The sequence below is a fragment of the Lepidochelys olivacea genome, assembly GCF_965140295.1.
Source record: "Lepidochelys olivacea isolate rLepOli2 genome assembly, chromosome: 9".
NCBI lineage: Eukaryota > Metazoa > Chordata > Testudines > Cheloniidae > Lepidochelys > Lepidochelys olivacea.
Window position 1 is genome coordinate 6,563,993 of NC_140419.1, and position 70,327 is coordinate 6,634,319.

The 70,327-nt window shown below is 54.3% G+C and overlaps 1 protein-coding gene and 1 long non-coding RNA gene across 3 annotated transcripts; one reads left to right on the top strand and one right to left on the bottom strand.

Annotated features, from left to right (window-relative positions):
- Nucleotides 1–17,616: 17,616 nt before the first annotated feature.
- NMUR1 (neuromedin U receptor 1) lies at nt 17,617–34,722 on the bottom strand. Of its 2 annotated transcripts, none has more exons than XM_084640175.1 (3): nt 34,587–34,722; nt 30,682–31,585; nt 17,617–20,313 (listed from the first exon to the last, which is right to left on the bottom strand). In XM_084640175.1, the coding sequence occupies exons 2-3, from the start codon at nt 31,574–31,576 to the stop codon at nt 19,913–19,915; spliced, it is 1,296 nt and encodes a 431-aa protein (XP_084496301.1). In that variant the 5' UTR covers nt 31,577–31,585; nt 34,587–34,722; the 3' UTR covers nt 17,617–19,912. The 2 variants fall into 2 exon arrangements, with proteins under 2 accessions (XP_084496301.1, XP_084496302.1); XM_084640176.1 differs by lacking the exon at nt 34,587–34,722 and adding an exon at nt 33,279–33,335.
- Nucleotides 34,723–44,928: 10,206 nt separating this feature from the next.
- On the top strand, nt 44,929–53,107 carry LOC311525934. The gene is made up of 2 exons (XR_014712899.1): nt 44,929–45,927; nt 50,632–53,107. It is a non-coding gene; the product is annotated as an uncharacterized lncRNA (long non-coding RNA).
- The last annotated feature ends 17,220 nt before the right edge of the window (nt 53,108–70,327 follow it).

A 70,327-nucleotide genomic window follows, 5' to 3' on the forward strand; every position in this document is an offset into this window, starting at 1 on the left:
GGGTGGAGATCTGGGCATTACATGGCTCTGGGGTCTCTTAGGGTCTGTTTGCACTGCAATAAGAAACCCGCAGCACCGAGTCTCAGAGCTCAGGTCAGCGCAGAGCTCAGGCTCCAGGGCTAAAATTTGCCGTGTAGACGTTCAGGCTTGGGCCGTAGCCCGGGCTCAGAAACTCCACAAATGGGGACGGTCCCAGAGCTCAGACCCCAGCCTGAGTGTCTACACTGCCCCACAGACTGAACCCCAGGGGCCCAAGTCAGCTGACTTGGGCAAGCCACGGCTGTGCTGCGGCGCTTTTTTTGCAGTGTAGACGTGCCCTCAGTATTCAATCCTAACTTCAACCCATTTTAGACGGGGAAGAGGCAGGTTATGCTCCTCTTGGGGTACCCTCTGCCCCAACTTGGGAAGGGGCGAACCAGGTCAGATCAAACAGGAACCCAGATCATCCCCCCCAGACCTCCCCCACCCCTCAGCGATCAGCTCAGGGCCCCGCAGCACTGGTGTGGGTGTGGCTATGCAAATGAGATGATGCGACATTCGCATGGGTGTGTCTGTCCATTGCCCAGAGTGGACTAGATGTTGACAAGAAGCTGGAGCAGAATCCCACGAGCCCCGCGCTCACGCATGCAGTGTGGAAGTGCTGGCCTGTCCTCCTGAGAAGTCCGGCTCAGTCTTGCAGACCCAGGAGGTCCAGAAAGTTTGGGGGTGGGTCAGAAAACCATCCCCACATTCAGGAGTTTATCTTCCCCAGCTGTGCTCATTGCTATAGCACGGCTACCTACCTAGATGTCCCAATTTTATAGGGACCGTCCTGATATTTGGAGTTTTTTCCTATATGGGCGCCTATTATCCCCCCCACCTCCAATCACACTTGTGATCTGGTCACCCTATGGCTACCTGAAGCCAGCTGGCCTCCCCAGAGTGCCCTGTGCTTTCATGCCCTGCGTGGATCATGTAATGTCTGGGATAGATTTGTGCAGGATCTGTCTCTTCCTGGGCTGATCCAAAGTCCTGGTCAGGAACAGGAGGGGACTTGGCAAATTTTGTACGGCACCTAGCACAACTGGTCCACAACTGGGGCCTCCGATGTTACTCTATATTATGCAGCCACCTGTTACACTGACAAGCCTTCCCCGCAAATTGTCTCCCTCCAAAAAAAGAAAAGGAGGACTTGTGGCACCTTAGAGACTAACAAATTAATTTGAGCATAAGCTTTTGTGAGCTACAGCTCACTTCATTGGACACATACAGTAGAAAATACAGTGGGGAGATTTTATATACACAGATCTGTATGAGTTTTTTCATGAAGTTGATGGATTTCCGCTCCATACGGCTAAATTCAGTGCCTTGGATTCGTTAGTCTCTAAGGTGCCACAAGTCCTCCTTTTCTTTTTGCGGATACAGACTAACATGGCTGCTACTCTGAAACTTGTCTCCCTCCAGTGGGTGCCCCTGAGACAATGATCTCTAGAGAGGCCTGGTGGAGGGATTTAATGACAGCCACAGGGGACTGTTTTTCTGAACTGGCCCTGCCAGGGGAAAAGGCAGCTACCTAGGAGACCTTGCTGGCCAGACTCAGGTTCGTCTGCCTGAAATGATAATGAGCAGAAAGCAAAAAAAGCGATAAATTACTTTCCCCCAACCATCCTGAGCACCCTGATTGTTTCTGCCATCAAGTTGTTCTCAAACACGGGACTGCATAAGCAAGCAGCTGTGAGCGGACTTGTGTCTATTTTCCTTGTTTCCTTTATTTACCGAGAGCAGCTCTCGAGTGGTATCGGCTGAAAGCACTTCCCTGAAAGCTGAGCGCTGATTGTGTCTCGTAGCTCACAAAACAAGTTTTGCTTCGGGGTTCATGCAATTTTCATTTATTTCTTAAAGCAAAAAGTAATTTAAAAAGGGACTTTCCAAAGGGCTGGTGCAAACACATCGATCCTCCTTCACAGTATCCTTCTTGTAGCCCATATTAAACTGGGGTTGCAGTGATACTGTTCTGAAGGAAATTCCATAAACACTCAAATCGAGCGCCGTAGAGCAATCCTAGGAAGTCTGGCCAACCCGGTCGATTTCTCTAGTCAGAGTCCCTAAAAATGCTCTTTAGGGTTGTGCTCCAATTCCTCATAGAGTGATTTCTATGGTAACCGTCTCTTAAAAATTCTAGAAGACGGTCCCAAGCTTTCTTCCCCAACTGCAATGCTCAGGGAGCGAACAGACGCTGAGGCTGAGGTCAACATCCCCAGGGTGATTCACAGAAGACAGACTCAGAGATTCCTCAAGAGGCCGCTTTCACAAATAACTGGCGGTTTCCCCTGCACCCTTCCTGGCTTGTGGTGATGCCACATTGCATTTCAACATGAGGGTACAGACAATACCACTTTTATCCTGCAGGGTGGCCACCCGACCTCAGGGGATGTGACCCGAGTTTGGTGGGTCTCAACGGCATGATACCGCAGGCCCTCACTGGTGGCCCATTTGTTGGCTGCACCTCCAAAGATGCCAGTGGCCAACGAAGAACTCCCAGCTAACATTGCCCCTTCCAGATCAGGGCGACCATCTCGCCCACTGCCTGGATCATACCTGTTCTGTAGATACCCTGAGAATTGCAGCTGCCAGGCTGTACGCGCTCTACCGGAAAAGCCGCCAGGCTGAGATCATGAGACTGTTTTAATTGAATACAAAGCTGAGCCTTCACAGAGCCATCTGTATGATTTCACTGACGTGGCACCCCTTCCTAGAAGGTATTTAATGGAACCCTGTCGACTTTACAAAATACTTTACAAATTATTGCTTCTGATGCCTGGAAACGCTGGCTGTCATTAGAGCCGAGAGAAATTGTCAAAAGAGAATATCCTTTTGCCCACTATTCGGTCTCTGGTGAAACGCTGGAATGCGTTACCTAGGGTGGTGGTAGAATCTCCTTCCTTAGAGGTTTTTAAGGTCAGGCTTGACAAAGCCCTGGCTGGGATGATTTAACTGGGAATTGGTCCTGCTTCGAGCAGGGGGTTGGACTAGATGACCTCCTGAGGTCCCTTCCAACCCTGATATTTTATGATTCTATGATTCTATGATTCCTTTCCAGCGTCACTCCCAGCCTAGGAGCACAGGACTTGGCAGGCCGGAGCAGCCCACCTGGTATTCTAGTCCCAGCTGGTACCAGCACTGAATGCTTCAGAGGAAGGTGCAAACCTCATGTCACCTGTATCCCCACTAACTCTGCCTCTTCCTTGGGTCTTCAGGTTTGTCTCCTTGACTGCAGCCCCTTTGGAGACCTGGGTGCAGGGGATGTGGGGCTATAGATATTGAGGCCTGCCTATACTCTAAGAATGTAGGTGTATTCTTATCACTTAGCTGGTTATAGAGGTACAAAACAAGAATCAAAATCAGTCTGCCTGTTTATAGGCCTTCTCTCACCGTGCTAGTTCAAGGTCTTGTTCTTAGGCTAAGGCCTTTGGCAAAGCAGCAAGGGCAGCCATAAGCTGGGAAGCGAGCAGTCACGTCCTCACCAGTCACACGGAAATAAGGCAGTTTGGGGCTGTTAAAAAGGGGATCCGATCTATCACCTCCAGAGAAAGGGAAGAGCCTAGAAGATTTAAAAAAAATGTAGTTTGATAGCATCCTGTCTGGCAAGAACTCACTTCTCAATAGCTGGGGTGTGAAATCCTCACTTCTGTATTGTTTTGTCATTATAGTTCCCACTTTGCGATTGTTTGTCTGTCTAATCTCTGTCTGGTTCTGGGATTGTTTCTGTCCGCTGTACAATTAATTTTGTTGGGTTTAAACCAATTAAGGTGGTGGGATATAATTGGTTAGCTAATCATGTTACAATATGTTAGGATTGGTTAGTTAAATTTCAGGAAAATGATTGGTTCAGGTATAGCTAAGCTGAACTCAAGTTTTACTAGATAGTCTGCAGTCAATCAGGAAGTTAGGGGGTTGGAATTGAAATCATGTTTTGGTAAGGGGAGGGGGATGGGAACGGGAACAGGGACACAGGCAAGGCTCTGTGGTGTCAGAGCTGGGAAGGGGAACACTAAGGAAGGAAACTGGAATCATGCTTGCTGGAAGTTCACCCCAATAAACATCAAATTGTTTGCAACTTTGGACTTCAGGCATTGCTGCTCTCTGCTCAGGCGAGAAGGACCAGGGAATGGGAGGGTGAAGGGATAAACCCTCTAACAGGGCACATCACTGCCCGTGCCCACTGACTGGCATCTTGGGGAGGCTTCAGAGATTCCTGCACCCTTCACTGTCTCTTCTTGGGGGAGGGGGGTCCCTCTTGTGAGGCACCTGCAGGAAATGAGCCAGACGATAGTCGTTTTCTGCCCTACTACAGGCAGGCCATGCCTATGCAGCTCTACAGCACTACAGATTTCATAGCATACCTCATAGGAACACGCTGCAAACCCCAGCAAGGTGGGGTAGCTTAGCTACAGAGACATCTGGTCAACCTTTGAAATCATGCCCCTCTGACCGTTCCCCAGTCAGCTTCTGCCTGCTGTGTCACAGAGGTTGCTCCCATTTTCCAACCCCAGGCCCCATTTTTCAACCTCTCCTCTGGGTCCGTATCAAGTCCCTTGACATCCAGGGTTTTTCCAGAGCTCCTTAACATCCCAGACAGCACCCCTGAGCAGCCCTCTATGGAGACATGCACAGACTAGGTGCTGAGCTGACAGACATCTGCATTCCCCGGTCCTCCAGGAGACTGTCTAGAAATGGGAAGAATGACCTTTAGCAATGCTAAACAGCTGCCTTCAAATGCTTCACTCCCCAGACAGACCTTGCCTGCTAGATGAGCCTCATTCTCTATCCCTGTGCCTGGGATTAGAAAAGTCCTTGACGTAGCTCCATAACTCAGCGTTTCTCTCCTTTTGCCCCATATTAAATCTCATTTATTGACAGATACCAGCCTAGCTACCACACAGCACTTTTCCTCAGTAGATCTCAAAGCATTTTACAAAGGAGGCCAGTAGCTTTATTCCCATGTTACAGATGGGGAAACTGTGGCGTGGAAAGATGAGGTAGTAACTTGCCGAAGGTCACTCAGCAGGCCAATGGCAGAGCCAAGACTAGAACCCAGGTCTGCTGAGTTGCAGTCCACTCCAGCCCGCCAACCATGATGCTACACTGCACTCAGGGCCCCGCATCACAATAGTTGTTACTATTAGTCGTATTTCGGTAGCACACAGAGGCTCCGGATGAGATCAGGACCCCATTGTGCAAGGCACTGTACAAACACAGGCTCTGATCCAGGCCATAGAATAGACCTGGTCCCTGCCCTGATGAGCTTTCTGCCTAAGAAATGGGTAATTACGGAGTACCCTGGCCATAGGGAAGTTCCTGCGTAACCCCAAGCAGTCAGTAGTTGGATTCTGCCCTGAAGCAGGAAGGATTTCAGTCCTTTATAATTTTTCATTCTATCTTCATATAGTTGTAGACGTTCACATTATCCACATAAATAAATATCTAACCCTTTCTGGGCTCCTGCTCTTGGCTCAGGGATACATTGTGGCAGAGTTCCATGGGCTCATGATGTGTTGTGTAAGCAAGTGTGTTATTAGCTTTAAATATATTGCTTTCGGCATTCTGGTCTCTTCGTTCTTGTAAGTGCCCGACGTTCCCACTCTGTGATGGCCCCTCTTACTCTCCTAATCTCTAAACTAACCCATCCGGATCATCTCACTCCTCCTATGGTTGTCTCGCCAGGCTTCCAATCATTTTCGCCACCCATCTCCAGAGCCCCCTTACCCCCTGCTTTTTTGTAACAAGGTGCCCAGAATACAGCACAGTCCCCCATGAGGTTAGACTGGTCAGTTTCACTTCCTACTTATGGTCACTTTCCCTTCCTGGCACTGCTGCCCCTGCATTTGTGTTTCCAGTGAAACCTACAAGGGGAAATTAAAATTCTCCTCCAAAATCCTATTCCCCCCAGGAAAACAGTTCTCCTGTGATTAGGTTTTATGCTCCCACTTCTTGTGTTACAAACACTCGTGGCTGGGTTGAGCTTCTCACCAGGGGTCCTTCAATTCTGACATCTCTGGGAAGGCAAGCTGATTCCCACGGCTCCACGCTGTGCCAGTGACTCCCTGTGCTGCCCAAGCTGGCACAGACAACACCTGACTGCTTCCCTTATACGTGACAACGATACTTAGCATGGGCATAGAGTGCTCAAGAGAGTGGGTGAGCGTCACCGTCCCCATGTTATACACGGGGAAACTGAGGCACGGAGCAGCTGAGTGACTGGCCCAAGCTTGCCGCATGAGTCAGTAGCGGAGCTGGGAAGAGACGCAAGGTCTCCTGGCTCCTAGTTCCCTGCCCTATCCAGGGGACAGAGAAGTCAATACTTCTTTCAGCTCAGAGATATGGAGGACAAGCAAGGAATAGGAAGATAGATAGATTGATAGATAGATAGAGAGGGTGTATGGGGATAGATAGATAGATAGATAGATAGATAGATGCATATGACAGCAAAGGGCCTGCTAGGATGCAAAGGGAAAGCCAGACCCATATCAGGTAGATTCCTGGACTCCTGGGACCATTTCCACCCCTACAATGATTAAGGCCACTCCTTGCCTTTTGGCCACTAGTCCCCACACACCGGCGTTCCGCCAGCTGTGCAGCTCAGCTAAATACAAGGTGGAACAGATGGGTAAGCGTAAGGAGTTAATTCATGTTGCTAAGTATAATTGTTGCGCTTACCCATCTGTTCTCACCTGTATTTAGCTGGGACACTCTGATTATGTTTCCCAGTCCCGAAGGAGAGCTCTGTGTAAGCTTGAAAGCTAGTCGCTCTTACCAGCCGAAGTTGGCCCATTAAAAGATAATACCTCGCCCGCCTTGTCTTGCTCCTAACCAACACTGCCACAGCACCGCTGCAAACAAGCTCTGGTTACTGGTCATATTACAAGAATTAATCAGATTAATTTGTAGGTTTAGGTTGGATATTAGGAAAATCTTTTAAACCCTAACAAGCCCTGGAACGGGTTACCTAGGGAGGTTGTAAAATCCCCATCATTGGAGGTTTTTAAGAACAGTCTGACCAGGGCTGGTCTAGGTTTATTTGGTCCTGCCGCAGGGCAGGGGGTGGATTAGATGACCTCCCGAGGTCTCTTTCAGCCCTACGTTTCTATGATGCCATATCTGTATGGCTCCCCTGCGGTTTGCGTAAGTCCTGGAGGTGGGGCCAAACTCTGGGATTCAGATCTCAGTTCCAAGTGTGACCACGCACACCGCCCCACATTTTGGAGGGTTCAGGTTTGGGGTCCTGGTTTGGCCCATTTGAGGCTGAGGCACTCATACTGACATCTGGATCCTGGTTCTCCTTTTCTCATCACCATACTCTCCACAAGGTTCGGTTTTGGATTTCCAGAGTTACCCACTGTTTGGGGAGTTAGACTCAGAGGCACCATTTAGCCTTGACATAAAGAGAGATCCCATTTGGATCTGGCTCCTACTGGGGTTCGGAGCACTCCTGGTGTGTGCAGGGGTTGAGTTCTGGGGTTCTGGTAGCACCTGTTGCAGAGACCATAACTTTCCAGTCTGGAGTTGGGTTCGCATTGCCAGTATCCTGTCCCCAAAACTCAGGGGCCGAGATTTGGCATTCGGGGCCACCTGCCATACAAGCCTCTTCCTGAACTTCTGACGCTCTGGGGATTGGCCTTGGAGGGGTGGAGATGGGTGGTGTGAACACCACCCTGGCTCCGCGTGAGGAGACGCCTCCCCGGGCATGTCGCTTGGCCATTCTCAGGGTAGAAGGTTCAGACTCCTCACCGGCACCCAACAGGGCCCGTGCCTACGTTACACCTCTTGTCTCCCCAGAGGCTCTATCCTGCGCTCTGCAACGCAGCTGGACACGCCTTGGTCTCGTCTCCTGATCCTCTCCCAGTCTTCCCCTCACAACTCCCCTAGGCCTGGCACATCCTCTCTGTCCTGTGCACCATACAACCTCCCTTGTCTTCAGATCCCTGCCCAGGACTCCTGGGGGGAGGAGTAAGGGGAAGGCAATGCCTTCCCACTCTGCCCCGCACCACCACACCTGCCCCTGACACCGAGCTGTCATGTCTCTCCTCTGCATCTCGAAGGTTTTCCTGATCACCCAGGCATCTACTGAAAGGGAGACCCCCAGCCCTAGATCCCAAATCGCAGTGCCCACAGCTGGGCACTAAATTGGATCAGCACGTAACACAGGGCCTCTCTGTTGCAGCCCTCCCTAACTTCCCCCCAGCCTTTTGCTGTGCTGTGTCTCCTCATGACTGTGGGTTTCTCAGAGCAAGGCACCCGACTGTTTTGTTTGTCTGCAAAGAGCCATGTGCCCCTCTCTCTCTGGAGAGCTAATAAATAACAGCGCTCGATCTTTCCCCAGTTCAGTGTGAGCTCTTGGAGAGGTCCGTAAATAAGCTGGGCTCGGCTGGCCCGCAGCCCGGAAGCAGGTGTCAGTGCGGACGTTTTCGTGCGGGGCTGGCGGACGGCCTTTTATCATCTTCCCTCCCAGAATCTATTGGTCTCTTTTATTTTGGTTCAATCTTTGGCCCCGAACCTGGAGGCATCAGTAGAATTGCCTCTTTGCAGCTTCGACGTCTGCTTTGCATCGTTCAGATGATTTAAACAAGTGCCCCAGAGGCAGATCAATAAAGGAGACCTGACGAGGAAAATAAATAGGCTGCTGCCATGTTTGGCTTCTTTAGGAGGTAGGCAGAAACCCTGAAAGGCTTCTTGTTTTCCCTTGGGCTCGCTTTTTCCCTTGGAAATATCAGACATGTCAAGACTTGTCTTCCTTGTGTACTGACTGCGCCTTGTCTGAAGGGGCAGGACAGATGAATTTTTAACACGAGATCTTTTCTCCCACCTGTTGATCTGCCATTTGAGTTACACAGGCGTGAGCAACAGCAAAGTAGAAATGAAAACCACTTTCAGAGAGCGGTTTAGACAGCAAACCCTTCTTCTCGGTGTCAATCGGGGTTCGGTCTCTGGGTGTCTGTGCTGTCATAACCCCGTCAGCGCTCTTGCCCATAGAGTCATTTGGGAAAACAGGGATAGATCAGCACCGCATTTCTCTTTGCCGATCACTGTTCGTGTGCAACAGCTTATTAGCTGACCACAATTTTTTTAACTGAGAACTACAGGCCTCTGGGAACTGTGGAGTGGCCTCACATCGGACTCAAGGCATCACCCAGGCTTACCCAGCAGGTGACCCATCTCCTCTTCTGCTCCCCAGCTGAATGATACCCCCATCATTTCTGCCTCGTTTAATCCCTGTGCAGTGAGTCTGTGGAAGGAAACAGGTGGGCTAGTGTCCTTTCTCTTTGCCAAGCAATAGTATGTTGAGGCCCAACCAGACCTGGTAGTGCAAAGACTATCAACTGGGTGGTATTTATATAGATAAGTGAGTGCCGTTCCCCCTTGCCTGCGGAGATCTTAGTTTAATTCCGGGGGGTGCAGAACTGGCCCCTACACGAGCTGAGATGGATCCTTTTAAAAAAGAAGCTAAGATTATTACTAGGAAGGCTTGGGAAGAAATCATTAAGGCTCTTTCTCCCTGCTTTGCACCATCGCTGAAACCTGTGCAAAATGCTACCACCAGTGAGCAAGTGGGGAATTCTGAATTGCACCAGTTTTTACTCCCTGTGCACGGGCATCACATTCCTCCCCGAAGTGCAGGGGAGCAGGGTCATGAAAGCACCGTTGTGCTCTGAAAAGGGACTGAGGACTTGGCCCTATGTCTGTCGCACCCCTGTGGCAAATGTGGTCAGTTTCCCTGGGTTCCCAGACAGCCAGTGTCTCAGGGGCTTAGCTACTCCGGTGCAGGGCAGCCCCGTAAACTCTACGATAGCGTCTCAAACTTGGGAGCTGGGCGTCAAGCTGGGTTCTTGCTGGTGTGCGCAGCGTTAGGCAGCGATGGTAAAGACTTGCAGGAAGAGTCGCTGTCTTGTACACTGAACAAGGGCCTTCATTAGGTTAAGAGAAACAGGGTTATCCCCTATGCTCCTGCAGAACTGCCTGGAGGGCCCCGCTCCCCCATTTCACCACCATCAGCTGGCTTCATGGGGTATTATAAGGCAAAACACAGAATCTCCCAACAAAGACTCTGCCGGCCAGATTCTGTCCTCATTTAGAGCCGGGCAAGCCCATGAGGTTCAAATTAGGATCTCGCTCACCCCCCTACTGCCTTCCGACCCTAGCGGGGGTAGGCTGCGGGGAAGCTGATGTGACCGCAAAAGATGGAGATTTCTAGCTCTGAAAGCTGCCAGATCAGCAGTTCGCCCAGCACACTCCAGGAGGCTGAGAGTTTGCACTGGTCTTCGCTAGACGGCTGCTGGATTAATGCAGTGCAAAGGGGGCTGGCGCTGCCTTCCCCCAGCACTGGGGCAGGAGGGTGAGCCTGGCTCTGCTTCCCAGCACTGCTTTGCATGAAGCCCTCCGCTCCATAACCAGGCCTTTGAAGTGTTCCTCTGATTCTCCGGGATTGCTCCTCCGGGGGTCACACACCCATATTAAGCTCTCTAAGATAGAGATCAACAATTTCCTCTCTGCAGAATGGCTGCAATTTATCATTAATGTTTCCGGACGCCTGCATGGTACATTTCCCACATGGAAAGCCTATGATTTGTCATTCCGTGCCCTTCCTCTCCTCGTAAACTGGGTTAATAGCAGTGAAGTCACCTCCTCCTCCTCCGTAGAAATCTCCTCTGGGGAGTTTGTACTCCAGTGAGGAAGCAGGTTCCCACCCGCCTCAGTTCACAGGTGACACGAGTTTGCTGGGTCTCATGCTGGCTAGCTGTTCACACCACAAACTCATCTCACTTTAACCCTACTTCGGCTGCAAGCTTCTGGGGCCAGGGGCCAGCTCTTTGTTACATGTTTGTGCAGCACCTACCACAGTATGGTCCTGACCTCTAGGTGCTACCAGCCTGCAAATAAATCATAATTTAATAACAACACAATCACCTGTCTCTGCCCAGGAGGGGCCCGGGACTGGAAAAGCCGGTGTGTGGGGGGGTGGGTGGGTGGAGGGGAGCTGCAGACCGAGCCTTGGGCACAGTAGTGCTTGTGGGTCAGGAGGATTGAGGGGCATCGGCAGAGCTGGGACGGGGGGAGCCCAGGGCTGGAATGGAGGAAGCAGGGGGACCTGGAGACATTGACAGAACGAGGGGGTTCCAGCCCCTCACACAGCCATTTCACCTGGAGGCAACCTACCAAACAGTGTGGGTTCCTCTGTGATACTTAGTGTCCATTCAGTCCCTGCTGTCTGGGCACCCCACAGCCTGCCCTGTGCTCCCTTGGTCCCCAGCAGCCTCCCCCTGACCAAATCCCGGGCCATCCATATCCTCCTGCTGCCTTTGACACAGCCAGTCAAGCTCCAGGAGAACTTGTCCCTCCTTGGCTCTCAGGACTCCAGCCCCTCCTGGGCATCCTTCTACGGCTCTGGTTGTTGCATCAGTGTCAACTCACTTCCCAATGCCGCTCTCTCCTGGGGTCCCACGGGTCATTTGTCCTTGGCCCCCTCCTTTTCCCTCTAGTCTACACCGTCTCTCTGGGTGATCTCATCTGGCCAGATGGCTTTAACTACCATCGGTACCTTACCGATCAATAAAACTACCCCTCCACTGCCGATCTGTCCCCCTCCATCCTCTCATAGACGTTAAGGTCAGAAGGGACCATCATGATCATCTAGTCTGTCCTCCTGCAGGCCACAGAACCTCACCCCGCCCCCCACTCCTAGCCTCTGGCTGAGTAGTCCTCTAACCTCTTGGTCAGTCTCTGCAACAACTCCTCTGGGATGTTCCACTGGGTATTGTGGCCAGTAAGTTCTGATTTCCAGACACAACCCTCCCTGAGCTCCATCCAACCCCCTGGGAGATATCAGGGGAGCTACCCAGAGGTGACTCCTTTGTAAGGCTAGTGCAGGGCCTTTGGCAGATGAGTCCTGGAAGCACTTCCAAATTGGGGCTAGAAAGGAAGCAGGGGAATGGAGGAGCTGGGGCTGTCAGGCACTCGATGCTCACGCTATGGATTCCCAGAGACCCAGTGCCCCAAAAGCACATGGCTCCGGGCAGCAGAGCTTATGATGGGCCTTGGTTGCCGCAAACCATGCTGAGTGTCTCCTGAGACGCTGTCTATAAAGGATATTACATCCCAATTAATCGCATTAGGGGCCCTCAAGTTTCATTCGAGCCGCAGTTGTTGCTTAATGAAATGGTATTGAATAACTATTAAAGAGCTATTCCTTTGAGGTTCCATGGCCTGCTGGCGGGTGTATGTCACCGCTCAGCGCTAGCCCTCGATAAATGGCTGGGTAATAGTCATCAAGGGGCAATTACTTTCTCCCAAACTCATCACCCTGTTGGCAGCAAACAAGCAAGCGACGGGAGGAAGGTAGGAACCTCCGGCTGGAGCGTTCCCACCCAGAGCTCCTGCTCTCCTCTGCACCCATGACGGATGGCAGATTAAGGGAGAGCAAACAAGACCAGTATTGATGCTCGTGGCCGCAGATTGCGATGCTGCTGATTGCGATGGGAATTGGGAGAAGCCAGTGGGACGCGAAGGGGAACAGGCCAGAGAATAGTGCTGGATTGTGGCTTTCCTCTTCCTTCATCAGCATCCCCTGAACGATCCAGCACTCCTAGGGCTCCGAAACCAGGGTGGGAACGTCACAAGGAAGAAGGCCCTTCACCAAGCTCCCTGGCAGGGCGCTGTGGGTAGCTGCTGAGGGGGCCAGCGAACACAGTGACGGTTTCCCTTTCATGGCGGGCGGCTTTGTCGATGCGTAGGGCTCTGTGCTGGGGTGCCTCGTACAGCTGCAGCTGCTGGAACAGAACAGGCTGAGACGGGTGAAACATGGGCTCTTCTCCCAGCACCGGGACTCTCAGGTTTGAGGCTGGCTCCAAGAGAAATGCGGCCCGTGTGGGGCTCAGAGAGCCGCTCCGAGCAGGAAGGATAATGTAGCCCAGCCACTGCTCCGACAGGCAAAGGCCATGGGGCAGGGATGGGCCTGATCCAGAAGCCCGGGATGGAAGGGCTCTGAACCCAAAGCCCAGCTCAGCTCATGAGGCTCTCCCCACCCCAGGGCTCTGGGATCTAAACCCCAAGAAGTGACTTCTTCCTCCTGGGGCAATTCTAAACCCACCTCCATTGCTTCCTGGCAAGCCAAATGGGTGGGGTTGTGGGGGAGCCCCTGGGGCAGTCTCTGCATGGGGAGAAGGCCTCAAAACTAGTCCCCTGGCGGGACCCCCAAAAGGGCTGGGAAAGTTTGGAGCTGGAGCCAGACTTGACAGTCCTTAACCCTCTCCCTGCCAACTACAAGGCAGGATCCATGCACCCCGTCACACACCCTCTTTCCCCCGACCCCATCCCCAGTTAGGAATTTTGGTTTGGTTTCCAGCCTCTCTGGCACCAGTGTGATCCCAGAAGTGGTCCTCTGCTGCGTACACAGGGGGGATCCTGGGGGGGCGGAGGTGTGGGGAAGAGGGGAACGCTTTGCAGGCATTGGTGGCAGTGCTGGGGAACTCAGGGTCACTGCAGCCTGGGCTCTCTCTGGAGGAATCTGCCATGGGCCCGGGCAAGGAGGAGAGAGAAGGAACAGGGTTCTGATGTCCATGCTGTCTACAATGGGTCTGACTCTGCTCCGTGTTCAGTGGCTGGGGGTCATGCCATGCGGCGGGCACGGGCCCTCGATAGGTTTGCACCAGCTCTTCCCCCAAGGGCCCCGTGCTGTGGAGAAAGCATCTGAATTCAGAAACGACCCAGGCAGCAGCTCCTCTTGTCACCTCCCCTCGTTGTTTCAGGGACATGAAAACAGGGTCTGGGATACGCTTTGCAGGCCTGTCCCGGCATGCACCGAAGTCAGGGCAAAGACACCCCTAGTGGCTGTGGGCTCAAGCTCTTTGAGAAGAGAAGTGGCTGATTAGCCACGGCTGGTAGACTCCGACCAGATGGGAAGGATGCTCCATGGTGCCTAGACACCTCAATGGTGGACACGCTCAAAATTCAGATGAGATCAGGGAGCTTATCAAAATTCCCCATGGTGCAGGCACTGGTTGGGCAGAGCTCTTCGGGACGAGCAAAAGTTGCTTCTCAGGTGGCATTTCAGTGTCTGACTATTTCATCCTCTTTGTGAGCAGGGAGATCACAGGGGAATCGAGGGTATTGATCTGAAGGAATAATTGATTGCCTCTTTCCAACTCAAAGAAGCGCAGCCACTTGAGCCGTGCTCCTTGACATTTGGTGACATTTCCTGAACGTGGCATTTGAGGGGCCGGATACAGATTGTTCACTCACAACCCATTGCAGCTGCTCTGGATTACGGGGTTACTTCTGAGGCCACGGCCCCAGCAAGAGACACCAGGACACTGTGGTGTATGGTCTGGGCTCTGGAAGGGGCAGCAGCAGGGGCTTGCATGTTCTAGGATTAGGGTGCTCCGTCATTTACCACCGTCTAACCAGCTCCTGGCCCAGATGATGAGCTGACTCATCTTCACATAGAGCTGAAAGCACTTCACATCCTTATGCCCATAGGCATCGACTCTGTGTGTGCTCCGTGGGCTGGAGCACCATAGGGGAAAAAAGTGGGTGCCCAGCACCCAGCAGCCACCCACCAATCAGCTGTTTGGCGGACCCCACTGATCAGTTCTTCTCCGTCCCCCCAGTGCCTCCCGCCCTCTGCCCATCAGCTGTTTGGTGGCGGTGGGAGGCGCTGGGGGAGGGAGAGGAGTGGGGGCAGGAAGAGGCGGGATGGAGCAGAGCCTCGCGGACGAGGTGGACTGGGGTCGGGGCTTTGGGACCAAGCAGGGGTGGAGCACCCAGGGGGAAAGCTGAAAGTCAGCACCTGTGCTTATGACCACTTCATAGGCGGAGAAACTGAGACAGAGATGAAGAGACTTTCCCAAGATCACACAATAAGTCAGTGTCGGGGACAGAAACAGCTCCCGGAAGTCCTGACTCCCAGTCTGGTGCTTCATGGACTGGGGAATGTTGCCTCCTTTAAGACAGTCATCCAAATAATAATCATTAGAAACTGGAAGTCGGAAAACAAAGCCAGTCACTGAACGGTGACTTGGTGAATTTGGACAAAGATACAGTCTAAGGTCAGGAGGACTTGTGGCACCTTAGACACTAACAAATTTATTTGAGCATAAGCTTTCGTGGGCTACAGCTCACTTCATCGGATGCATAGAATGGAACATAGAGTAAGAAGATATATATACATACAGAGAACATGAAAAGTTAATTGTATCTAGTTTGCATATTAATTCAAACTCAGCAGTTTCTCATTGGAGTCTGTTTTTGAAGCTTTTCTGTTGCAAAATTGCCACCTTTAAGTCTGTTACTGAGTGGCCAGAGAGGTTGAAGTGTTCTCCAACCGGTTTTTGAATGTTATGATCCTGTTAAGGTCCTGACCCCAAGCCCACTGAAACCAGTCGCAAGGCTCCCGTTGCCAGATTGGATCATGCCCTAAAGGAGAAGTAGGGATCAGTTAAGGGATTACAGGCCCCGGGGGTTATGTCAGTGGGAGGCAGAGCCTGCTCCACTTTATTTGCTCAGGAATGCCAGGGAAGTTTTTGCTGCTAGTATCAATCTTATTACAGCACAAATCTCGCAGCACTGCGTGTGAGCTAACCGTGCTTCGGGGCAATGGCTTTAAAAAAAGCAGGATTCCTGTCATGAAAACAGGAACAGCCATATTGGGTCAGACCAATGCTCCATCCAGCCCAGTGTCCTGTCTTCCAACAGTGGCCTGTGCCAGGTGCTTCAGAGGGAATGAACAGAACAGGGCAATTATTGAGTGATCCATCCCCTGTCATCCAGCCCCAGCTTCTGGCATTCAAAGGTTTAGGGACACCCAGTGCATGTTTTTCCATCCCTGACCATCCTGGCTACTGGCCATTGATGGACCTATCCTCCATGAACTTATCCAATTCTTTTTTGAACCCAGTTATGCTTTTGGCCTTTACAACATCCTCTGGCAAGGAGTTCCACAGGTTGACTGTGCACTGTGTGAAGAAATATTTCCTTATGTTTATTTTAAACCTGCTGCCTATTAATTTCTATGGGTGACCCCTGGTTCTTATGTTTTATGAAGGAGTAAATAACACTTCCCTATTCACTTTCTCCACACCAGTCATAATTTCATAGACCTCTATCATATCCCCCTTTAGTCGTCTCTTTCCCAAGATAAAAAGTCCCAGTTTTATTAATCTCTCCTCACATGGAAGCTGTTCCATCCCCCTGATCATTTCTGTTGCCCTTCTCTGTACTTTTCCCAATTCTAATGTATCTTGTTTGAGATGGGGAGACCAGGACTGCACACAATATTCAAGCTGTGGATGTACCATGGATTTATATAGAGGCAACATGATATTTTCTGTCTTATCATCTGTCCCTTTCCTAATGGTCCCTAACATTCTATTAAGTTGTTTGACTGCCAATGCATATTGAGCCGATGTTTTCAGAGAACTAGCCAGGATGAAGCGGAGATCTCTTGCTTGAGTGCTAAAAGCTATTTTAAACCCCGTCATTTTGTATGTATAGTAGGGATTATATTTTCCCATGTGCATTACATCGCGCCTATCAACAATAAATTTCATCTGCCATTTCGTTGCCCTGCAACCTAGTTTTGTGGGGTCCATCTGTAACTTTCCGCAGTCAGCTTTGGATTTAACTATCTTCAGTAACTTAGTATCAGCTACAAACTTTGCTACCTCGCTGTTTATGCACTTTTCCAGATAATTTATGTTCAACAGCACTGGTCCCAGGACAGATCCTTGAGGGACCCCACTGTTTATGTGTCTCTATTCTGAAAACTGACCATTTATTCCTACCCTTTGTTTCCTGTCTTTTAACCAGTTACTGATCCCTGAGAGGATCATCCTTCTTATCCCATGACTGATTACTTTGCTTACAAGCCTTTGGTGAGGAATCTCATCAATGGCTTTCTGAAAGTCCAGTACACTATATCCACTGGATCCCCCTTGTCCACATATGTTGACCCCCTCCAAGAATTCTAATAGACTGGTGAGGCATGATTTCCCTTCACACAACCTGATTGACTCTTCTCCAACAAATCACATATATCTATGTTTCTCATAATTCTGTTCTTTACTATAGTTTCTACCAATTTGCCTGGTACTGAAGTTTAGCTTACCGGCCTGTAATTGCCAGGATCGCCTCTGGAGCCTTTATAAAAGACAGTGTTACATTAGCTTTCCTCCAGTCATCTGGTACAGAGGCTGATTTAAGTGATGGGTTGCATACCACAGTTAGTAGTTCTGCAATTTCATATTTGAATTTTTTCAGAATTTTTGGGTGAATCCCATCTGGTCCTGGGGACTTACTACTGTTTAACGTATCAATTTTTTCCAAAACCTCCTCTATTGACATCTTAATCTGGGACAGTTCCTCAGATTTGTCACCTAAAAAGGATGGCTCAGGTGTGGGAATCTCCCTCACATCCTCTTCAGTGGAGACCGATGCAAAGAATTCATTTAGCTTCTCTGCTGTGACTCTTCTAGGAAAGTCAAGGCGGGGTGCAACTGAGTTTATACTGAATAGAGACAGTGGGTCGGAGGAGAGTGGCTGAGAGAGAAATAATTTGAGCCCAACTAACGAGAATAGTTGTGGGTTTATTTTAATTCTCAAGTTAAGTGACAATCAGCTCATGCACACCGGAGAGACCCACAGATAGAAAACCCCCGCACTCGCCACAGTGTGGATGGCCCGGGGTAGTTGCCGATGTCGGAGGAGAGGCTGCTGCGCTGGGGAAGGTCCAGGACGAGGTGGTGAAAGGAAGAAAGGGAAGTGGAGAGAGAGCGAGAGAGTATCTGCTCCACAGCCGGGCGGGTACCAGCACTGCACTTTGTGTCAGCTGTTAGCACACAGATAAGAGACATCTCTGTTGTCAGGAAAGGTTCCCATGTTTACGTGGGGAGGGTGAATTATCTCCCACGGCTTACACGCTCCAACACACAGGAGCCAGCCAGGGAAAGGGTGAGTCAGCCTCACACAACAGCTCTTCCTTCTTCACTGGGGACAGAGTAAAACCAGCCCCCCTCGCCTTCATCATGGCCTCAGCCGCTCAGCCAGGCCAGGCCCCGTGGCCCTTTCACTCTGACTTATTTACAGTCCTTCCCTGACAGGCAGAAGGGGAAAGCAAGGGCAGCCAGGTGTGGTGTGTGTCAAACTGAGCTCTCCGCGCCTCGCTGGGGGGTGCCTGAGCGAAGGTCTTCCCGGCCACAGCTACCACAGCCTTGCCCAGGCACGTGTCGGGAGTGGGGGGTTGCACCACACCACATGGGGGTGTTGAAGCCTCAGCTACAGCACGTCAAACCCACGGGCTGCAGGGGAGGTCCTGCATCTGCACCCTGCCACACTCCCTGCGTGGCATTTCTCTGCTGATTTCCTCCACCTCTTGGTCCTCTCCCTCCTCCGCAGGGACAGCAGGAGTAGGGGTGTCCGGAACCCAGCACTGCCAACTCCCTTGATATCTGGCATCTTTCTGAAAGCCCCAGCTCCTGGAGTCCTGGGATTCTGGGAGCATCTCAGCTCTTTGTTTCTAGGCTGTAGCCCATGGGGGTGTGGAGAAAACATGGGGCCAGGACTCCTAAAAGTCCCAGCACCAGGAGGCAGGGAAACATACCCCAACATTTAGTATTTTTTTAAAGACAGATGAATTTGGGGGGCCTGGAGCTGGCAAAGCTGGGAATTGATTCCCTGCATGTCTCAGGAGCAAGGGGGGCTTGTGGGTAATTGGGGGCACCCAGTGGGGACCAGGGTACTGGAGAAAGTCGAGGGCTACTGGGAGGGGGGTATTGGCCTGGGACAGCCTGGAGGAGGGATTGTTGTGTGGTGGTAGAAGGTGCAGGGAAGAGAGGGAAAGCCTGGGGAGGGGGCGAGTGGGACCAGGGGAGGAGGGTGAATGAGGCTGGCAGGCAGTGATGGCTTCTGAGTGACATGGCGACACAGCCTCGTTGTGACTGAAATGTCACCCCCGGCCGGGTAGCCCAGCATGACCCTGCCACGACGTCACCATGCCACGCTGCGCCTGTGGCTCCCGGCTGTGGGTGGCCAGCGCAGGCCGGCGTGTCGGCAGAGCCGGGCTAGAGCCTCAAGCTAGGATTAGCAGGCAGACTTCTCCCAGGAGGGAGGCGGGCGGGAACCTGTTGCCCTGAGACTCAGGCAGCCGGAGGGCAGCGTTAGCCTGTGACCAGGGTCCAGCCCTCTGAATTACAGAGGCATTTGCTATGAGTTCAGTGGCCATGTCTGAACCTCCAGACCAAGCTGTTTCAGGAGGGATAGCTCAGTGGTTTGAGCATTGGCCTGCTAAACCCAGGGTTGTGAGTTCAATCCTTGAGGGGGCCATTTAGGGATCTGGGGCAAAAATTGGGGATTGGCCCTGCTTTGAGCAGGGGGTAGGACTAGATGACCTCCTGAGGTCCCTTCCAATGCTGAGATTCTATGATACACAGGGAAGAAGCTGGGATCAGTGGAGACAACCTGCCTCTCACCAACCTGTCTCTTGTTGTTTGCACCCCTCCTAGCACTAAGCCGGTCCGGCACTGCCAGACATGCCAGACAACAAACCGCAGCCAGATGGCACCACGGCCAATTCCCAGGCCAAGAGGCTGCAAAGGCATGGCCTGTGGAGTGGGGCCCCAGCCAGCAAAGAGTTAATATCTCACCTCTCTGAACCCAAAGTTCGGGGGTTTTCTGCCTGCGCTCGTACCCTCGTGCCACAGCGCAGCCCCTGGGGAGTTGGGCTTACGAGCGGTGGGATTGGCGGTAACGCCAGGGCCGTGCTAGTGGGTGGCACAGCGGCGGGCGACATAAGCGGGTGACTAGACACTGGACATGGTCTTCCCAACCCCCTTGCAGTCGTTGTGTCCCTCCAGGAGCCCGACTAGCGGGGGAGGCCCTGGCGGTGCCCTCAGGGGAAGGACGTCTCACGCTTAAGGGCGTCCTCCCCCGCCACACCCATCTCCTCCTCCACCACATTGGACAGGGGCAGCCCATTGCCGGCGGGCACGTGCTCGCAGACCGTGCTGCGGGTGGTGACCCGGGTGACGCTGGGCGAGTACTTCCTGGAGCCCCGCCCCCACAGGCGCTTCCGGCACATCACCTCCTTGAACATCTCCCGGAAGCGCGTGGACATCAGGTTGTAGAGGATGGGGTTGGCGGCTGAGCTCAGGTAGAAGAAGACCCCGGAGATGATGTGGACGTACTGGAACATGTGCAGCATCCGGCCCGTCCAGTGGGAGACGAAGCTCCAGACGAGCCGGTCTGTGTGGAAGGGGGCCCAGCAGATCCCGAATACGACAACCAGCACGACTGGAAGGAAGCAGAGAAAATTACGTGGCCATTGGAGGCGGGGGTGGGGGGGGTGTATGCTAGTTCTGTGCTTCGGTCCCTGACAGTCGCTGATCTGATGGCGCAGGTTCTTTCCTGCCTCCTGGTCTTTACCTTCACTGCATTAGTTGCCATATTCTCTCTATGCAGAAGGGGAAATATTGCCAGTGCATGACACTGATAAAAGCATATGTCCTGCCCCCTTTAATGCCTGGCTCACATAGGACAGCAAGGGTGGCCCAAGGAGTAGAGGGGTAGCTTGGGCCATAGGTAACCAAGGTTCAATTCCTGACTCTACCACAGAGGGATAACAGCCTACCGATACTGCCAACAAAAGGAATTACTCCTTTACCTTGAGGGATAAAAGCCTGCGGTCAAGCCCGCTGACAGGGAAGGCAAAGGGGGAAATTGCCCAGGGGCCCGGGTGATTTCAAAAGGCCCAGGGCCCCCAGCTGCTGCGGTGGTGGCCAGGAGCCCCGGGCCCTTTTACATCGCCTGGACAGGCCACAGGGCTCCTAGGCACGCACAGGGTGGTACCAGCAGTGGTGAAGGCAGCCAAGCGGGCATGTGGAAGCCCTGGCCATGCCAGAAGAGTGCCCATTGACTGTTCTGCCCTGGGGCCCAGAATTGCTGTCGGCGGGTGGGTGTGCCTGGGGTGCTGCAAGTTGTGGGTTCTTTCCCTGCTGATGACCCATGGGCGGGGGTATGTACCTCTAATGTGCCACCCTAGGGTAAACACCCATTTCTTTCATGGCCCTCATGTGATTGATTTACTGCCTCCTTATTACTTATCATAGCTGGCATCATACAGCCATGGAAAGGAACCGAGCCCTTACAGTAAATGAGACATAAACCCACAAAGGATTTAATGGCTGCAGGATGGGAAGAGAGACAACCGAAAAAGGCAGGAGGTTTTGGCTGGTTCTGGCTGGCAGGCATGTCACTAACTCTGTGTTTCTTCAAATATATTCTACTGATTTATTTTAAATAGGGGCAAGACACAACCATAGGAGTGGATGGCTGGCAGTTAAAATGAAGCCCAAATACCACTTTGATGGGCATGATAGATAGATAGATAGATAGATAGATAGATAGATAGATAGATAGATAGATAGATAGATGGGGTGTATGGGGATAGATAGATAGATAGATAGATAGATAGATAGATAGATAGATAGATAAGAATGTGAAGGAATGAGGGTACTCATTGCAGTGGAAGGACACTGATTTATGGCATGATATATCATTAGCTATCAGGGGGAAGGGATAGCTCAGTGGTTTGAGCATTGGCCTGCTAAACCAAGGGTTGTGAGTTCAATCCTTGAGGGGGCCATTTAGGGATCTGGGGCAAAAATTGGGGATTGGCCCTGCTTTGAGCAGGGGGTTGGACTAGATGTCCTCCTGAGGTCCCTTCCAACCCTGAGATTCTATGATTCTATGACATGGGTCAGCTCAGTGGTCCAATTAGCCCGGTATCCTGCAGTGACCAATGCCAGGTGCTTCAGAGGGAAAGAACAGAACAGGGCAATTTTCCAGTGATCCGTCCCCTGCCACATAGTCCCAGCGTCTGGCAATCTGTATGGTTCCTTGTAACTATCGCTCCCTCGAACCCCTCTGATTTCTTGGACCTTCACCCAGTCTCAGGGCGTCTTTCTTTCCCTTCCCTGTCAGTTATTTTTGCTTCGTTCTGCTCTCTTTCTCTCTCTGGTGCCACCCCTCTCCAGCCAGCGGTTGCTAACTGTGGTCCCATTAACCAGCTTTCTCCCTTGTCCCCCTTCTGTTCAGCATCCTGTCTCTGGTGTTTCAGAGTAACAGCCGTGTTAGTCTGTATTCGCAAAAAGAAAAGGAGGACTTGTGGCACCTAAGAGACTAACCAATTTATTTGAGCATAAGCTTTCGTGAGCTACAGCTCACTTCCTCAGATGAAGTGAGCTGTAGCTCACGAAAGCTTATGCTCAATAAATTGGTTAGTCTCTAAGGTGCCACAAGTCCTCCTTTTCTCTGGTGTTTGTTTCTCTGTCCCCTTCCCCAAGCCCTTGGGCAAACCCAGCTCCTTCCCCCCCACCCCCCTCGCGACCCCAGAAAGGGCTGTGGCTGTTGCCCCAGGATACGCACCCGGTAGAAATCAGGTGTCTGTTCTCAAGGAATTTGTTTTATCCTGATTAAATACACGGCCCTGGCGCAGACGAGAACAGGGCAGCCTCGTCGCTGCTCTCCACATCCCGGAGTCTGCGCGTGGATTCCCCGGGCTGGTGGCCGGAGCCAGACCAGCAGCCCTGGAGCCCTCACAGCTGTAGCGATGGGGTCCTGAGAAAACCTGGTTCCCATCTCTGCTCCCCACAGGCCTGCCCAGCTCCATGCCAGGATGTTCCCAGCCCCTCCTGTGGCTGTGAGCCGCCTGATGCCAGTGTAAGGGGACTGCTGGCCAGCTCCCAGTACCAAAGGAAAGGGGAAGGGTGGATGGGAAATCAGGTCCCTGAGACTGACAGTCCCCAGGAACAGTGGGGAGAAGCCAGTGCTCCAGGTCAGCCTGATTGATGGGGCAGACTACTGAGGGAGTCAGGAGACCAGGGGGGTCCCGTCTTCCGTGTGAGCTGGAATTGCCTGGGTCAGACACAGTGGGGCTGAGCTAAGGAGAGAGCGGGGGCCCAAGCTGAGCTGGGGAGCAGAGCCCTGCCAGCCAGAGGGGCCAGAAAAGCAGCCCAGGGAGCAGGTCAGTGCTGGGAAGAGAGCTGGAGCAACCAGAGCCGGGGGGGCCAGGAAAAGCAGCCCAGGGGGCTGGAGGCAGAGCAGCCGCCGTTCTGAGGCAGAGTGGAGCTGGAGCCATCTGGAGCCGGGTGCGGTGAGCAGCTCGGGAGAGCGAGGGGGATGCTGGGCAGGGGGCCCAGCACAGGGAGACGCCCCCAGCCAGGAGGCTCTGCAGGCCAGACTCGGCGGGGGATCATAACCCCAACAGAGGGGGCTGATGCTGGGAAGAAGGGTCCTGCCATCCAGAGCCTGGAGGCATGTGGCCACCACCAGAGCAAGTGTCCGACCTGCGGCATAGCCAGGGCCTGGGACATGTGAGGGACAGACTGTGAACTGCCCTTACATTCCAGAGACGCTGGTCGTGATGTCCCCATGCCACAGAGCACCTTTCACCTTTCCCATTTTTTCCTTATTCATTTTTAATTGGTTGCTGTTTAATAAATTGTATTTGCTTTGAGCTGTATGTAGTGATCAGTGGGTCAGGGAAGCATTCAGAGAGGAGAGAGCACCCCGGAGTGGGGACACCGTAGCCCCTGCCCTAAGTGACCACGACAAGGTTGGGGGTCGAGCCCCTCAGGAATCCTGGGCTCAGCCTTGTCTGCCACACAGCCCTCAAGTAGGCATCTGGGTAAAGGGAGTGGGAGCGAGGACTCAGATCCTTTCGCTAGCCCACTTCACTGGGGTAGGGTAGAAGCCAGAAAAGTTCCCCACAGTAGCAGGACCATTTACCCGCTTACACCAGCATGGCCAGCCCGGGCTGCAGAGTGAGGTGGAACTGGCCAGGCAGGCTGCAGGGAGAGCCCCAGCCTGGGACTAGCTCCATGTCCCACAGCTCCCAGGGACCCAGCTACATTCCCTCCCCTTAGTGGAGGCTCCAAACCCACGAAAACCCAGGCCAGAAGGCATGAAGTACCTCCGGCCTCCCCAAGGTCGGAAAGGGTTAAAGCACCATGCCTGGGGCTGAACCTCGGGGTTCAGGGATCTCCCTCGTCTAAGCCAAAATTGGGCCCGGGGTGCTGGCCGACGCTGGACACGTCACCGGTTCTATGGGCTCAGCCCCCTCCCCTCCCCGTGCTGCGTCCAGTTCCAGGGGAGTGCGGGGTTTTACTTGCTTCTCTGTGCCCACCCTCCGCCACAATTCCTGGGGAAGCCAGTGGGCGCTTGGCACCTCTGAGGAGCATTGTTAGTATGCATGGAGCCCTGTCAGGGTGCCTGGCGCTTGCTTCACAGGGGAGGGCATGGGGCAGACAGCACTGTTCAGCCCCGTGCTCTGGCAGGAGGAAGCCAGGAAGAGAGGGGGTTTGGGGCGGGTGATCCGTCACCCAAAGGCTTCTCCGAAGGAGGAGTGGGAGGGAGACAGTTTGATGTGCAGGAAGGTGTGAAGGGGCGGGAGGGGGGAGGAGATAAGGCTGTTTAGAGGAAGGGGGGAAGGCAGTAGGGGAAATAAAGGGGCCTCTCGGCTGAATACCAGGATACACTTAGGAAGGAACAATCAGTTGCACACACACAAACTGGGACATGAGGCCTAGGAAGGAGTACTGGGGAAAGGGATCTTGGGTCACAGTGGATCACAAGCTAAATCTGAGTCAACAGTGTCACGCCGTTGCAAAAAAAGCAAACATCATTCTGGGATGTATTAGCAGGAGGGTTGAAAGCAAGACACGAGAAGTAATTCATCCTCTCTACTCCGCACTGATTAGGCCTCAGCTGGAGTATTGTGTCCAGTTCTGGGTGCCACATTTCAGGAAAGATGTGGACAAATCGGAGAAAGTCCAGAGAAAAGTGACAAAAATGATTAAAGGTCTAGAAAACATGACCTCTGAGGGAAGATTGAAAACATTGGGTTTGTTCAGTCTGGAGACAAGAAGACTGAGAGGGGACATGATCACAATTTTCAAGTACATAAAAGGTTGTTACAAGGAGGAGGGAGAAAAATTGTTCTCGTTAACCTCTGAGGATAGGACAAGAAGCAATGGGCTTAAATTGCAGCAAGGGTGGTTTAGGTTGGACATTAGGAAAAACTTCCTAACTGTCAGGGTGGTTAAGCCCTGGCATTCTGAGGCAGGCCCAATGCGGCCTGGTGAGGCATGCTCAACCCCCTGCACTGCTGATCCTGTGCTGGGGAACAAGCCCCCAGCCATGTCCCACTTGTGCCCTTCGGATGTAGGGGGCTGGGAGCAGTGTTCTGAGCTCCTTGTGCGACCCCAGCATTCTGGCTGCTCCCCTGCCAGTGCAGAAGGGGGCAGGGAAGTGCCCCCTGCATTTTCTGTCTCCCTCCCACACCGGTGCCAGGGCAGCTGGCTCGGACCATGTGTCTCGGCTCCTCAGGCAGCTCCACGGGGAGGGGAGCACGTCTCACCCCTGCAGCCAGCAGAGCGCGGGAGGGGAGCAGCAGGCGCCCACCCAGTGCTGCCCAGAAAACGCCAGGCTTCCCGAAAGGCTGAACTCAGGGTTAATGGGGTTCTGCTGGCGTTTCACTTGGACGGGTGTTTATTTTTCCAGCGAAGCTCACGCCCCCGGTTGCAGCTGAATGGGGTGGAGGGGAATCCGGAGTCGATTTGGAATGCACAGTCCTGGGAGAGGCCAGGCCCCATGCCCAACTGGGGGCCAGCTGGGCAGCTGGGATGGCACGCAGCAGATTGCAGCACCCTGCACACCAGGTGAACTCCTGGCTGCCTGGTTAGCTGGGGGCCGAGCAGGAGGCCAGAAAAGGGATTTCAGTCCTTACAGGAATTATGGATCCAGGGGACAGAAATGTCCCAGCTAACAAGGGGATAAAGAGACATTTGGGCCAAGGCCACTGGGACACACCACTGTGCTCACGGGAAGGGCCCTGGGATCTCTAGTGTCTGTGCAGAGCAGATGGGAGCCTGGTTCTTACCTCCCACCCAGGACTCAGACTCATGTCGGGAGGATGAAGCGTTCCTGGGATCAGTGCTCCCAGGGAGCACGGGAATTTCAAACCTAACGCTCAGCCTGCTCCTCTGGTCACCTCTGTTTGGATCAAGATGGAGCAATACATTCTGGGACATGTCATCCCTGTGGGCCGCCCCTCGGCCTTAGAGGCGGGCCAGGCCAGGAAGTGTTGCAGGGAGCCCTGTGGGGCCACGTGATCAGCCAAATCGCCTTGGGGCAGCCGAGCTCACTGTTGCAGAATGGCTTGGGGGACCAGGGCCATGTCAGTTCCCCAAGTGCCCGCCTGCCAGGGCGCAGTGCTCCTGGGGAATCCTGCCCTTCAGATCTTAGTGCCCTCAGGCTGGGCTCCCCCCTCCCAGCTCCCAGAACCCTCCTCACTCTGGCTAAGCGGAGTCACCCAGGGGGTGTGGGCCGGATAACCTTTGCCCCCCTGACATCCCCCTGGGGGTGTCCCCGCTGAGCAGAGAAGGCGCTGCTGGGCCATCGGCACCTGGGGGTCTCGCTCTCCGACCAGGAGCAGAACAACTTTGGCACATCCACACACACTGCATCTACCCCACAGCACTGGTCCCCTAACAGAGAGGTCGTCTCGTCCAGTCCCCTGCACAGAGGCAGGGCTAAGTATTAGCTAGACCATCCCTGACAGGGGTTTATCTAACCTGCTCTTAAAAATCTCCAGTGACGGAGATCCCACAACCTCCCTAGGCAATTTATTCCAGGGCTTAACCACCCTGACAGTTAGGAAGTTTTTCTAATGTCTGATCTAAACCACCCTTGCTGCAGTTTAAGCCCATTGCTTCTTGTCCAATCCTCAGTGGTTAAGGAGAACAATTTATCACCCTCCTCTTTATAACAATCTTTTACATCCTTGAAGCCTGTTATCATGTCCTCCCACAGTCTTCTCTTCTCCAGACTAAACTAACCAGTTTTTTTCAACCTTTCCCCGTACGCTGTGTTTTTGTTGCTCTCATCTGGACTTCCTCCAATTTGTTACTTCTTTTCCAAAGTGTGGCGCCCGGAACTGGACACAATACTCCAGCTGAGGCCTTACCGGTGCTGAGTAGCGTGGCAGAATTACTTTTCATGTCTTGCTTACAAGACGCCTGCTAATATAGCTGAGAACAATGTTCACTTTTTTTGCAGCAGTGTTACATTGACCGCTAATATTTCGTCTGTGATCCACTCTGACCCCCAGATCCTTTTCTGCAATGCTCCTTCCTCGGCAGTCATTTCCCAGTTTGTGTGTGTGCAATCCCTTCCTAAGCATTTGCCCCTAATGAATGTCATTTGCATTTGCCTCAATGAATGTCATCCTCTTTATTTCAGACCATTTCTGCAGTTTGTCAAGATTGTGTTGAATCCTAATCCTGCCCTCCAAAGTGCTTGCAACCCCTCCTGCTCCGCTGGTGGGATGAGGGGCTCTGGGTTACTTCCAACCACAGCACACGGCATTGTGGGGACCTGCTGAGCGGGTTTTGTGGCAATGCTTGCGGCTTCCCTGGAGACGGGACACCTTTGCAGGCAGCACCACCTCAAGCCAAGCCTGAGTTAAAACCCCAGGCATTGCAAGCAAGCTGATGCTTGGGAACAGCTGGGACAGCTGTTGCAGGAGGACACAAGGCCTTGTGCAAGCACGGTGAGCTCAGGACCATCCCAGCCAACGCTTGTTTGCAATGCTAGCGTGTCCCTGCACGGCAAGGCCAGAACAAAAGGGATTCGCTCCCCCCTGGCTTGTTGATCTGCTCTCTGGGGGCAGCCAAGGAAGCGGGTTGTAGAAAGGACATGAGGTCTGGTTAACATCTCTCCCTCTGTCTCTTGCCAGAGCTGCTCTGCCACGTGGCTTTGCTTCTTGTCAAGCACGGGGCCTTCGCTCAGCCCAGAGCCAAAGCTTTGCAGCCCCAGGGACCACTGCAGCTCTGGCTGGCTTGGCCTGCCAGCGGGCATCTTCCCTGGGAAATGCTTCCAGCCCTGGATTGTGTCTGTGCCCGAGTGAAACCCACCAGCCAGCCAAGGCCTCCCTGGAAGCCCGCTGCGTTTATTAGACAAATGAAACAGCCCTCCATTGATGGAGTATTCACCATCACGACCCTGGGCACCTCTTAGAGATTAACGAGCAGCTGGGAGACCTGCTGGCTCAGATCTCTTATCTGTGGCCCATTGCCAATTCCCAGCTGGTTAGTGCTGTGATAAAAGCCTCCTTCCCTAGCTGCTCCACCAAGCTGACACCAGCCAGGACCACTGCAGGGATGGACACGGTGCACAGAGAACCCACATGCCCCCTGGCCCCTGTGGTCCCTGCCGTCCTATCTCACACTGTAGTTGGAGGGATGCTGGATGCTGCTTGGGACTCACCCCTCCAGAGGAGAAGCCAACGGCAGGCGTGCTAAGCATGCCATGTGCCCCGGCCGGGCACTATGCTATGGCACCAGACCCGTGGCACCTGATTCCAGGATGCCGTTTCCACCCGGGCCAAGCGGGTGCAAAGTGGCACCCGATCAGAACGGTAACCTTTACACCCACTTTCCCCAGCTGCAAAGGGGGATGCAGGCGAGAATCCGGCCCAGGAGCCGGAACCCGCCTTGGCCAGTCAGAACTCGCCCTCAGCTTTAAAATCACAACTGCACAGCAGATCTCCGCTCAAGCACGGCGCCAAAGCCGCGTTTCCAGGGACATAGCGCTGAGCTGCTGTTACGCACACCCCTCTCCCTACAAGGCATCCAGCACTATGTACCACCTGTGCACCGCAGCAAGGCACCGCCCGGTCACACCCCTATGGCGTAGCACACAGGGCCGCTTGGCTGCTAATACGGCACGCACCGGGATCCCATAAAGGGAGCCTTGGGCATAACCCAGATCATCAGTGCCACAGGACAGGGCCTGTAGCCTCTCTCTCTCTCTCTGTCCAGCACCATGCATTCCTGGGGCTCTTCCTAATGAATCCCGAGTAACAACAGGATGTTCCCCTGGAATGTGTGAGCACCACAATGCACTCTCATGCATGGATGGTGACCAGATGGCAAGCGTGAAAGATTGGGATGGGGGTGGGGGGCAATAGGCGCCTATGTCAGACAGAACCCCGCGTCTCAGGAGTGTCCCTATGAAATCGGGACGTCGGGTCACCCTACATGTCCACTCCCTGTATGCCCAGCAACACACACGGCCGGCTAACGCAGCCCGGCTTTGCTGTCCCCACGCACCCACCCGACCTGTAAAGGTGCATCGGAAATCACCTGTTCAGTGACATGCTGGAGCAGCAAAGTCACACTTACAGCACGGCACGCATGAAGGCAACAACGCTGAGAGACGAACACACACAGGCATGCAGACACACACAGAGGTACACCCCCCCACACCCCCCCACACAGAGGTACACCCCCACACACGCAGACACACACAGAGGTACACCCCCACACACACACACAGAGGTACACCCCCACACACGCACACACATACAGAGGTACACCCCCCACACACACACACAGAGGTACACCCCCACACACGCACACACACACAGAGGTACACCCCCACGCACACACACACACAGAGGTACACCCCCACGCACACACACACATACAGAGTAAACACAGCCAAAGGGTCAGACCCCCAACTGGAATAAATAAGCGCGACTCGGTTGACTGGGGGGGGGGGGGGCTACATTGATTTCCACCCACCGAGGATCTGGCCCAAGACGCCTGTATTCCACAGGGGCGTGGGTATCTATGTACCAGTGGAGCAAGCGAGGGGCTGGGTTTGTTAGGAGCTCTGAGACTCCGGCTGGCTGCGCTCGAGAAGGGAGAAACTCTAGGACCCCGGCGGGCAGGGGCTAGGGGCCCTGGCAGGGGGGGCAATATGCCAAGACCTAGGAGGGAGCAAGTCCCATCCAGCACACTGGCCATCTGCAGGGCAGCTTTGGGGAGCTCCGGGTGCAGCCTTCACCCAGCCCCTTCTCAGATCCCCTGGAAAGCCCGCTCCCCAGGAGGCTGCTAGGACTGTGCGTGGCATACAGGAGTCTGGCCAAGAGCTTCATCCCAGCACTATCCAGGGGAGTCGGGACTTGCTGCTATGGTGCTCCTAACTCCCAGTCCCTCTGCAAAGGGATGCCAGGCTCCCAAGGGGATGGAGCGGTGCTGCTCTCACTTAGCAAGGGGTTGGGTGGCTCTGCCTTGCAGGGGCCTGAGTGCAGAACCTGCTGTAGCTGGAGGGGCAGGTGAGCTAACGCCAGGTCACCCAAGGATCCCTGGCTCAAACCCTTAGGCTGGTTGCTCTCAGCCTGTACCAGATAAAAGAGGCGGATAGCCTCCCCACAGGGGACTTTTGCCAGTTGATGTGCTCCTAGGGGCTTGCAGAGAGACTGCATGGAGTCTGGCCTGTTCCGGTCTGGACTGCTCCAGGCCTTCCAGATCTGCAGTCCCCTTTGCAACGTCTTGGAGCTGGGTTGCATCCGCCACCACTCTACTGAGTGGTGCCCAGTTCCCCCTGGAGCTCTCGCTTGGTCCTGCCCTCCAGCAGCTGGGCTGCGGGACATGGGTGGCCTGCCCTAGCCGCCCAGTGAAAACGCAAGTTGGGAATACCTCCCTCTGCGCCCCTGAGCTGCATCCTTCCGTGATGCATGGGCCAGCGCAGGGGATCAGCCGCCGAGGTGAATCACAAGCTCTCCCCTGCCTCGCCCCCCTCATCTCCACTTACACAGCATCTTAGTCACCTGCCTCCTCCTGATCTTCTGCTGCTGCATGCGGATGTTGTGGTAGTCGCAGTCCCCGCCCGATTTGGCCTCCAGGGCTTGCAGCATCTTCTCCTTCTTCAGCTGCAGCCCGATGAGCAGGTAAAGGATGCTGATGGTGCCCATGGGCAGGAAGAAGAAGAGGATGGTGGTGATCTGGATGATGAGGTTGTAGATCAGGCGGGGTTTCACCAGGGTGCAGATGGCCGAGTCCGGCACCACCCCTCTGCCCGGCACATAGAGGGGCTGGATACCATGCAGGCTGGTGTTGGGGATGGAGCAGAGCACGGACAACACCCAGACCGTGACGATGACCCGCTTGGCGTGCTTCCTGGTCACCACGTACTTGGCCCTGAGCGGGTGGACCACAGCGATGTAGCGCTCCACGCTCAGTGCCGTCACGTTGAGGATGGAGGCGAAGCAGACGGCCTCAAAGAGCAACGTCTTGAAGTAGCAGCCCCCCGCGCCCAGGAGGAAGGGGTAGTTGCTCCACATCTCGTAGAGCTCCAGCGGCATCCCCAGCAGCAGCACCAGCAGGTCGGAGATGGCCAGGCTGAAGAGGTAATAGTTCGTGGGGGTCCTCATGAACCGGTGGCGCACGATGACCAGGCAGGTCAGCGTGTTGCCAATGGCCCCCACCACGAAGATCAGCAGGTAGGTGGCGCAGACTGGGATGAAGAAGCTGGATCTGCGGGGTCCCAGGTATTTGTCCTGCAGCTGCTCCACCGTCAGGTTCAAGTCCTTGGGGTCAATGTGGCTAAGGGCAGCGTCCTGCTGGCTTTGGTTGCACAGATCCTGGTAGTCCAGCTGCGCGGGGAGGTCTCCGGGGGGCAGGCTGGAGCAGTTGGCGGAGGGATACATGGCCTCCCGCTGCAAGGAGACTGGACTGGATTAGAGAGATGCCTTAAAGCCGCCCTCATTCCCACCCTCAGCAGCAGAGCCTCAACCATCCTCTCTCCACTGCTCGGCGAGGCAGGGCCCAGCGTGGGCCCCATGTTGCAGGTGAACCATGAGTGCTTCGTGGTCACTGTCCCAGGAGCTGCCTAGGAGGCTGGCAAGTGGCCAGCCTGGGGTGGACTGAATCGCTGCCCCATGACACCGCGGGGCTGCCGCGGGTTGAAATCCAACCCGGGCCAGCGCAGGCGCCTCGGGAAAGACGGGCCTGGGCCACGGCTAACACAGGGATGGGACCCCTAGCCTGGCTTGGCCCTGCCATGCTGTCACCAGCTCTCCGTGCTACAGGCTGGGGGAGAGCTGCTGTAAGGGGCACGGGGGCATCTCATGCTGCGCCAGCTTTCCAAGCACCAGTGGATCTGCAAAATCCCCGCTCTGCCTGGCATTGTGGGGCACGAGGCGCATCCACAGACGGCCTGCTGGGACAGGGGAGGGGGACTACGGGCAGTGCTGCTGGCTCGCTCCGGCTTGGCCCTTGACCCGAATTTACAGGGCCACATGCCAGGGAAAAGTCACTGAGTGACTGGGCTGGATGGGGGCCAGTCTGCATCATTGACAGCTTCCTGTGCCAACCACGTGGGGGTTTTAAAACCTCCATCCTCACCCAAACCTCCCAGTCCCTATGATCCTGTCCCCCCAAGCCTCCCCACGCCCCACAGCCCTGTCCCTCCAAACCCCACCCCTCAACAGTCCCCACTAGGTACCATCCAATCCACGGTTTCACTCCTTCCTCTCTACACCCCTCCTCATCCACGCCCTACAAAAGCCGGGCCTAGCAGAAGCTTCTGTCTAGCACAAATTTGCCCGTCCCGAGTACAACCAGATCTGTCTCCAGGAGACCCTGTGGCCTCCTGAACCACGTTACAGACAGCGATTCTCCCGCACAGCCTGAGACCGGCTGCATTTCCCTAGCTCCACATATGTGAAGAGCACCAAGAAGCCAGGCACAGCTCAGCCCCATGAGGCTATTTTTGCCTCTTCAATTGCTCCTGTCTCGCAGAGTAGCCTTCCCTGGCTGCATGGGCCGGGTCCGCCGGGGCTGCCAGGGCCGGGTTATTCGGAGGGTCAGCGTCATCCGATTACCAGTCCCAGGGGTGCTCGGCTAGCCTGGCACCGGCTCTTTCTAGCAAAGCTTTCACGGCAGCCATTAACACATGCCACTCGGCAGGGCCAGGCTGGACAAGTCTCTCTCCATGGGGATGTTCTCAGTGCCCCCGCACACACGCCCCGTTCTAAAGGCAAGAAGTGAAGCCAGGATGCAATTTTACAGTCAACCCAGAAAAGCTCTGAGCCATCGCCCCAGCTCAAACTTCCCTAGCTGGGCAGCGGGGATACAGGGACGGCCATAAAATCACCCTTGGGAAAATGGCTCTTCATCCCAATGCTCTCTGGTCCAGGGGACAATTTACACTGGGTGCTAGATTAAGAGCGAAACCCTCGGCTGGACAGAGACGAGGGCTCGGGCTTTGCCATCTTAACAGACAGGCTGGGGGGAAAAAAATCTCCGGTGCTTTCAACTTCACTTCCACGTCCTTTCAGATCTTCTCTGAAAGCCTCTCTGCCAATTATCTCGCCTTTCCCTTCGCCCCCCTTCCACTCTGTTAGTCACCTGGGGACGCAGATGGGGAGGGAGGACACCACCTGGCGTTGTGCTCGTCACGGCCAGGACTTCCAAGGGGTTGCATTTCCCTCCCGTCTACGGCACCTGTTTGCAGCGGAGAAACACGCTCTTGACTCCTTTAGCTCTGCGAGGGGGTTATTGCTGCCCTGGGGTGCAGCGCACGCTGAAGATGCTCTAAAGAAAATAATCAAGTGGCTCTGAAAGAGACCCACAGGCAAGAGGCAGCCCAAGGGGATGCTGATCCGGCCGCCAGAGCCACTGATGGGGGAACGAATTGAGTTCTGATTTTCTATTTGTGCTCGGGGATAGAAAAGACATAAATAACTCCGCTCCCGTCCTGAAGTGCTGACACAGTCTAATAGACTCAGGAAGGCAAATCGCCTTGCAGGGAAAATGCCTCCTCTTAAGTGACAGAGGCACAGATTTCACTTCTCCTGCTTGGCACATGGACTCTTGGCCAGGACGGGGCCACCCCTTTAGGTGCAAAGCTCTCTCCCTGCCCCCCAAAACCATCCCCGGCCCAGAGAGCACTGGCCAGGCAGGCTGTGTATGCAACGCTAAACCCACACGCTGCTCACAGCCAGCTCAAAGCTCCAGGCAAAGCCCGATTTAACAACCCAGGGAAGTTTAAGCTGAGACTGGTCCTTTAATACTTAACAGGATTGTGATAAAACAGTCACATCCAATAATAATCTTACACTGACTCGCCTGCTTCCCAGAGTCTGTCTACAGAACCTATATCCGGTGTCTGTCTAGCCGTCCATCTCTCTGTCTGTCCATACACTGATCCTATCTATCACTCCAGTGCATGTCCGGCATCTGTCTGTTTATCCGATCCCTATCGGTATAGCTGATATCTGTCTATGCAGCCAGCCGTCCACCTGCCCTGGAATCTGCATCCTGCACAGTGTCTGCCCCTCGGGGCTGCAGTTTCGGAGTTTTATCACATTTCCTCCATGCCTGAAACAGAATACGTCTCGTCGTTTCCAGCCGGACCACCCCAGCCCATTGGCTCCCCTTGCCTGGCTCCTCTCCACGCAGCTTGCAAAGGCGAGAGCAGGATTTTATCCTCACTGCTGCTCTGTTTTCTGTTTTTTGCCCCCTCTCTTAGGAACACGCCCGCCACCCTCCTACCGGTGTGCTTTTTCCCAGCCGTGGGAATCCAGTTCTTCTCCACCGCCTAGCGACTTGGAGCGGGGCGATCCGGGTACCTGGACACTCAGTGCTACATTCATTTTCCATAACAACCCAAAAAAGCAAAATCCAAATTTTGTCCTGGCAAAGTGGGACTCTCACCTTGCTATGCAGCCCGGCTGGAGAAAGACTTCCCCAGTCTTCCAGCCCTGCTCATTTTCCAGGCTCCCTCGGAGAGTTTAGAGCAGGCGAAGAGGAGACAGTTAAAGTCTTCACTCCACCTCAGCGCTGGGACGTGTGCGTGTGTGACAGACTGGAGGGGAAAAGCATCAATGAATGGGGAGGCTGCCTGCCTCGGGGTGGGGGGGGCCCGAGTGAGGGTTGGGGGGGGCTGTCTGTAGCTGCTGGCTTTTCAAGCACCACCAGGGGGCATTGCAGTCTAGCAGGACCTCCCCGTCTCTCATTGCTGCCAGCAAAGCTGGCTCCGGGGAAGGGGCTTTGTGTTGCATCCAGCACCATGGCAGGTCCCCCCTCCCCCCCCGTCCCACAAGCCTGGGCCTTTGGACCATGCAGGAGGCCGGTTACAAGTGGAAGCGGCAGGACTGGGCAGAGTGAGGGACCTGCAGCTGGGAAGTAGCCTCTAACCCCGGAGCGGATCAGCTCTGTCGTTAGAGGGAGAGGGTAGGATCGGGCCGCACGCCACACTTTCCCGGCCTGGGAGTCCTCCCTGCTCCGGCGCCCCCCGCAGCAGGAGGCGTGAGACATTCACCTGCCTCGGTCTGCAGCCTGGGCCAGCTCAGAGCCCCCATCTGAGGTTGTCCCCGCCATGTGGGACATAGCTTGAGTCTGGGGCCAGCCAGGCGGCCTGGGTGGAACTGTAACCATTAGCTAATCCCGACGTGCAACCCACGTGGGATTCTGCTCTGGGAGCCCCATGGTAGCTCTGCAGCCTGACTGTCCGTATGCACACCTAGCTCCTGACTCGTGGCCCCCCGTGCTGTTCCAGCCCTGAGCTCCTCCATCTCCTCGGTCTTCCCTCATTATAGCCTGGCCTGCTAATTGCACCCACCGTTTATGGATAGGAGCAGGGGGATAAGACCCAGCAGATTCATTTCCATTGCAAACCACGCGGTGCTGCCGCAGAAGGGAAGGCGTCCCCTCGGCCCACCAGAGCGATGCTGGGCAAGTCACTGAGCGACCCAAGCCTGGATTTCTTCGCCCTGTGCCCTTTCTACCGGGGGATCCCAAAGCACTTTACAAACATTAGCAAAGCCTCACAACCCCAGGGGATGCATCATGAACCCCCTTGTGAAAGTAGAATGAATTATATTGAAATTATAATTCATTAAATAAATGCTACTTGAAGGGTTTGTTGAAATATAGTTGTCAGGAAGAAAAACATTAAGGAGTGTGAGACAATGGGTCCTCAAACTAATTAACTTAGAGCTCCTACTGAGCTAGGAGATTGGTAAACGTTAGTATGCAAATAAGAAATGTATGTATATTTGTCAGTTTCTGCTTCCTTTTGTCTCTTATGTTAAATTGGCTTTGGCTTAATTGTATAAATAAGTTAGCATGAGCCTCAGAGAGGGGCTCACATATCTGGAAGCATTGGCAAAGCGCTTTGCTAATAAACAGAGTGGTCTGACAAATTATGTGAGTCCTGAATCTGACTTTGACACCCTTCTGCAGCCGTGAAAATGACTTACCCTCGGGTTGGTGGCAGCGGTGTGCTTGAACCCGGTGCCCTGCAGAGGCCCAGCTTCTGTCTCTAACCGCTCAACCCAACTCCCCCCTAGCTGGGGTGAGAGCCCCAGGGGTCTGGTTAGCAGCCCCTCTCCTATGACAAGGAGAGCACGCTCCCTTAAGGGGGGCCGGCTGCTGCAGCGCCAGCCACTCCCAGCCGCTCTGGGCTGAGCGCCGAGGGCCACGTCACAGCCACAGCCCGAGGGTGGGAGGTCACATACACAGGCGCAGCACGACCCGCTGCCTCCAGCAAAGGCCGCAAGCCGTCCGGCTCCCCAGCGGCTGCAGGCGTGGTGCAAAGCCCTTTCGTAGGGGAAAGAAAACAAAACCACTTTTTATTTAATGATCCAGGGCAAATATTTGCCCAAGAGCTTTTGAGGGTGCGATCCAGCGCAGCGTGCGCTGGACTCCTGCGGCCGGGCACTGCTTCGAAGCAGAGAGGAGTGGTACCGGAGAGATAGGGGCATTGTGCTAGTTTAATAAAGAAGGAGATTAGTTCCAGCTTGGCTTGCCAGGAGGGTGAGTGCTGGTGGTGTAGGCCAAACACAGACTTCCCAGCCCCTGGCTGCCTGGGTGTGGGCGAGGGCTGAGGGTCAGGGGAAAGGTTCCCCCACCCTGGTCGTCACTGTGAACCCACCACAGAGACGAGCCAGGACTCTGCTGCTGAGAATCCAGACTAGCTCTCGGACTGGCTAACACTGCCTGCGGTGCCCTGAGTCACCACATGGGGCCCCTTAGGTCCTGGCCTGGCTTGACCTCTAAACTGAATTTACAAAACCTGGGGCCATGGGCAAGTTCTGTGTCCTGGGGGAAAGTTGCCAGGTGACTGGGCTGGATAGGGCCTAATCTATTCCATACCCAGAGAGTAGTCACGGGATCGCACTCAAAAAGGCTTTTGTTTGAGGTTAAGGAAAACAACAGAAAAGAACTGAAGTCAAATCTCTGGGGGAGAGAGCACAGTGTGTGCATCTCTCTGCAACGTGCCACACCCACTCTGGAGACAAAATGGCCACTGTCTCTGCCACAGGCAGAGGGCTTAGAAATGTGAAGGCACAGGACACAGAAAATAAAAGCTGCATGCACCACAGGCCGTACTCAGGTTCAAGAAGCCTCTCCCATCTCAAATGTCCGCTCATAAGACACATGCAGGAAGAGACATACCGTCCAAGCCTGCTCCCGTTGAAATAAACAGCACAACACCAAGGGGGCAGGACTGGGACCTTCCCAGGTCTCTAAAGAGATGCAAAGTGTTATGTTTTCCCCCCCAGCACCAAGAGCAGAAGACGCAGTGTTCAATCTGGGCGACTTTATTTCAGATTATGGACAGAAAGAACAAATGTAAAGTCTCCACACGAGAGCAATGAGTCCCTCTGCGACCGTCTGGAGCTGGCCAAACAGCAGGTGCCTCACAACTGCCGCCTGTCGACAGGCAAGGGAAGCACCTGTACAAGGTGCAGGACTCCAAAAACTGAATGCCAGCTGCCCCACACAGACCAGGGCTAGAGAAATCAAAGAGGTCACAGACATGTCATTTATTTTTATTCTGGATATTACTGTAGTCACGGCCCAGGACCCCATTGTGCTGGTGCTGTACAAACACAGAACAGACAGTCCCTGCCCCAGAGAGCTCTAAGTATAAATCAAATGAGAAGCGATAGAGACAGACAGACAGAGAAGGGGAAGAAAACCGCCGGACAGCACTGATCAGTGTGAGCAGCAGAGGTCACAGCAGTACAGCAGCCTAACCAAACGATCCTGGCAAACGAGGAGGGACGGAAGGCGGATAAGGAAGTAGCTTCGTGAGTGTTTTTGGGGAGCGGGGGGCAGCAGCCACCCAATTTGCAGGGGTGTCGGGAGATCTCAGCAGCGTCCCCGCCCCAAGCATTCAGGAACCCAGCAGCGTTTTGCTCTTTCCACCAAAGGGCTGCAGCCAGGCATGAGAGACGCGGATGTGACGGATTCCAGCCGCTGCTTTCAGAAGGGGCCAGCCGCAGCCAGGCGCAGAGACACTCATGCTGCCAGGTCCCTAGCCGTGTGCAGCATCGCAGAACAAAGAACGCCCGGGCTGGAAACGAGACGGGAACGAGCAGATTGTTGGAAGAGAAGGAAAATAACTTCAGGCCCAAGGGCGGGCTGTCTGTCTCACCAGCAAAGGTCTGAGATGGCAGGCTGCCAAGGGCAAACCTGTGCCCTTCATTGGCAAACAGATCTCAGCTCCACTGTGCAGCTTCCCTTGTAGAGGGGTCATGGGAGACCAGGACGAGCAGGGGGACGGGTGGGTGTCAGTCAGTCCGTTGGGCCAAGGCTGGGAACGTAGGGGGTTGCAGGTCGAGGCTGAGATACATTTGAACAGATGAGAGTAGGGGGTCCTGGTCTGGAATAGCAGGGGTTGTGGATCAGGATTGAAGGGCAGCAGCAGAGCCGGGGTGGGGGGGAACCCAGGGCTCGGGTGGCAGGGGGCTGCGACTTGGGATTGAGGAGCACCGGCAGAGCCGTGTGTGCGGGGGGAGCCCAGGGCTGGGGTAGCCGGGGGGGGGCTAGGCCCGGTTCAGGATTGAGGAGCACCGGCAGAGCCGTGTGTGCGGGGGGAGCCCAGGGCTGGCGTAGCCGGGGGGGGGCTTGGCCCGGTTCAGGATTGAGGAGCACCGGCAGAGCCGTGTGTGCGGGGAGAGCCCAGGGCTGGGGTAGCCGGGGGGGGCTTGGCCCGGTTCAGGATTGAGGCGCACCGGCAGAGCCGTGTGTGCGGGGGGAGCCCAGGGCTGGCGTAGCCGGGGGGGTCTAGGCCCGGTTCAGGATTGAGGAGCACCGGCAGAGCCGTGTGTGCGGGGGGAGCCCAGGGCTGGGGTAGCCGGTGGGGCTAGGCCCGGTTCAGGATTGAGGAGCACCGGCAGAGCCGTGTGTGCGGGGAGAGCCCAGGGCTGGGGTAGCCGGGGGGGCTAGGCCCGGTTCAGGATTGAGGAACACCGGCAGAGCCGTGTGTGCGGGGGGAGCCCAGGGCTGGCGTAGCTGGGGGGGGTCTAGGCCCGGTTCAGGATTGAGGCGCACCGGCAGAGCCGTGTGTGCGGGGGGAGCCCAGGGCTGGCGTAGCTGGGGGGGGTCTAGGCCCGGTTCAGGATTGAGGAGCACCGGCAGAGCCGTGTGTGCGGGGGGAGCCCAGGGCTGGCGTAGCTGGGTGGGGTCTAGGCCCGGTTCAGGATTGAGGCGCACCGGCAGAGCCGTGTGTGCGGGGGGAGCCCAGGGCTGGGGTAGCCGGGGGGGTCTAGGCCCGGTTCAGGATTGAGGAACACCGGCAGAGCCGTGTGTGCGGGGGGAGCCCAGGGCTGGCGTAGCTGGGGGGGGTCTAGGCCCGGTTCAGGATTGAGGAGCACCGGCAGAGCCGTGTGTGCGGGGGGAGCCCAGGGCTGGCGTAGCTGGGTGGGGTCTAGGCCCGGTTCAGGATTGAGGCGCACCGGCAGAGCCGTGTGTGCGGGGGGAGCCCAGGGCTGGGGTAGCCGGGGGGGTCTAGGCCCGGTTCAGGATTGAGGAACACCGGCAGAGCCGTGTGTGCGGGGGGAGCCCAGGGCTGACGTAGCTGGGGGGGGTCTAGGCCCGGTTCAGGATTGAGGCGCACCGGCAGAGCCGTGTGTGCAGGGGGAGCCCAGGGCTGGCGTAGCCGGAGGGGGGCTTGGCCCGGTTCAGGATTGAGGCGCAAGGGCAGAGCCGTGTGTGCGGGGGAGCCCAGGGCTGGCGTAGCCGGGGGGGTCTAGGCCCGGTTCAGGATTGAGGAACACCGGCAGAGCCGTGTGTGCGGGGGGAGCCCAGGGCTGGCGTAGCTGGGGGGGGTCTAGGCCCGGTTCAGGATTGAGGCGCAAGGGCAGAGCCGTGTGTGCGGGGGGAGCCCAGGGCTGGCGTAGCCGGGGGGGGGGCTAGGCCCGGTTCAGGATTGAGGAGCACCGGCAGAGCCGTGTGTGCAGGGGGAGCCCAGGGCTGGCGTAGCCGGAGGGGGGCTTGGCCCGGTTCAGGATTGAGGCGCAAGGGCAGAGCCGTGTGTGCGGGGGGAGCCCAGGGCTGGGGTAGCCGGGGGGGTCTAGGCCCGGTTCAGGATTGAGGCGCAAGGGCAGAGCCGTGTGTGCGGGGGGAGCCCAGGGCTGGGGTAGCCGGGGGGGCTAGGCCCGGTTCAGGATTGAGGAACACCGGCAGAGCCGTGTGTGCGGGGGGAGCCCAGGGCTGGCGTAGCTGGTGGGGGTCTAGGCCCGGTTCAGGATTGAGGCGCACCGGCAGAGCCGTGTGTGCGGGGGGAGCCCAGGGCTGGCGTAGCCGGAGGGGGGCTAGGCCCGGTTCAGGATTGAGGAGCACCGGCAGAGCCGTGTGTGCGGGGAGAGCCCAGGGCTGGGGTAGCCGGGGGTGGTCTAGGCCCGGTTCAGGATTGAGGCGCAAGGGCAGAGCCGTGTGTGCGGGGGGAGCCCAGGGCTGGCGTAGCCGGGGGGGGGCTAGGCCCGGTTCAGGATTGAGGAGCACCGGCAGAGCCGTGTGTTCAGGGGGAGCCCAGGGCTGGCGTAGCCGGGGGGGGGGCTTGGCCCGGTTCAGGATTGAGGCGCACCGGCAGAGCCGTGTGTGCGGGGGAGCCCAGGGCTGGCGTAGCCGGGGGGGTCTAGGCCCGGTTCAGGATTGAGGCGCACCGGCAGAGCCGTGTGTGCAGGGGGAGCCCAGGGCTGGCGTAGCCGGGGGGGGGCTAGGCCCGGTTCAGGATTGAGGCGCAAGGGCAGAGCCGTGTGTGCGGGGGGAGCCCAGGGCTGGCGTAGCCGGGGGGGGGCTAGGCCCGGTTCAGGATTGAGGCGCACCGGCAGAGCCGTGTGTGCGGGGGGAGCCCAGGGCTGGCGTAGCCGGGGGGGGGCTAGGCCCGGTTCAGGATTGAGGCGCACCGGCAGAGCCGTGTGTGCGGGGAGAGCCCAGGGCTGGCGTAGCTGGGGGGGGGCTAGGCCCGGTTCAGGATTGAGGAGCACCGGCAGAGCCGTGTGTGCGGGGGGAGCCCAGGGCTGGCGTAGCCGGTGAGGGGCTAGGTCCGGTTCAGGATTGAGGCGCACCGGCAGAGCCGTGTGTGCGGGGGGAGCCCAGGGCTGGGGTAGCCGGGGGGGTCTAGGCCCGGTTCAGGATTGAGGCGCAAGGGCAGAGCCGTGTGTGCGGGGGGGGGGCAACCCAGCCCTTAACAATCTTCAAAGGCATTATTGAGGGCAGGCAAACAGCCGCTGCAAACAGGAGTAATTGCACTCACAGAGTCATGATTAACAACCCCAATGTGACGATCAGATTGGTCAATGGAGCCATGTGTAAACAAGGGCTCTGCACCCTCTTAGCCCAACCAGTAAGGGAAAGCCAGCAGGCTGGGGCCAGGTGCACAAGCTTGTCACAGCCAGGTGTGAGGGGCTACAGGACCACATGCAAAGGGCCTGGCCGTAGAGCAAGGTAGGAAATAGATTTCCAGGCCTGGGAGAGTTTGAGCTTTTGAATTTTTTTGCCAGTCCCAAATGGGAACCAAAAAGTCGAAATTTTAAAAGTTTTCACAGCCCAATAAGCCAAACTGACATAGATCACACTAGTCAAGACGTTTCATTCTCATAATTTCAAAAGTGTTCATTTCTATTTCAACTTTTCTTTTTTTTAGTGTAAATTCACTCAAATTGCAAAACGAACAGTAGTTTCAAACAAAAAAAACCCCAAACTTTTTATTTAGAAAATGTCAAAATGGGCCCCACTGACCATGTTGAAACTCTTCAAAAAAATTTTTGAATTGGGAGATCTGTCCAGTCCAGCCCCGTCCTGTGAAGTTTTGTTTTCAATTAATCAGTATTGTTTTCATCAGCAAATTCCCTCCCAGTTCTTTCCTGTTTCTTGTTCCATCTGTGCAGGCAGTGATCTTCATTGTTTAGTTCCCTGTCCCATGGCTGTTGCTGGAAATTAAGGAAAAACAACAAGAAAGAACCAAAGTAAAGTCTCGCCATGGGAGAGCATGGCGTGGGTGTCTCATGGCAACAGGTTGCAGTGAGGCTGAGAATCAAATGGCCACTGGTCCTGGCATAGAGGCCCAGCGCTCACACATTTACAGGCCCGGCACACGAAACAAACGGCATCAGGGTTTCTTAGCTACGTGAACCGCGGGGCCGAACAGAACTTCCCCAGCGTCACAGTGTGGTGGTTACAGGGCCTATGACATGGGGAGCAGTGCTGATTCCAGCCAGGAGAGGGCAGTGGTGCATAGATGTACAAGGGCTAACCAATTTACGAAAACAACCCTAGGCCTCCAAAGGGCAATCAAACACTAGCCAGGGGTGTGTGACGGCAGCCGGCAGTGCTGTGGTGGCGTGTCCACTAGCCCGTAGGCCAGCTCTATGAATCGTCCCGTCAGTCACAGATAGTGTCCGCCCCTTCCTCCCCTACGTGGCCATGCAGTGTGAGGGCCAGCAGGTTGCTCCCAGGATTAGCCAGTGATGCCAGGGGTGGGTCACTATGTGCCGTCCATGCAGCCTAGGATTGAGCCACAGGAGACACATTTAGGAGCCTCTTGCAGCTCGCGAGCCTCCTTCTGAGTCTCACTGACCTAACCCCGTGGGACCGCTGCATTGGTCGGAGTTTGTCGAGCGCTTGGACAGGTCACTACAGAAGGGCAAAGCCCTCGGCGATGATTAGCAGCCCAGCTGTGAGAAGGGAGCGATTTAATTCGACGAGCCGGAACGGTAGGGTGGGGGGCTGGGGCCGGGGGGGCGGGGGCTAACAGGCCAGAGGTAAAAGCTGCAGCAGCATTCCCAGAACGGAGAGCGCGTCAGAGTGGATCGCAGTTATGGCCCCGTGCCGCGGGGAGAGACGTGGCCATTTTCCTGCGGAACGACCGGGACGAAGCTGAGGCAGTACATGCAGCTGGTGGGGAAATGCCACACTCAGGACAGCACTGCCTCCCTCGCTGATCTCCACTGCGATCAGCAGCCGCGTTCATAGCATGGCGGCGAGGGGGAGTTCAGCTTGTCTTTGTAACGGGGCAGCCGGCCAGAGGGATCTCCCCAAATCTAGAGGCAGTGGGGTGGGGGGGAGCAATCAGCATCTCGAAGGCTGCTGGTTTTGCACAGTCACCGCCCAAACAAAGAATGTTCCATTTGTTTCTATAAAGTTATTGACAGGGCGGGCTCTGAGCGCCTCAGGTCTCACGGCAGGGGAGCGTCCTGCCCAAGGCAGGACAGAGGCCCTGGGATGAGGGGATTTCTGCCACCCACTGAGACTCAGTCCAGATTGCTTTGGGGGATCCTGGCTGCCTCCGATCACGACAGACATTGCAGTAGGTAGGTGCAACTAACTGGAGCTTCGCTGCTGAGGCTCAGGACAGCCCAGGAAGTGGCCTTCGCCCAGAATCCTCAGTGAGATGCTCCAGGCCACGCACCAGGCATTGCCTGCCTCTCTCCCCCTGCTGCCCCTCTGCTAAATAAAGTTATCGGGACAAGTTCACCCAGGCCAGGGGCAAGGAGAACAGGGCAGAGGCAAACCCACAGTCAGTGGGCCCAGTTCTCAGACAGTGGGCCATTCTGTCAGCGTAAAGGGAGCCCTAATGTGGGTGGAAACAGCCCTGAGAATTGCCCCTATGCAGAGCTCATCCCCAGCCTTGCTCCTGCCCCCTCCCCACCCCATTTAGGGCAGACCAGAGTGCACTGTGCCATGGTCGTTCTGTGCCTCCCACGGCCCACAGGATGAAGAAAGTAATGTAGAGAAGCCCCAAGGTTGCTCTAAATGACAATGGGGACCAGGTAAGTGCCTCAGCACAGGAACAGAGTAACTGAAACTCAGGCCTGAGTATCTTGGGTAGAACTGGATCCACTCCACTTCCAGTGTGTTGATGGAGCCGTAAGTGGGGCCTGCAGATCTCAAAGGTGAATGGATCTATAGTTGGAAATAACAGTCCAGCTTGCACTGGTATTTAAGGCATTAGGCTGGGTGTGTCCCAGAGCGGAGCTGCCTGGCCCCAGGTTAAGCAGCTGGTTGGATCTGACCCTCCTTGGGCATCGCTCTCTCAGCTGTCCATCTCGCCACGCTCAATCTCAGCGCTGAGCACAGTAATCAGCGGCACGGAACATCGTCCACGAGGGACTCCGCCGCGGATTACTGTGCACTTCGCCTTCCCTCCCAGAGCCGAGCAGAGAGCTGAGCACTTGGGTAAGGAGAGTTCAGTGAGTGCTTTGTGATCAATCCATGCATAGCAGCTTCAGGCCCCCAGCGGAGGAGGGAGCTGGCGAACGGCCAGCCCAGCTCCCCCCACACCCAGCTGAGCTTCTGCTACACCCCCGGCAGTAAGTGGCAAAGTGCCAACAGCGAATCATTAGCAGAGCAAATACTCGGGCGAAACGGCCCTTATCGCAAAGATTAGCCCTTTCTCCAGGGTTAAAGTACGCCCCCAGGTCCTGATCCATTTTGAAATTCACACTGCAGCCTAACCAACGCCCCCAACACGCATGCACCCGGAAGCCGGTACGGGGAGCACATGGCAGACAGCAGCTCCAGGCAGGAGCCAGGCAATGTCTGCAAACAGAGAGGGTGGCTCCACACACCTCTCCACCAGACACCACACAGGGGGGCAGAGGAGGGGCAATAAAACAGGGCTAAGGGGGCTCTTGAAGCAGCTAGCCACGTTGGGGATGTCGCCAGCTGTTGTCTGGCTGGACACCAGGGGGCACCTCCTTGATTCTTGTTCCAGTTTCCACGTGGCGATGAGTCATTGTAACGTGCAGGATTTGAGGAGCGGTTGAGAGTTGCTGATGGGGTGGGAGCCCTGCTGATTTCAGTGGTGTTTCCCTGCCAGCCTGGGATGTGACAGCCAGAGAGCAGGGGAGGGAAGGGGGCCCTGGGCAGAGCCCTCTGTGCCTTGGAGAAGATGCCAAGATTCTGCCGTTGCTCTTGTTGGGGACACTGGGGCATGGCCACTAGGTAACTCGAGGGGATGGAAGACCACGAGTGTCGATGAAGCCCCCTCGCACTAGGCCCAGGTGTCCTTGGCCCCCCTCCTGCCTGGAGGCACTCGCAGCAGCTCTGCGTACTAGGCCCAAGTGTCCTTGGCCCCCCCGCCTGGAGGCACACACAGCAGTTATGCTGAGAATCTGCAACAGTATGTTGCAGAGTCAGACTGCCTGAAACTAAGCAAGGCCAAACAGGGGAGATATGGAAGAACAATGCTGAATAAAGCAGCTTTATGTATAGTTTAACAAATGATACAGAGAATCAGGGAACTAGCTGGGAACTGGATTGTGCTATTGGATAAGTATGCTGGGAAAAAGGATGTATAAAAGCCTGTGTAACTTCCTGCTCTGTTGTGCAGGATTTGAGATTTTATTCTCCCTGTACCTTTTTGCAGCTGCAAATAAACTTTTCTGCTTCTCCACCCTGTTGTGATTATTGGGTGCAGCACACCGGGTAACGAACCAACTCAAGCTGTTGTTCAGCCTCTCGGCACTGGGTGCCGGCAACAGCTTTTGGCGTCCCTGGGTGGGCGACGAGTCTGCAATTTAGCCTTGCCCGGACCCCTCCTGGAGGTCGAGGATTGCGGCGAGAACCGACGCCCAGCGCGCACCGGTGAGTTCATCGGGGGCCTCGGAGGAGACGCAATTTGATCGACCCCAGAGGGCACAACGGTGCAACGCACTCATATAGTGGAGAAGCTGTTGTGGACGGCGGTGAAGAACCAGTCCCTTAGACATGGGGGAGGAGCAGCTGCAGGCCACGGTGAAAAACCGGTCCCTTGGATAAGGTAGGAACCTTTTAAAATCCGGATTATATGCTCTGTTGGAACCTGGGGACGCCCAGAGTTACCCTGTAGGTATGGGACAGGGACAGAGCTCAGAGGTTAGGGCACGGTGTACGCCCCTAGAGTGCATTCTAGCAAACTGGAAGGTATTTGGTGCGGATCCGATGACTAAGAGCCAATTAAAACGATTCTGTACAGTTGACTGGCCTCAATATCAACTAGAGGACCAGGAGTGGTGGCCACCAGGAAGGTCAATTAATTACAACACGATCCTTCAGTTACTCCTGTTCTGTCAGAGAACAAGGAAATGGAATGAACATATGTATGCGCATTTGTTTCTGACTTTATGTACTCGACCAGATATTTTACAGCGCTGTAATCTGACTCCGACTGGTTCGGTAGCAGCTAATGTTAGTCCCCAGACCCCCACCCCCACTGTAATGGCAGAGCCGGTGTCCCCTTCGGCCCCTACACCCACACCTTGTAAGTCCCCAATGGTTGGCCTATACCCCTTAATCACCGAATCTAAAGTCGCCCGGTCTGGATCAGACGGGCGTCCTGCCACAACTATGCAGGTTTATACTCATGTGCCCTTTAATCCTGTGGATTTGGCTGCTTTCAAAGCACAGGCAGGAGAGTTTTCCACCAACCCAAGCAGGTTTATATCAGTCTTTGAGGGGTGCCTCAGTAGTCACAAGCCGGACTGGGATGATTGTAACGTCCTCCTGCGAACCCTATTGTCTGAGGTTGAAAGACAACAGGTTGTGTCCAAGGCAAGGGAGGAGGTGCAGAGACGGTACGACCGGGATCATATTAATGTCCCTGACCCGGATGCACAAGTCCCCCGAGCAGACCCCAGGTGGGATCCAAATGATCCTGGGGATATGACCCGCCTTACCTCCTATAAGGAGTTGCTTTTACATGGACTCCGTCACTCGGCTGTCCGACATAATAATTGGGCAAAGCCATATGAAGTAATGCAGGATTTAAAAGAAAGCCCAGGGGCCTTTCTACAGCGTATTCGGGACACCATTCGACAGAACACTAATGCAGACCCCGATGATCAGGCAACTGAGTCAATTATTAAGGGAATTTTTACGAGCAGAGCAGCCCCTGATATTAAGAGAAAGTTACAAAAAAAGGAGGATTTAATGGGCATGACCATGGCACAAATTTTAGAGACTGCAAACTGAGCTTATAGTCTGAGAGAGACAGAGAAGGAGAGAAAGCAAGTGAGATTGATGGTAACAGCGGTACAGGCCGGCACTAAGAGAAGTGGCCGGGGAGGAAGGGGCCGTGGACACGACCGTCTGGGCCTGCAGGAGAGACGACTGGGTCGCAACCAGTGTGCCCTGTGTCAACAGGAGGGACACTGGAAAAATGAGTGCCCAAAGAGGAAAGAAAAGGGGGGTGCCCCTATGATGGCGATGGTGGAGCAGGAATAGGGGTGTCAGGGGAGACGGACCACCCTACCCCCGGAACCCCGAGTAAAGATGCGGGTGGGAAGCTCAGAAATAGATTTTTTAGTGGACTCTGGAGCGGCCCGAACTGCCGTAAATCAGCCTCTTCAGTTGCCAGTAGCAGATTCCCTTACTGTGGTGGGAGCCACAGGCAGGGACACCAAGTGCCCAGTGTATGCCCCAGCGGAATGTGCTTTGGGAGACAGGACTATATCCCACAAGCTGGTATACCTCCCTGAGTGTCCAACACCTCTGCTGGGACGGGATCTACTTTGTCGCCTCGGTGCCACCCTGCATTTTACTGAGGACGAAATAACCCTTACCTTACCCCCTGAGAATGCCTGGATCATGACCCTTGCAGTTGAGCCCTCAGCCATGCAAGCCCCAGAATGGAGCCCGTGGGAAGACCAGGTGTACCCCCTCGTGTGGGCATCAGGGATTCCAGGAAAGGCCACCCACCAGACCCCCATTACTATTCAGCTCATACCAGGGAAAGGCCCAGTGCAAGTAAAACAGTATCCAATCAAGAGGGAAGCCAGAGAAGGTTTACAGGAAACTATAGATCAATTCCTAATGTATGGTATTCTCCGGGAATGTCAGTCAGCCTGGAACACTCCCATTCTACCCGTACAGAAGCCTGATGGCACGTATCGGCTGGTACAGGACCTAAGGGCAGTCAATGAACGGGTTAAGACTCTGCACCCTCTTGTCCCTAACCCGTACACCTTATTGGCTTCTGTAGGGGGACAGTATACCCATTTTTCAGTCCTTGATCTGAAAGATGCTTTCTTTACCATCCCAGTTGCCACCCCATCACAGGAGATCTTCTCCTTCGAGTGGGAGGACCGAAAAAGGGTTAAAAAGCAACTTTGCTGGACAGTGTTGGCCCAGGGATTTAAAAACTCCCCCACCCTCTTTGGCCAGGCTCTGGCCAGGGACCTACAGGAGTGGGATAATGAGGAGGCTCTCCTTCTGCAGTATGTAGATGATTTGTTAATTGCCACTGTGGGCCAAACACCCTGCCTTAAAGCCACCGTGAGCCTCCTGAATTTTATTGGACTCCGGGGATATCGTGTAGCACAGAGTAAGGCTCAAATTGCCCTCCCAGAGATACGGTACCTCGGGTTTCACATACGGCAAGGGGAGCGTCAGCTTTCAAGCGAAAGAAAGGAAGCTATCTGTCAAGTTCCTACCCCAAGTAACCGTAAGCGGCTCAGGGCATTTCTGGGTATGGCAGGCTTTTTCAGGATATGGATCCCAGAGTTTGGACTGTGGGCTAAACCCCTGTACGACTGTGTAAAAGGAGCAGATCATGACCCCTTCTATTGGACCCCAGAGGCTGACAGGGCATTTAAAATCCTGAAAAGAAAATTGATGGAAGCCCCGGCTCTGGGCCTGCCAGATCTCTCTAAGCCGTTTCAGTTGTATGTACATGAACGAAGGGGGGTGGCCCTAGGAGTGCTTACACAACTGTTAGGAGCATGGAGACGTCCCCGGGCTTATTTTTCTAAGCAATTGGATCAGGTTGCAAAGGGTTGGCCGGCGTGTTTACGGGCGGTCGCAGCTACTGCCCTATTGCTTGAGGAAGCGGAGAAGCTAACATTGGGAGGGGTTATGCAAATCTATACTCCCCATATGGTCCGAGCCTTATTGGATGCAAAGGGAGGGCTTTGGCTCACCCAGGCTCGGATTGCTCGGTACCAGGCTAAGCTGTTAGAGAACTCTGAAGTCACCTTACAGCCTTGCCCCCCCTTAACCCAGCCACTTTCTTGCCAGAAACAGAGGAACAGAAACATGACTGTTTAGAGATCATAGATGCCCAGTACTCCAGCCGTCCGGATTTAAAGGATGTACCCCTCCCAAATGCAGATTATGAGTGGTACACTGATGGTAGCAGTACTGTAATAGATGGGCAAAGGAGGGCGGGTTATGCTGTTGTGACCCTCCATGACACTGTGGAAGCTGAAGGTTTGCCTGCGGGGACCTCTGCCCAGCTTGCCGAACTAATAGCCCTGACCCGTGCACTTGAACTGTCAAAAGGAAAGCGGGTCAACATTTTTACTGATTCAAAGTATGCTTTTGGTGTGCTGCATGCTCATGCTGGCCTATGGAAGCAAAGGGGAATGCTGACAGCCCAAGGCTCCCCAGTCAAGCACGGGCCCCAAATCCTCCGGCTCCTAGAAGCCGTACAACTCCCCTCGGAAGTGGCGGTGGTACACTGTAAAGCCCATCAAAGGGAGGATCAAGATGTGGCCAGAGGTAACGCCCGGGCAGATAGAGAGGCTAAGCATGCTGCCACCCTGCCATCCCCTCAGACTGAGAACGCCCATATGCATGCCCTTATCCCATCAGTAGGGGAGCTTCCAACCCCTCAGTACTCTGGGGAGGAGAGACAGCTAACTGGCAAACTCGGTCTCCGGGAAAAGGAGGGATGGCTCCATTCCCCAGAAGGGAAGGTCCTCTTACCAAAGGGCCTGATCCGGCCAGTGCTGCAGAAACTACATCAAACCACTCATGCTGGCAGGGAAGCACTTATCCAGCTAATGGGAAAATACTTTATCACTTCCGGACTCCGACGCCTGGCTGCCCAGGTACAAGCGGACTGCTTAGTCTGCCAAAAGAATAACCCCCGACCGGGACATCCTGTGCCACCAGCTGCCCTAGAACCCACTCCGGGCCCCGGACAAGTGTGGCAAATAGACTTTACTGAGTTTCCCCGGACCCAAGGGTTCAAACATCTCCTTGTCATAGTGGATCGGTTCAGCGGATGGCCAGAAGCCTTCCCATGCTGTAACTGCACTGCCAGGACAGTGGCCCTCAAGTTTGTTAAGGAGATCATTCCTCGCTTTGGACTCCCCCTGTGGATGGAATCTGACAACGGGACACACTTCACGTCAAAAATCATTCAAAGCATCTCACATGCCTTACAGATCCCCTGGAAACTCCATACGCCCTGGAGACCGCAAGCCAGTGGGGTAGTGGAGCGTACCAATCAGACCCTTAAACGGCATCTCTCAAAAGTGTGCCAAGAAGCCTCACTGTGATGGCCTGATGCTTTGCCCCTTGTCCTACTCCGTATCTGCGTTCTCCCTAAGGGTAGATCAGGGCTCAGTCCCTTTAAAATTATGTTTGGAAGGGCATGGCCTATGAATGGCACCCTGGTTCTGTCAGGGGAATGGGAGTTGGGTAATGGTTTTTTGTCACAGTATATGTGTTCCCTGTCTGCTGTTCTCTTGTCTCTTCACAGGTATACCAAGGATTCCCAGCCTCTCCCCTTGGACTCTCCCGTTCACTCCTTACAGCCCGGTGACTCTGTGCTTGTTCGCACCTGGAAAGACGAGCCTCTCCAGGAAAAGTGGAAAGGACCCTATACCGTCCTGCTGATCTCCCATACAGCGGCAAAGGTCGAGGGACACAAGAACTGGATCCATCACTCTCGTCTGAAGGCAGTACCTGCCCCCTCGTCAGCAGAACAGTGGACCGTCCAACCTGCTGACTCCTCATCTAGTGACGATCTCGGGCTAAAGCTACTGTTTAAAAGACACAAATAGCGGGCACCTTAATGCTAAAATGGGCCCACCCAGGTATTGGAGACCCTGGGTTGGGAAGACTCTGGTCATAATTAATTGGGTAACATTGTTATTCTCTGTATTGGTATTTCCAAACTGTGCATATCGGGAGCATAACTCCTTTGTTTTGCTTGCGCACCATGTTGCTAATTTAACAAACCAGACTGATTGCTGGGTGTGTGCTCCGGCTCCACTGCCCCCCAAAACGGGAATGCCCCTTGACATGCTGCCCTTGACCCTAGCAGAATTAGCCACCACCAAAGAGCAGGAAAGAACGGACTCACCGTTCTGGAACAAGACCTCTTTACAGCAAGCCACCAATCAGGACCAGGAGTATTCAGTTGCAGTACTCACTGAGGGAGTGTTATGTTTTACCCGAAACCAATCTGATCCCTATGGGCATCCTGTGGGAAAGAGCTCCTGTGTTATTACACAGTGGGCTGATGGGTATTAAATAAAGACCAACAGGGGAGGCCAACAGTGTGGGTGTAATGGTTCCTCCCCTTTTAGGGAAACACTTACAAATACTCTTACCACAAAAAAGGGGTTTGGAAATGTAACTTGCCGTCCAGTTAATATCTCCAATGTAGCAAGCCAATGGTGGGTTTGTAGTGGTCCCTATGGCGAGTGTAATTTGAATGGCACAATTAGAAATGCCCCCACTTGTACCCAATCAGGAGGATGGGATGCCCCCCTAGGGGCATATGAACTGTTTGGAAAAGCAGCCTTAAATATCCCAGGAATCCCCTTAAGAAACAGTCCTTACTGGGCCCTACAGGGTCACTATTTTGTATGTGGCCGAAAGGCTTACAAGGTGCTGCCAGCCAACTGGACAGGTAGCTGTTATATAGCTCATGGAGTTCCTCATCTTTCCATAACTGCCACGCTGCCCAAAGGAAAGATTAGAAATGCCCGAGACACCTCTGTTGAGTCACGAGAAAAGACCCTGCAGCGACTGACTATGGCATTGGAATATGAAGAATGCCCTCACAACCGAGAAGCTGGTAGGGTGCTCTGTACTGGGAATAGCGCCACTATTTACCGGGCCAGCCCTGGCATGCATAGGCCGCTATACTGTAAGGCTGCAGATGGTACTTGAGAAAGTGGCCTTAGAGTTAGAGGACTCGGTTAGTAATTTAGGGTCAGCAGTAAAAACATTAAATAAAGAGGTACAGCAGCTCAGGACATTTTCCCTCCAAAACAGGCTGGTTTTGGACTATCTCTTGGCATCCCAAGGAGGGGTTTGTGCCCTCGTCGGGCCCCGATGTTGTGTATATGTAAATAATAGCAGTTATGAAATCTATGAAAAGGTGATACAGGCTGAGGCCCATGCCCGAGCCGGAGCACAGGTTGCCTATACTGCTCCAGAGAACGATTGGTTGCAAACCTTATTTTCAGGCTGGGGTTTGTCGTCTTGGCTTGGTGGTTTATTTAGCCTGCTATTGAAAATTCTCTTTCCTGTATTGCTTGTATTACTGGTATTGTGCTGTGCAGTATCATGTGTCAGGGCCCTTTTGCAAAAGTTAATAAGTCATTCTCTTCAGGGCTATCACAAAGTGCTTATGCAAAGTCATATTGTAAAAAATAAGTAGCCCAAGTGAGAAAACTCAGAGCCAAGGCTGATGAGTGTTCTCAAAGGGGGGAGTTGTTGGGGACACTGGGGCACGGCCACTAGGTAACTCGAGGGGATGGAAGACCACGAGTGTCGATGAAGCCCTCTCACTCTAGACCCCGGTGTCCTTGGCCCCCCCTCCTGCCTGGAGGCACTCGCAGCAGCTCTGCGTACTAGGCCCAAGTGTCCTTGGCCCCCCCGCCTGGAGGCACACACAGCAGTTATGCTAAGACTCTGCAACAGTATGTTGCAGAGTCAGACTGCCTGAAACTAAGCAAGGCCAAACAGGGGAGATATGGAAGAACAATGCTGAATAAAGCAGCTTTATGTATAGTTTAACAAATGATACAAAGAATCAGGGAACTAGCTGGGAACTGGATTGGCTGGCTATATGGATACTTGGGGCAGCTTGCTATTGGATAAGTATGCTGGGAAAAAGGATGTATAAAAGCCTGTGTAACTTCCTGCTCTGTTGTGCAGGATTTGAGATTTTATTCTCCCTGTACCTTTTTGCAGCTGCAAATAAACTTTTCTGCTTCTCACCCCGTTGTGATTATTGGGTGCAGCACACCGGGTAATGAACCAACTCAAGCTGTTGTTCAGCCTCTCGGCACTGGGTGCCGGCAACACTCTGAAGCAGAGAATTTGCAAGCGGCACCGTCTCGCTGTCCCAGCACCAGCCACGGCCCGTGGTGGGAAAGGCTGGGATTGGCAGGGTGGGATCTAATTATAGAATCTGATGTCATGCTGCCCCCCAGCAAACCAGCCCCCTCCTGGGCAGGCCACGAGGGATGGAGACCAGCCCAGAGCGGGATCCGCGAGCTCAGCAAAAGGCAAGGCCAACAGAGCACTCAGGGCACAGACAGAAGGAGCCGAGCCCTGGAAAGCTGGAGCCGTGGGCTGGATTCCCACGGGCTGGTGCCAACAGCCGGGGCAGCCGGTTAGATCCAGATGCAGATTGCACAGGGCGGGTGGGGAGATGAGAAACCCCAGAACAGCGCTGGCAGAGAGTTACAGGGGCAGAGGGGAGTCGGGTTCTGCAGGAATCCCACCGCACGGGGGAGGCGACAGCAGCTGGCTCTGCCGCGTCCCGTTGCAAGGAACCACACGGCGCAGGGCAGAGCGGGCTGAGCTGCACATCATAGAATCCTAGAATATCAGGGTTGGAAGGGACCCCAGGAGGTCATCTAGTCCAACCCCCTGCTCAAAGCAGGACCAATCCCAACTACATCATCCCAGCCAGGGCTTTGTCAAGCCGGGCCTTAAAAACCTCAAAGGAAGGAGATTCCACCACCTCCCTAAGTAACGCATCCCAGTGCTTCACCACCCTCCTAGTGAAAAAGTTTTTCCTAATATCCAACCTAGACCTCCCCCACTGCAACTTGAAACCATTACTCCTCATTCTGTCATCTGCTACCACTGAGAACAGCCGAGATCCATCTCTTTGGAACCCCCTTTCAGGTAGTTGAAAGCAGCTAACAAATCCCCCCTCATTCTTCTCTTCTGCAGACTAAACAATCCTAGTTCCCTCACAGCGTTCCAGGTGATGCGTCAGCGCTTAGCGAACAGAGTGAAGGTAATCCGGGCCCGGCTACAAGGGAGCCGCCCTGGAGACAGCTCCAGGGCTGGGGGATCAAGCCTGTTAAACCCTCTGTCTTTCAAGTCTATTCTCTATCGGGTTTTAGACCCTGTTAATCAGCATAGCATGTGAGTGCCCAGCATCCCCCGCATCAACCTATCAGTAACCCCGGTGCCCCCGACCGGACCCTGTGGGAATGTCCAAGTGGCAGCATGATGAGCCCACAGTGCAGCCGGAGGGGCTAGGTAATGATCTGCAGCTGCCCTCTGGCTCCCTGTAGCGCATCACCTGACCTACCTGTGCCCCCCTCTTGGAGGACTTACTGCTGCCATGAAAGGGGCTGCTGTGAGAGCTGCCTGAATCGGGACCCTCTCTGAGCTCTGGCTTGGATGCACCAATTCAGACTCTGCAGAGACCTAGATCAGGAAATCTCTCCTCACTGAAGAAACTGGGGCTGATCCATGCCCTGTATCCGTCAGGCTAATTCCTGGTGCTGGGAGCAGCCTAGCTCCTTTAGCAGCAGGCCTGGGAAGAGGAGATGAGATGGCTCAAAGCCCTGGGCTGCCGCCAGTCCCACTGGGCTGATTCCCCAGCAGATGCCCGTTCTGCCTGGGGCCGAGCAGGCAAAGTCTCTGGGACGGGAGAGGCCTGTTCGGTCCCATGTCGTAGCTGGGCACGATGGCTCCAGACAACAGATTCCGCAGGGCGTGGTCTGGGCCTGTGGAAGCCACATCCCTTGGGAGCCTGGAAACTAGACTGGAGGGAAGACTAGAAAATGGGAACATGTTGGCCTTGGTCACTGGGAGATGGATGGAGGATCTAAGGGCCAGCTCTCATGGCTAGGCTTTCCCCTTCCTCTCATTCCCTCCCACACCCTTCAGGCTCCTGCTGACAGCCCTGTGGCAGGCTGGTCTGGAAGCTTTGCCTCCAGGAGTCATGTTTAACTCCCTCAGTGCCTCCTAGCTGGGGGTGGATGAGATCAGCTTTGGCACCCCCCCCACCATCACCCAGTGTCTCCAGGGTCACCCTGAAGATGGGACCCAACCCCATGTCTGGAATAGTGCTAGGGGGCCACATGAGGCCGTAGCAATGCAATGCTGTTGTGGGTGCGGGATGGCCCGGTCTAACTGCTGGAGGTGAAGTCCTCCCCAGCCCAGGTTGAAGAGACTGGAGTTGTTTGCAGGGCCCAGTCTATGGGCCAGGCAGGAGCACCCCTGCTTTCGTCATGCTGCCAGCAACCTTGGGCCTTGGCCAGGGGCTCAGTCTTGTGGACACTCCCTACCCACATGGCTTCTAGTTCTCTCCCAGCTGATTCTCAGGGGGTGTGCTCAGCCTTTAGGACAGGAAAATGGGCCCAATGGATGGAGACACCGACGTGGGGGAGAGGGGAGTCACACTGCACACTGAGGGCCTGATCCTGAGCGGGGCTGAACCCCGGCATCTGGCACCAGCCCCTGCAACATTACTGTTAGGAAACAGACCAGCCAGCGCATCCCAGGTGCTATCAGACCAGCGACAGCGTTGCCAACGGGACCACTGTAGTTAACCTAGCTGATGAGCTACGACCATCTGATTCTTTGGACTGGTCCCAGTCCATGATGCACCGTCCGCCCGGCAGCCTGATCACCTGGCCCAGCGTCCATGCGGCGTCCAGCCCGGCCCAGCGCCGCAGCCAACACAGACCAGCCTAGCAAAGCGAGCCCGAGCCCTGGGTTGTTCTGCCCCGGGCCCCTCATTGGCGTGGGTTGTTTTGTGTGGGGAGGGGGGATGAGGTTGGGGGTTGGCTATTAAGAGGGCGAAGGAAGCAGCTTCCCTCAGAGGCTTTGGCGGAAGATCCAGTCTCGCTGCAGGTGAGGGATTCATTCCCAGAGGTTTCTCTAGCTGCAGAGAAAACACTGTGCATGAAATCCATCGCAAAGCTTCGTCCCGGAGAGACTGAGGGGGCTCCCAGAATATCTGCACGCACGTCAGCTCCTGCCTCTAAGCACATGGGATCGAGGCTGAAGAACAAAGAGACATGCTGTTCCCAGGCAGACAAACCCTCACAAATGTGGGGAGAGAGGTAAAGAGCCTGACAGCCCAGCTACGCCAGAACACGTCCACAACTTCTAGACACCCCCCTCGCCGTAGCATGTTGGTACCTCCTAGACGTTAGTTGGTACCTCCACACCCCTGAGAGGCAGGGCAGTTATCCCCATTTTACAGATAGGAAACTGAGGCACAGAGAGGCTCCTGGATAACCCTGCGGAGCCAAGACAGCCCTGGGAGAGTGAGCTGGATTCTATTCTGACTTGTGCATTATTATCCGACCCTGAAAGTGTGTGTGGGGGAGGAGAGGGGGATCAAAATTGGGCATGCGAGTGAAATTGTGCAAAACAGATTGGTGAAAAATTGCAGTCCTTGTCTCCAGCTCCTGTTGCCATGGCAATAAGTGTGAGCTCACAAAGAGGGGATTATGATGTCAGAGTCAGCAAACAGACTCCGAGCCCTCAGCAGCCAGCCCTGGGTAATAACGGAGGAGGGATGGCTGGAGGAGCTGGGTTGTGGCTCCCAGGTAGCATCAGCAGGTCCTTAAGCCCCGATATATGATGCAACATGACAAATTAGGGATCTGTCAATAACCATTAGTATTTTAAATAACCAGAAGCTGTTTAGTTACCTCGCAAAGAGATCTATTTTTAAGAGACCTAAAATGGCCCCCTCCACTTAGTGTACAACGATTCAGGTACGAGCCATTGACGGATGATGGAAGCTCAGTGAGGTTAATTGTGCAGCGGGCCAGATATATCACATACTAAATGAAAGCCTCAGCAACCATCAGCTGTACCCTGAGGAAACATAATATTACACTTGGGGATAAGCTGGAGCTATTGCCTGAATATGACAGTCAGCCTGGGGAAGCCTGGCTCGGAATCTGGATTTGGTGACTGTCCCTACCTGTCTGTAACAGGCCAAACCAAATCCCGGATCTGAACTCTCACCAACTGCAGGATGGGAGCAGATCTGGGCTAATATCTGAATGAAATGGTGGGATGCTGAATTAAACTGTAATTCGTTCATTTGGCTGGTGCTGGATTGGGTTTGTTTGGAGAATCGGTCTCCGGAACTGAGCGCGGTACGGAAAGACACGTCCAAGGCCTTGTCATTCTCACAGAGAGGAAGTGCCCTGGCTAGGGCTAGGCCAGGCAACAACAGCTGATAACAACAACGCTTTGGACTTCTACAGCACCTTCCACTGGAGGATCGCAAAGCGCTTTACAAACATCAGTGAACCCCTGCAATCCCCTGGGAAGCTGGAGTGGTATCACCATCCTCCCTGTGCTGCAGATGGAGACAATGAAGAGAGCGCAGAGAAGTCACTTGCCCTAGATCACATTTTTTCTCAGTGGCGGAGCTGGAATTAGAACCCAGGGCTGAGATTCCACGCTGCACCTCTTGGACATGCAACATGGGACTTGTAACCCTGTGGGCAGAAGGACGAGGGTGGCTTTAATCCACCTTTGCACCTCCCTGGTCTGGTGTAATTTAGAGCAGCCCGGGGGTCTCTCTAAGTTACAGCTGTCTATGGGAGTGGCAGTGCAGCCTAGATTCCCCATGCCTGACAGAACCACTCGTACCCCCAGCCCTACCGCTATAGTGCGTACACTGGGGGAATTCTGCCCTGGCTGACTAATGGTCTTTCACTCTCCTTGTAGATGGATGCAAATCTCTCCCCAGGACACCTGATTCACCTGCCTCCTCTCTCTCTCTCAGCTGTGTCTGTTCTGGAGCCCAAAGCTACAGGGCACTGTTCATTATGATCCCTAAGTCCCACAATAGGGCCGTGGAGGACAATATACAGGAGACTGAGAGGCCAGTTCTGCCAATAAAGTCAACAGGAGAATGAAGTGCACAGCTGAGAACAAGGTTGGTTCAGAGCCCAGCAAGCTGCAGCCCTAACAACACAGGTGATGGGAAGCGGCGTCCACTTTCAGCTGTTCCTTTCATGCACACCTCATTTCCAGTAATTGCAGAGCAACAGGCCGCAGCCTCTCCACGCTCTGCGTGCTCCCTACAGGGGTTTAGTGTTATTTCGAAACAGCTGGTATTTGGTTCAGGAAGGCAGTAAGGAGTCCCGGTTCAAAAGCTTCCCTGAGATTACACGTGAGTTGCTAGGACACGTCTCAGGCCCATCTCATCAGCCATCTGCGGCTAAGGACCCTCCTTAAAGCGCTCCCTTTTGCCCCCCGCCCCTGGCTGCCGACGGGGGGTGAGCAAAGCGGGCAGCTGCCCCAGGGCTGGCGATTTAAAAGGCCTCAGGGCAGCTCGGGTCAGGCAGCACAGACGGGCTGGGTGGGGAGGCTGAGCCCACAGCCCGCCTCTTCCGCGGTCCCAGAGCCGGGCCCCTGTACTGGTAAGAATTTAATATTACTTTCTCCCCTGCTGTGAGGTCACCTCCTTGGCATAGCCTCTGGCCTGCTAGCGCTCATTGTCCTCCAGCTCCCAAGGCCCTTCCCCAGAGTATCCCAGCAGCTCACAATCTTAAACTGTAAATAATCCCCAGCGAGGTGGGGCCGGGCGAGAGACTAAATGACTTGCCCACGGTCACACAGGGAGACTGTGGCAGAGCAGGGAATGAAACCCAGGTCTGCCAACTCCCTGTCTAATGACCCACCCCCTGGACCAGCCTCTTTCCATACCCAGGGCACAGCCACAGTTGCCCTTCTCCACTGGCCTTTCTCCAGCACGCTGCCTCTCAGCCATCCCTTGCTGCAGACAGACCAGCCGACGCCCCTCCTGTCCACGCAGCTCTGGAACTGTCTAGTGCCCGGAGCAGGGAGTCGGGACTCTGGGCTCTTGGCTCAGCTCTGTCAGTGCCGTGCCGTGCAGCCCTTTCTCTGCGGCACTGTCCTGATCTACAGAGGGGGGATGAGGAGTGCAATTCTCATGCTGGGAGCAGGCAAAGATTCCCAGCGCTGGGCCTGTAGTAGGCTGAGAAGACAAGGCAAGCATTTCCCAAGGTTTCCTACGCCTGCCAACTGCCCACGTGGCGACTGACCCAGCCCCAGGGGCCACGGCTCCTGGGCGGGGGCTGACACCTGCCCCAGCCCCACCACTGCAGCAGACTGAAACTGATGAGGTCACAGAATCCATGACCTCGGTGATAGACTCGGATCCTTGCCAATGGCCGAGTTCGTGGAGGCACATGGGGACTGTCTCCAAAGAGCCCGCAGGAGCGCCTTTCCAGCCTGGCCCAAAGAAGACGGCTGCTTTAAATGAGTTACCCCCATTAGCCAAACCCTGGAGTAGCTTTCTCGTCTCACTCCTTCTGGTGCTGTTTGTGAGTGGTTCCTGTAAAGGAGAAATAAAGGGCTTCAGAGCTACCATGGGGCCTCCTGTGCTCTCTGCAATCGTCTCCACTGCCCATAATCACATCAGCTTCCCAGCCATGCCGGTTACCTGGGCGAGGCACCCGCTGGCTAACTTCGTTAGCTAGGAAGTAACAAGTGGCCGCTGGGGAGAGCGCGGCAGCTTGCCAGCCTCCTTGACTGCATTGGCATTCGGGACGGGAGGAGAAGCGTGCTAACAGGATGCTGCTAGCAATAAATCTTTGTAGGCAAAGGCACCCTGGGACCCCCACTGGAGATGAAGCACCTTGACCGAAACCGATCGCCTTCTATTCGGCTCATGCCTCTGTCTCGGCTAGAAGCAATTATCCCTGTCTCTGGGACGGGGAGCTGGTGGCCTTGCACATTGTGGAGTCCAAGCCAAGCTTGGCCGCTGGTCTTGGTGACATGAGTTTGGCAGGTCTCAGTCCAGCTCTTGGTGCCCCCCATCCGCCAGGCTCTGAGGCCACACTTCTGCAACGGGCTTGGCAAGGTTAATTCCCAGCAGCAGGAGGCGGAGGTAGCTCGACAGAGGCAAGGGAGAAGAGACAGGTGTCCCGCTGAGGGTTGAAAGTCAAGGTGGCAGCAGGAGGCACTTCCAGAGAGGGCAGGGCCTGGGCCAGCTGGGATGAAACGCAGGCACGCGGCCAGCACTACGGGAGCACAAGGAGTGGAGTGAGAGAGGCAAACGGCACAAGCTGGTAGCCTCATGGCCGAACGGGCAGTGGAGTGAAGGGGGCAAGGAGAAATTCTAGGCAGCGTTTAAATGCAGCTACCTCTGGGGTGGAACCTTCTTGCCCCTAGGTCAGGGCTGAGGCCCACTGGCAATGAGGTACCGTGTTTCTGAAAGTGACGCTCCCTGGGTCTCCCTGGGGAACCTGAGGCAGAGGGAGCTCAGGGCAGCCTGAGATTTCATGAGGACACATCGGAACGTGTGACGGACGGACTGAGGGTACTGGCGTTATTCACGGAGCGCCGATGCCGAGCTCTGTGCTGTCCAGCGCTCACCCCCAGACACAGGTGACCGGATGCCCCAGCTGTTACCAGACTTGCCCGTTACTTTGGGGTACGCTCATTTATTAGGATTACTCCTCTGGGGGGGAGGGTTTCTGTAGTTCTATCTATGTCCTGCTTGTGTCATGTGTGTTCTCATCCAGAGCGCTACTTCTCCCAGCTGCAAGTCCCCTCCCAATGGGGCTGTCCTGCAGGACCTAGGTTCCCCAGGGCTGGGTTCCTCCAGCCCCAGAATCAGACACACACATTAACAGAGCGCGTCTGAGCAGAGCGGGTCAATCAGCACTCCCGAGCTGACCCCTTTTATGTCCCTGGACTCTGCAGGCTGGGTCAAGCAGCACCTCCAAACTGCCACCCTCCTACGCCAAAGGTTCAGCACGGCCCTGTCCCCACGTTCACGTTACAATTGTATTGGTCATAACCCACTTGAGGAGCAAACCCCACCAGGTTTTTGGGAGCAGCAGGGATCTTTAGCTTAGGTCTGAGGGGCATTGCTGCAGAGCAAATGGGGAAGCCAAAAACACAAAAGAGAGAGAGAGAGAGAGGGAAGCAACCAAACTTAACCATAAAAGTTATTTATTGCCAGGTACTAACGAGACAAGGGGAGCCAAACAAACAAAACAGTTACAATATTAAATCTAGCTTAAATTTTATTACAAAAGTCAGCTTTAGAAAACTATAACTGATCACACAAGTCAGGGTTAGAAAACTATACCCAGAGAGAGTGAGTGAGAGAGCTGGGTTCTCACCACTCCATGAGGCTTGAACCAGTCGGGGTTCCCAGGTGGTGGGGGTAGCTGAGGGTCCGGAGTGCTGGAGACAGGCAGAGCCCCCAGCACGATCAGTCTGGAGAAGATAAAATCCCAGTGAAACTGATGCAGATTTTGGATCTAGGCATCAGAACACGTTCTTGAGCGTGGGTCAGGGTTTTTGTAGGGAAACAACAATGGTCCAAGGGAAGACACTAGATTTGTTCATGTGCAAACAAGGGAGTATACCAAAGTTGTTTCCTTCAGGCTAGACAATGGGAACTGATCATCCCTAGCTATGGTTCTTTCCAGGGAGCTCACAATGCAATTAGGCAGCTTCAGTATTTTGGATACCAATAAAGGATTCATTACTAGAATTGACCTGATAACTACTGAGCTGGGGGTGTGCGGGCATGGGTTCATTAACATCTGGTGCCGAGATCCACCCTCGTGCAGGGCTTCCCTGCTTTTCTGGTGCCAGAGTTCAGGGCGGTTCTTGCCTTGGAATCTCTGTTCTACATTCTGTGTGCTAATGCAGATGCCTCCCTGTCCCATCTTTGATACAAATGAGCCTAGGGGAGTGGCCTTAATCCTGTCACCCTTGCCCGAGGGGTTTAGGGGTGTCTCCCACGGCCTTTGCGTTGCTTTTTGTAAGTCTTTCTTCTGATCAGTTTTGGTTCAAGCAGAGGTTGGGGGGGTGGGGGGGCGTGTCCTTTGTGAGTCAAAGAGGCTGGGTACTGCACCCTGGTTCCCCAAGAACACAGAGCTGAAGCTGCGGGAGAAATGTAGATGCCCAGAGTGGAATAACCCAAACGGTGGTCAGGACACATGGGCTAACACCCCAACCCTTAGAAAGAAAGCGCCATGGGATCTTAATGATCACAAGCCGCTGGGACCTGAGTGTTCTCTGACAGGAGAGCGCCCCCTGGTGGCTCACTCCACCCCGCCGCCAGCAGCACCCTGGGCTTTCCAGCCACATGCCCGTCAGCCCCCGCGTCGCCGCGCTGGTGGGAGCTCAGAAGAGCCCGCAGCCGGATGGTGTGTCTGTAACATGATGGGCCCACACTGCGTAATAACTTTTTATGGCTGTGTTTTCTTACCCCTCTGTCCTCCGGGAGGGTTTTGTTTTCTGAGTTATTCACGTCAATAAAACCAGTGCATAAAGTGTCGGCCCATATGGTTATAGGCGTAATGATCCCGCTGCGGGAAAGGCCTGGTTTGATGGCCCGCATAAAACATTTGATTCGCTCCATTTTATTATTGACAGGTATCAAAAGCAGAGGAGACAGAGCTGATTAGTGCCCAGCTTCATACGCCAACCCTTTGCAAGACCGGAAGCTTCGCCCCTGGAAAACGTCCTTTTTCCATTCATTCACCATGTCCTGAAATAACCCAGAAACGGGCGGTGGGGTAGGAGACAGCTTTGGCAAATGGGAGCGGGTACTCTGCTGCATCGGAGGACAGGACTAGAGGGACTTGAGGGGATGGGATGTCCAGGGATTGTGAACGGCAGAATAGAATTGTGTCATCAGGGCATTAGGTGACTGAAAGTCTTTACCATCAGCAGTGCAGGGTAGTGGTTAAGGCACTATGCTGGGCTCCAGGAGACCTGGTTTCAATGGCCAGCTCAGGCACGGACCTGCTGCACAAGGTTTGGCAAGTCACTTCCCCGCTCTGTGCCTCAGTTTCCCATCCCACCCTTTGTCCGTTTTGCCCATTCAAATTGCCGTAAGCTTGCCTGGTGGGGAGTGTCTCTCGTTCTGTTTGTACAGCGCCTAGCACAAAGGGGCCCTAAACTGGGGCCAGCACATGCTGCTGTGTAATACAAATTCTCTGGCTGTTGGGTGGCTCTCAGGCCAGATCCCAGGGGATATCAAACCCCACTTCGTGTCGTGCCTGCATGCTGCTTCCCGCCACATCTGGGCACGTGCAACTGCCCGTTCATTGCCCTCCGCCAGGTCACGGGAACAGCATTCATGCTCAAGCAGCTGGCATGGCAGGAAATGCTTCGAGCTCTCCGCCATGGTCATAGAATCATAGAATATCAGGGTTGGAAGGGACCCCAGAAGGTCATCTAGTCCAACCCCCTGCTCGAAGCAGGACCAATTCCCAGTTAAATCATCCCAGCCAGGGCTTTGTCAAGCCTGACCTTAAAAACCTCTAAGGAAGGAGATTCTACCACCTCCCTAGGTAACGCATTCCAGTGTTTCACCACCCAATTAGTGAAAAAGTTTTTCCTAATATCCAATCTAAACCTCCCCCACTGCAACTTGAGACCATTACTCCTCGTTCTGTCATCTGCTACCATTGAGAACAGTCTAGAGCCATCCTCTTTGGAACCCCCTTTCAGGTAGTTGAAAGCAGCTATCAAATCCCCCCTCATTCTTCTCTTCTGCAGGCTAAACAATCCCAGCTCCCTCAGCCTCTCCTCATAAGTCATGTGTTCCAGACCCCTAATCATTTAGGGGTCACAGGGATTGGGGCCAGTGATGTAGCCCCTCTCGATCATTGTCTCTCTAGACCCACCACAATGGACTCTAATTGCCCTCTCCCTATTTTGTCTGTCTCAGCTAGAATGGCCCATGGCGACTTCTCCTGTGGTCACGCTGGAAGTGGCTTCCTCTTAGTCAGGGCTGGAGGATGGGTGCAGTAAGTGGCACACCATAGAGTTCAGGGGCCCAGATCCTCAGCGGGTATGAATCCGACTGCCCTCTGTGCATGGAGGAAAACTACCAGAGACCACACTGAGATGTTATTCAAACTGTACCCACCTGAACAGCACAGACATTTTATTACACGCCTGCCCGCACACACAGTACAACTCAAGGACACCTCTACCGTGTATTATCTGGAGATGACCTGAAAATCCGATTCCCTGCTGGATTTATCACTCACCGCTCCTGGTTGACTCTGAGGATGAGCGATCAGGGACTGCTCTTGTCACGCTTGTTTCTCGCGCACATCGGGTCCATCAGCTGTTTCGCAGCAGTCGATGGGCCCGGTCGGCTGCAGCTGAAAGCAGCGTTGGTCCCGTCGCATCAGTACCGCTCAGTGGCTGTTCATTATGTTCACGGTCCATGCAGTTGTTACAAGGGAATTCCCTGCTCTGTTGCACAAGGGAAGAGAGGCTCACAGGGTCTGTCTATACAGCAACTAGACACCTGCAGCTGGCCCAGGTGACTCAGACTTGGGCTGCGGGGCTGTTTCATTGCGGTGTAGACTTCCGGGCTCAGCCTGGAGCCTGGGCTGTAGGACCCTGTGGGGTGAGAGGATCCCAGAGCGTGGGGTCCAAGAACTCTCCACAGCCATGAAACAGCCCCGCGAGCCCAAGTAAATTATCCGTGGGATTCGAAGCATATACCTACTAGCGACTCGGACTGTGACCTCAGCTCCTGCTTTCTGATTCGATAGGAGGCCTCCTCCAGCTGTGGCGGGGAGTGGCAGAGGTGACTCAGTAGGGGGCGCTGTCCCCTTGGAGTCCGTGCTGCCCCCGATGTGATGCTAGGGGGCGCTGCGCTTCAGGAAGTGTCTCCTTTCAGACGGAAGAGAACCGCAAAGATGGGACAACTTGTGGTCATGAAAGGTGCCATGGCGTTTCTTGCATAATTTGGGGTATGAAGCTCCAAGACCTGGCTAAATTCCAGTCTGGGTAATTCCACTGGGTCTCTTTCAAGTCCCCTCCTTGCAATTCCAGTTGGATACAAAATTCTCCCCCACTCCCTATCCGAAGCTGCTGTGCTCTGCTGCTCTTAGACCGTTGAGTCACCAGGGCCTCATTCATTCAACCCCAGAAGCAGCCGCATGTTAGCAGCGGACAGAAAGATTCCTTCTGAGTCCATGTGAAGCAAGCAAAGCCCTCTGGGAACGAACGCTGCTTAGAGAAATGGACGGGAGCAGCGAGACCCCTTCTGGAATTGCTCTAGGCTTGGCAACAACAGTACCACCTGCCTGAGACTCACCCTGTATATAACCATTCAGGAGAACGGCCAGACTGGGTCAGACCAATGATCCTCGAGCCCGGTGACCTGTCTTCCGACAGTGGCCAGTGCCAGGTGCCTCAGAGGAAATGAACAGGTAATCAAGTGATCCATCCCCTATTGCCCACTCCCAGCTTCTGGCAAATCATAGGGCTGGTTCATCGGGAGGATGAGCTTTTAGCACAAAACAAATTCATTTGCTTGATTAAATGAAGACAGCGAAGCGGGGATGGGCACTGCAGCTAAAGCACGTGGGCTGGGAATTTCAAAGGCGCCTCAGAGTTCAGCACAGGGGATTTGGGAGCTTAGCTCCCTTGACTGTTAACAGCTGACTGTAGAGTAGGTCCACTGGGGTTCTTGGCAGCTCCTCGGGGCTGGGACTGTCTTTTTGCTCTGTGTTTGTGCAGCACCTAACGCAGTAAGGTCCTGGTCTGTTAGTGGAGTGCCTAGGTGCTACCATAATGCAAAAACTTCCTTTAAAAAAATGTCTCCATGGTTCTATGTGATTTTTCTCCAAGGGCGGGCACGTTCCCCTCCGTGTCCCTTGCATGTGTAAATCGCATCGCCCCCAGAAGCTACGGCATTAGCGGTAACAAAGCACATCTCCTGCTGCATGGCCTGAAATCCCTTCCTCCTTTCTGTCTCACTTGGCTCCATCTGGTGACTTGAGCTGTCTGTAGGAGACAGAACTCGGTCCTTAAATATTCCACTTTTCAGACCTCCGTATAAATCAGTGATTCCTGTTTGTTTCCAGGCAGCCAGCAAAGCCACAGGGAGATCCCAGGTGCAGCTGCTAGGAGATTCAAACTCTCAAGAGGAGGGAAATCAGCGAGGCAAGTGACGTGACAGACAGCCCCCGACTCTCCAGCTTGTTTTCCCGAGCCATCGGAGCTCGTCAGGAATGGAGAGGAATATATCTGATTGCTGATGAAACCCATTTGAGTTGATTGGGCTTTAAAGACATTCACAAGTCACCTATAACAACCTCAGCCCAGTGGGAGCAACTGGCTTGGCCTAATGAGACACTTTATTTAGCCTTGTCTGTTAAAGAGAGCACGGGGCCCTTTCTCCATCAGCCTGCCCCAAGGCAACAGGCAGAGCCCGGCACTAGCCAGTCAACTTGCTGGCCAGGCCAAGCTCCCTGGAGTGGTTTGGTGATACTAACCAGGCCCTTAAAGGGGCCTGGTATCCCACAGAGGGGAGGAGATTTCGGCAGCATCTGTTGCCACTGTGCAGACAGGCTGCTGCGCCCTGCACCGATGGTCACTTTAGTTAGGCTGGTGGATTCGTTCCTCGGCCCAGGGCGTTACATTCACCAATGCAGGGGGCCGGAGTGCGCAGTTTTCCATGACTATTTGGTCTCCAGATGTGGTGAGGAGTCCAGAGCTCACCACAGCTGCCCTGATGCTCTGCAGGCATGGGCTCTCGAGGGACAGGGGGGATGCCAGGGTGGCAGTGAATTCCTCAAAGTGCTTCTTTCTCCCCCCCGTCAACAACGCCTTGGCCGTTCCTGGTCGCAGCTGCTGAGCAGAGCCAGGGCCCAGCGGACACACCGCTCTGTGCACTATGGGAAGGGGACGGAGCTTGGTGCAGTCTGGGCATTGCTGCATTTCAGTCTATGCTGTTCCATAATCTCTTCCAGTGACTATCTGGAGGAGGGTGGATCCCTGTGGGACTCCCCAGGGAGGACTCTGGAGGCTGGGGAGCAGGTGCCCCCTCAGCAGGCTCTGAGTACGATCCAGGATGAACTGCTGACGCAGCCCCGTCCTGCTAAGCCATGCCGTGGCTCCAATTCCACGGGCCTCCCCGAGTCTCGGAGCCTCCATCTGGAGCTTTCTCATTAGGCTGTGGTTAATGGAAGGCCGATGTTTGGGGCCTTGCCAGGTTGTTTCTGTGAGGAAGAGAAATGGATGAGGGGAGCCAGGTGTACTCTTTGGCGCAATCCTGTTTATTTACAAGAAATGGACACAGAGGCTTGTTTCCCTGTATGCAGCAGGCAGTTTCCTTGCTCAGAAGTCCCTATGCCTACCCCTCCAGCCCATCTGTGCCCCAAAAAACTCTGTCCCTCTGGCTTTCTCTGCCAGGGCTGTGCCTCCCTCACACCTAGCTTGCCAAGCAATCCTTAGCCCTGTGTTTGAGGCCAGCTCCAGAGAAGCCCTTCAGAAAACATGGCTTAGCCCTACTCAGGCTTTGCCATGTGGCCTACTGCCTTGGGCGGTGGCTTCTATTGTTTCTGGCTATCTCCCTCCATGAAAGGGCTTAATTGCTTCTTTCCTTTAGCCAGAAAGAAGGATGCTCAGCACACCCATCAGCTGTAATGAGGTCTGTGATTGTCTGTAGCTCAAAGACCCACATGATGGCAGCTGTTAACTCCTTCCAGCAAAACTATATCACCTGATATGACTCTAGCACATGGGTGGGCCAGATTTTAGCAACTCCATTGGCCTGAAGCCAAGAGGCACGTGGGAAAAGTCATAACTGCAGAACATCCAGAGAAGGGGGATCTGCTCTCCCATGTCTCACATCTATCCAGCAGCTCAGCCCCTTCCCTTCACACTTTACCATAGGCCCAAGAACATACAGCAACTAAGCCCAGGGAACTCTGGGCCTTCCCCCCACCTCCCAAAAGGAGGGTGACAGAGGGAGGTAGTGGCTGTGATTACTGTGAGGAGGCTGCACCGCAGCAGTGGCAGGGTTTCCTTTTGACCAGGGAGCACTGAGATCGGTGGCATTTCCCGGCTACAGGTCAGTGGCTGGGCTGCCTCTGTCTCCTGCATTTGTGAGCTCATGCTTGAGGCTGATAGTTGCAGGGGAAGGAGTGGGAGTAGGGGGGAAAGCCATTGATGCTGCTGTTTATTTTCCACCATGATTTCAACAATTCCCATCCCACCACCAACCTCAGCCTGGTCCAGTCCACACAAGAGATCCACTTCCTGGACACTACAGTGCTAATAAACAATGGTCACATAGACACCACCCTATACCGGAAACCTACTGACCGCTATTCCTACCTGCATGCCTCCAGCTTTCACCCTGACCACACCACACGATCCATCGTCTACAGCCAAGCTCTGCGATACAACCGCATTTGCTCCAACCCCTCAGACAGAGACAAACACCTACAAGATCTCTGTCAAGCTTTCTTACAACTACAATACCCACCTGCTGAAGTAAAGAAACAGATTGATAGAGCCAGAAGAGTTCCCAGAAGTTACCTACTACAGGACAGGCCTAACAAAGAAAATAACAGAACATCACTAGCTGTCACCTTCAGCCCCCAACTAAAACCCCTCCAACGCATTATTAAGGATCTACAACCTATCCTAAAGGATGACCCAACACTCTCACAAATCTTGGGAGACAGGCCAGTCCTTGCCTACAGACAGCCCCCCAACCTGAAGCAAATACTCACCAACAACCACATACCACACAACAGAACCACTAACCCAGGAACTTATCCTTGCAACAAAGCCCGTTGCCAATTGTGCCCACATATCTATTCAGGGGACACCATCACAGGGCCTAATAACATCAGCCACACTATCAGAGGCTCGTTCACCTGCACATCCACCAATGTGATATATGCCATCATGTGCCAGCAATGCCCCTCTGCCATGTACATTGGTCAAACTGGACAGTCTCTACGTAAAAGAATAAATGGACACAAATCAGATGTCAAGAATTATAACATTCATAAACCAGTCGGAGAACACTTCAATCTCTCTGGTCACGCAATCACAGACATGAAGGTCGCTATCTTAAAACAAAAAAACTTCAAATCCAGACTCCAGCGAGAAACTGCTGAATTGGAATTCATTTGCAAATTGGATACTATTAATTTAGGCTTAAATAGAGACTTGGAGTGGCCAAGTCATTATGCAAGGTAGCCTATTTCCTCTTGTTTTTTCCTACCCCCCCCCCCCAGATGTTCTGGTTTAACTTGGATTTAAACTTGGAGAGTTGTCAGTTTGGATGAGCTATTACCAGCAGGAGAGTGAGTTTGTGTGTGTATGGGGGTGGGGGGGATGTGAGAAAACCTGGATTTGTGCTGGAAATGGCCCACCTTAATTATGCACATTGTAGGGAGAGTGGTCACTTTGGATGAGCTATTACCAGCAGGATAGTGAGTTTGTGTGTGTGGTTTTTGGGAGGGGGGTGAGGGGGTGAGAGAACCTGGATTTGTGCAGGAAATGGCCCAACTTTATTATCATGCACATTGTGTAAAGAGTGGTCACTTTGGATGGGCTATCACCAGCAGGAGAGTGAATTTGTGTGGGGGGGTGGAGGGTGAGAAAACCTGGATTTGTGCTGGAAATGGCCCACCTGATGATCACTTTAGATAAGCTATTACCAGCAGGACAGTGGGGTGGGAGGAGGTATTTTTTCATATTCTCTGTGTATAAATAAAGTCTGCTGCAGTTTCCACGGCATGCATCCGATGAAGTGAGCTGTAGCTCACGAAAGCTCATGCTCAAATAAATTGGTTAGTCTCTAAGGTGCCACAAGTACTCCTTTTCTTTTTGTTTATTTTGTGCATTTCAGTGGGCTAAAAGAATGCAATTAGAACAGGAGGACTCATGGCACCTTAGAGACGAACAAATTTACTTTATTCGTAAAGCTACAGCTCACTTCATCGGATGAATGTAGTGGAAAATACAGTGGGGAGATTTTATATACACAGAGAACATGAAACAATGAGTGTTACCATACACACTGTAACCAGAGTGATCAGGTAAGGTGAGCTATTACCAGCAGGAGAGCGGGGCTGGGGCGGGGACCTTTTGTAGTGATAATCAAGGTGGGCCATTTCCAGCAGTTGACAAGAACTTGTGAGGAACAGTGGGAGGGGCGGGGAATAAACACGGGGAAATAGTTTTACTTTGTGTAATGACCCATCCACTCCCAGTCTTTATTCAAGTCTAAGTTAATTGTATCCAGTTCAAAAATTGATTCCAATTCAGCAGTCTCTCGTTGGAGTCTGTTTTCAAGTTTTTTTGTTGAAGAATTGCCACTTTTAGGTCTGTAATCGAGTGACCAAAGAGATTGAAGAGTTTTCCGATTGGTTTTTGAATGTTAT

What these genes read in the sequence shown, in the direction of transcription:
- NMUR1 (XM_084640175.1), bottom strand. Translation starts at nt 31,576, where the DNA reads ATGTATCCCTCCGCCAACTGCTCCAGCCTGCCCCCCGGAGACCTCCCC. An exon ending in GCAGGTGACTAAGATGCTGT is followed by an intron (nt 20,314 to 30,681) that starts GTAAGTGGAGAT and finishes GCTTCCTTCCAG; the next exon opens with TCGTGCTGGTTGTCGTATTC.